The sequence below is a fragment of the Zootoca vivipara genome, chromosome 12 (assembly GCF_965207765.1).
Source record: "Zootoca vivipara chromosome 12, rZooViv2.hap1.1, whole genome shotgun sequence".
In the NCBI taxonomy this organism is placed as follows: domain Eukaryota; kingdom Metazoa; phylum Chordata; class Lepidosauria; order Squamata; family Lacertidae; genus Zootoca; species Zootoca vivipara.
The window spans coordinates 42,175,522-42,244,785 of NC_142595.1; the positions used below are offsets into that span (position 1 = coordinate 42,175,522).

Below are 69,264 nucleotides of genomic sequence, written 5' to 3' on the forward strand. Positions count from 1 at the left end.
CCCAAGCCGGAATTAAGATTGCCGGAAGAAATATCAACAACCTCAGATATGCAGCTGACACAACCTTGATGGCAGAAAGCGAGGAGGAATTAAAGAACCTTTTAATGAGGGTGAAAGAGGAGAGCGCAAAATATGGTCTGAAGCTCAACATCAAAAAAACCAAGATCATGGCCACTGGTCCCATCACCTCCTGGCAAATAGAAGGGGAAGAAATGGAGGCAGTGAGAGATTTTACTTTCTTGGGCTCCTTGATCACTGCAGATGGTGACAGCAGTCACGAAATTAAAAGACGCCTGCTTCTTGGGAGAAAAGCGATGACAAACCTAGACAGCATCTTAAAAAGCAGAGACATCACCTTGCCGACAAAGGTCCGTATAGTTAAAGCTATGGTTTTCCCAGTAGTGATGTATGGAAGTGAGAGCTGGACCATAAAGAAGGCTGACCGCCGAAGAATTGATGCTTTTGAATTATGGTGCTGGAGGAGACTCTTGAGAGTCCCATGGACTGCTAGAAGATCAAACCTATCCATTCTTAAGGAAATCAGCCCTGAGTGCTCCCTGGAAGGACAGATCGTAAAGCTGAGGCTCCAATACTTTGGCCACCTCATGAGAAGAGAAGAATCCTTGGAAAAGACCCTGATGTTGGGAAAGATTGAGGGCACTAGGAGAAGGGTACGACAGAGGACAAGATGGATGGACAGTGTTCTCGAAGCTACGAACATGAGTTTGACCAAACTGCGGGAGGCAGTGCAAGACAGGAGTGCCTGGCATGCTATGGTCCATGGGGTCACGAAGAGTCGGACACGACTAAACGACTAAACAACAACATTAAGTGAATTGAGGAAATGCTTAACTTCCCCTTTTAGCTTTTCTTTGAGTCCACTTATTTTATACATCTCTTTCTTTCATTTGTATTCTAGACACAGCCTATCTCTGTATGTACTGAGAGCTGCCGGCCTGGTTTTTGCAGGAAAGTGAAGGAGGGGGAAGCATTTTGCTGCTACGATTGCATCCCATGTCCAGAAGGGAAGATTTCAGACCAGGAGGGTAAGAAATTTAATGCCTATATTTGTAGCTTGTTGCCTCTAATTGAGAACATGCATATGGAATCATGCATTCACCAAGATTCCTTTTGACAGTTCATGAAATATTGAGAAATCTTTCAGAAAAGGGACACAGTGAAAGGGTGGGGGTGGGGGTGAGTGATAATTTGTGATTGTGGGTGTTGAATGCTGTTATTAAGGAAGAATCCTATAGAATGATCCACCAGGTTGAACAGGATTAGTATAAAATGGATTTTCAGATTAGCCAGGAGGATTCTGTAACAACTGGGAGTATGTCATCATATCTCCCCCATCCAGGCTTACAAATAATATATTTTTCCTTAAAATGATATTTGAATGTGCATTTACTTTCAGGTAACATGTTTAAACATGTATTTTGATGCCCTTAAACTTCAGAGAATTGTGCCATAATGTTTAGAGAAGTGTGAAATGCTTAAATCCAGAAAACAGTTGAAAGGTATTGATGAAGTCTTCAAATGTAAAAATTTGCAAAGTCTCAAGTACACAATTACTCCTTAATTAAGGAGTAAGTAAATATGAGCAGGTGGTGCTGTGGGTTACACCACAGAGCCTAGGGCTTGCCGATCAGAAGGTTGGCGGTTCAAATCCCCGCGACGGGGTGAGCTCCCGTTGCTTGGTCCCTACTCCTGCCAACCTAGCAGTTCGAAAGCACATCAAACTGCAAGGTAAACGGTGTTTCCATGTGCTGCTCTGGTTCGCCAGAAGCGGCTTAGTCATGCTGGCCATGTGACCCAGAAGCTGTACGCCGACTCCCTCGGCCAATAACGCAAGATGAGCGCCGCAACCCCAGAGTCGGTCACGACTGGACCTAATGGTCAGGGATCCTTTACCTTTAAATATGAGCAACTTGAGCAGTGACAGGAAAATCTGAACAAAATAAAATAAAAAATTCCTTCCAGTAGCACCTTAGAGACCAACTAAGTTTGTCATTGTTATGAGCTTTTGTGTGCATGCACACTTCTTCAGATACACTGAAAGAGAAGTCACCAGATCCCTACATAAAGTAGCTGTCTTATTACAAAAGAATTTCAGAAATAGACTGGAAAGAGAAGTTGCTGAACTGCAATTTATCACCAAATTTAAAACAATGGAGAAACCTGGTTTAAATAAAAACATTGGATTCTTATCTTATTATACCCATTGCTTTTCCTGTGGAACCAATTTGCAGTCATAAACAGTCGTAAAATCTTCCTGCAAGACCAAATGCAGTCATAAACAGTCCAGTTTCCCACCACCTTTTTGAGTGGTGCCCCTCCCCACCATCTCACTATATGTGGGGATCTGGTGACTTCTGTTTCAGTGACTTCTATTTCTGGTGACTTCTGTTTCTTTGTGGCCCTCCCTCTTGCATTTTGCCTCAATCAGTATTCTACATCAGATAGGTGAGAAGGACTTGGTTCCATCATTTTAGTCTTTATTTTTTAAAACTCCTTGTAAACTTTTTAAATCATTCATTTTAATTATGTATTTACAAGCAGTCACATATTGGTCATATTTTTGGGATTAAGAACCATGTTTTTCTTTCTCAGACATGAATGACTGCTATGAATGTGAAGATGAAAAGTATCCAAACAAACATAAGACTATATGTATTCCAAAGCGTGCAACTTTCTTGTCCTTTGAAGAACCTTTAGGCCTCAGCTTAGCCTGTTCTGCTATTTCCTTTGCTTTCATTACAGCACTGGTACTAGAAATATTTGTGAAGCACAGGGACACTCCCATTGTGAAAGCCAACAACCGGGACCTCACCTACGCTCTGCTCATCTCCCTCTTGCTTTGCTTCCTTTCTGCGTTACTGTTCATCGGATATCCTGACAAGGTGACGTGTCTCCTCCGACAAACTGCTTTTGGCATCATCTTCTCAGTGGCCGTTTCTTGTGTTCTGGCAAAAACCATCACTGTGGTTCTGGCTTTCATGGCCACAAAACCAGGATCCAGGATGAGGAGGTGTGTGGGGAAAGGACTGGCAAACTCTATTGTCCTCTCCTGCTTCCTTATCCAGGCAGTCATCTGCACTCTATGGCTGGTGAACTCTCCTCCATACCCTAATGCTGACATGAAGTCAGTGGCTGAAGAAATTGTACTGGAGTGCAATGAGGGGACGGTGACCTTCTTTTACTGTGTCTTGGGCTACATGGGCTTCCTAGCTTTGGTCAGTTTCACTGTGGCTTTCCTTGCCCGGAAATTACCTGACAGTTTCAACGAAGCCAAGTTCATCACTTTCAGCATGTTGGTCTTTTGCAGTGTTTGGTTATCCTTTGTTCCTGCCTACATGAGCTCAAAGGGGAAATACATGGTGGCTGTGGAGATCTTCTCTATCTTAGCCTCCAGTGCTGGGTTGTTGGGTTGCATATTTTCCCCAAAATGTTATATTATTTTGCTGAGACCTGAGCTGAACAATAGGGAGCACGTAATAAGAAGAAAATAATGAACAAATCAAACCTCTGTGTCTCTGTATATAATATTTAGTTCAGAGACTTGTATGTATCCCTGAAAACAAGACCCAGAAACCTCCTCTATCTCCTATTTTCAGCTATTCCAAATCCACTGTCTCTTTTCCTCTCCTCATTGGGAAGTCTGCATTTGTTATTCTTATACGTTGGCACTGTGCTATTCTGCCCTCATACTCTTTCCCACACCTTTTCAGTAGCAGAGATGTCTAATACAATCTTTTTCCCCTGCATTTGGATGCGTTAATGTACATCCTGCCCCACTCTGATGGAGGTTCTTAAAGATACGTCTGTGGAAATCCTTTAAAAACTGAACATAAAAACAGTCACAAAATATAAGCACTGAGTACTGAAAGGTTTATGAAGGACATGTTCTGTCTCTCCCCTCCCCCTGCTTTCTTCAATACTTTAAATCTGACAGATAATCTGGATAAAAATGTTTTGCCATCACATCCACACCAAGGAAGACTCAGCACACCACTTTAAGTTGGGGAAAAGGCTATATTCATTAAATATAACATTAAGGAAAGCTTATTATAATGATTTGCCCTTAGCAGCCGAGATAAACAATTACCACAACCACAGGACCACATCAAAGAAAGTGAAAGAGCTAAATAAATTCCCAGCTAATTTAAAGGGAAATAAATATGTCAAACACTCAATACGTGTTTGAGATTTCAATCATTTTGGGTTGGGCTGGATTCCTCTGGTTTTTTGTCCAATGATGACCTCTGCTTCTTGGCAATATGCTCAAATAGCAAATAATAATAAAAAGAGAAGAAACAAAAGATAAAGCTGGAGAATTGCACGAGGAAGGAGGGGAGAATGGGAAGCTCTTTGGGGGTTGATTCCCATCCCCCTCAATGCCAGATGGCTTCATTCTTGCTCTTGCTTGTTTTACTCTTCAGGTTGCTTGCCTCTCTGTAGTCAGAGCCTGGATAAATGCTTCTGTGTTGTTGCATTTTCAAACCTTTTTTTAGTGGTGAAATTATAAATGTGTACAGGTCAGATGGAGTACCAGCAATTCTCCAGTGGTGTGGAGTATGTGTCATTACATGAATTAGTAGTCTCACCTGTTCCACCTCTGTTCCACAACCTTTCAGGGCCAAAAATGATGTGTGTGTCGGCTGTCACAGGTCCATCAGGAACACGCAAAATGCTCGCCGTCTGTACACTTAATTACAACCAGGAATGACTTGGGCTGGGACGGAATCATAAAGGCCTCGTGGGTTGATTGCTGATGTGCTAGGTTTGGTAGTAAGTTGGCAGGGTACCAAATAAGAGACTGATACCAACTTATCACATTGACAGAAGAGGCTGGGCTTTCTTTCAGCCAGACCTCAGTTCTGCCACCTCTCAGGTGGTGGCATTCAGGCAGAGTTCCGTCACCTCTGTTTCTTGAAAAGTAGCACCGAAAAGGGGCACTGGGCTGTGTCCTTGGTGGCACATCATTTTATGAACAACTGAACTGAACAATTGGGGTAGGAATTGAGCACTAGGTTATCAATGAGAAAACGAGACAGATCTTTTGAGCCAATAGGAATGAAAAACCTCAAGTGAATTGGAAACAGGGAAAGAGGCGGTCAGCACATCTTTCACTGTAGATTCAGAAGGTCAGGAGACTCCAATGAACTCCACATTAACACCTTCATTCATGTAAGTAGGATTCCCCTTGGAGAATTTTGGGGTCATAATATATCTAATGAAATAAAATTTCTATGTAGGGAAATATTACTTTTTTCTACCTTGAAATATTACTTTTTTCAAATGGTATACAATCATTCATTGTACATAAACAGCTCATATTCTGCTATTTCTTCTCCTTGCTGTTGAGTATTGTAGCTTTAAATATTATATCATTTTATATAGAGTTTAGAATTTGGCTAGGAAAGAGGAAAGTGGGCTGCATATCAGATCTTTCTAACCCTTGGATTCAGCAAATGTTAATATATAGGCTAATCCAGTGTTTCCCAACCAGTGTGCCACCAGATGTTTTGGGACTACAACTCCCATCATCCCTAGCTAGCAAGACCAGTGGTCAGGAATGATGGGAGTTGTAGTCCCAAAACATCTGGAGGCACACTGGTTGGGAAACACTGGGCTAATCTACCTTCCTGTGTTGTGGTGATTGCCTGGGTGATGGGCCATTAGGAGAACAAGGGAAAGGGGGCTCTATGTGAGACACAAAATAGTTGGGGCTACTCCCTCAATTGGTTGGAAGGACCATGCCTGGGTTTAGAGTTCAAAGTTTGCACTGATGCGACCTAGAAATAAAGCAGCAAGCTGGAGAAAGAGTCAGAGAGCAAAGTTTGAATGTCTGTTTGAATTCAAGGCTACAGCTAAGAGGAAAAAATCTAAAGACATTAGGGGTGTTACTACTGTGAACTCTCCCCCCCCCCCATCATAGGCTCAGGAAGTCTATAATGTGTAAATAAACCATATATCCTAAAAATGCCAAACCCTCTGCTGTGTCTCATTCCAAAAGGAAACGCAAAGCCTGGCTGAGTGCCTGAAGACCGGGGAATCTAACACCACTTAGAAACTGAGGTGGTGGGCAATAATCAGTATGTCTGCATTTAAATTATATTCCTATTTGTAAAGCACAAAGAAAGGGAAAGGGGAGAACAATAATGTATTTGTGTCACAACTGTTTAAATTTTGGCAAGGAAAAAAGTGACAAAAGGAGATAAGAAAAGGGAGATGCAAGAATAACAAGAAGTAAAAGTGAGCATTGGCAATGAATTAAAAATTTGTTCTGTGTTGGAGAACACATTATTCCTGCTTCATTTTTTTTCCTCCACCATAAAAACTGGTGCTTTTCTCCCATCTATCAGCAAGACAAGTTGACCAACTAATGTGATTGCTCTACTTTCTGTGAACTTTGAATCAATGTAAGTAGAGGAAGGCTCCTCATCTCCCTAGGTTTTTTCTTTACAGATCAGAATTTCAAGAGGCCAGTGCGATTATCAAACATGTTCATTTCCTCCCTCTCTTGAGACCATAGGGTTGCATTTCCAATATTTTTTATTCTTCTTCAAAATCTTATGCAGCTAAGAGGAAATAAAAAACTCCTGCTAAGAAAGACACACAAGTGACTATCTTCCTTATAATTATCAAAAGAACTATAATTAATGTTCCCACTGTTCAAACCACCTCATGGACTTGCACAGTACACTATCAAAGCTAATGAGAAAGTCTGTGAAAGGTAATACAACTGAGGCTTTCAAAGTCTGGTGCCCTTCGACTGTTTTGGTTCATAACCCCAACACCTGCAGCTTGCTTTGACTGCTGTGAATTATGGTCCAAAACATCTGAAGGATACAAGGTTGGAGGAGCCTGATAAAAATATATTACCTCCAGCAATCACAGCTAGACTTAGGAATCAGAAACCAGCAAGGATCCATCAGTGTCATCATTATTTTCCCCCCAGTTTTCACAGTCTGGATTTCAGATATAGGAGCAGACTAAAAGGCCAACTAGGTCAGACTACTTCCGTCTCAAAAGCTAGAAACTAGAACTAGGGGCATCTTAGTGCATAGGGGAAAATGGTAACAAGGATGCTGCCATTATTGGTCCTGCTGCTTATTCTACTTCCTAATGCAATATGCAAACCTTCCATTGTTAAATGCCACATCCATGACCCACACACTCCACTGCATCAGTATCATCAGGAAGGAGACCTCATCCTTGGTGGCTTAGCCTCTCACAGCATCATCATCTCCATTTCAATAGCCTTCACCGCAAAACCCCCACCAACATTGCTGGAAGAGCTACAGTAAGAACTGGATAATTTCACTTATGCATTTTGATTCCTACTTTGACACTGGAGTAATCAGTTTTAGAGGAGGGGTGGATAAACTGTGGCCCTGCAGTGGTTGTTCGACTCCATCAGTTGCACTCATAATAATGGACAATGTTGGACAGCAGCATCTGGAGGGCCACAGTTCTGCACCCTTGTCCTAGAGGCAGAATTACTGTTTGGGTCGAAAGAGATGGGATGTGGGAGAAATGTGGTCAGGAGGATCTCCACTACTTTAAAGAAATTGTTTCCACTTTCCCCACTGAGTTAAACATTCAGGTATCATATGAAGACATGTAATATTGCTGTGGAAATAACTGCATCAGGGCCCCAAGAGAGTGAAATAAGGGCAGGACTTCTTCACAGATTATGAAGCCAGCATTAAACATGTACATCAGGGACATTTTAAAATCTGTGTTCCCTTCCCATAGAATTTTCCCCTACATCACTTTTCTAACATTGTAGGTGAAGAAGTGGTTCACTTTTAGTGATAGCTGTTCAATAGTTTTCTCCCCTGCAACAAAATGTTAAATAAATGCAGGAATAAATAATACTAATGAGGATGATGTAGAACTGTGTTGTGATCAATTTACAAAGTGTTACATGGCCTTCTGTTGGTATATGAAACTCTCTTTTTAGAGTGGTGCCTAAGAATTACCAGCACATCCTGGCCTTGCAATTTGCAGTGAAGGAGATCAACGAAAACCCTCAGCTCTTACCCAATGTCACTTTAGGCTTCCGCATCTATGACAGTTATTTCAATGCCAAATGGACCTCTCATGCCACAATGTTGCTCATATCCACTCTGAAAACATTTGTCCCCAACTACATCTGTGACATCAAGAAAAACTTGATAGCCATCATTGGGGGACTGGACTCCCAAATTTCCCTTCAAGTGGCAACAATCTTGGATATCTATAAGGTTCCACAGGTGAGAGAGAGAGATCTCTGTTATGTCATGGGAACTATACACATCCAGATAGATTTGGATAAATAAATGTGCAGATTTCATACAATCAGGTGGGTCATACTAATGACAGATCCAAGGTAAGAAACAGTCTTGATAGCACATACATTTTTGTTTCAGATGTCCCTTTTGGCCTAGCCAGTTCCTGATATATGATAACAGCTGATAGTCAAGTGAGCGTAGCTTGGCTTAGCAAAAATAGCATGGGCAGGCCAAATAGCGAGGATTGGAAGGTCCAACTGCAAATTGCCCCAGTGATGCTTGTAATACACAAATCTAATATCTAAAAGTTATTGTTGCTTCTGTCTCTTTCTCCTCCTACCACAACTATGTTTAGCTCATATATGGCCCTGCTCCAGTGATGAATGATAAAACTCCAGGCCTTTTCTTCTACCAGATGGTGCCCAAAGAAACCCGCCAGTATAAGGGGATCCTGTCTTTGCTTCTGCATTTCAGGTGGATATGGATTGGGATCCTTACTTTCTCTGATGAGAATGCAGAAAGATTTGTGCAAACTGTGGTTCCCTTTTTTTCGGAGAGGGGCATCTGTTTTGCCTTCATAGAAAGAAGTCAGAAATATACATATGTCACAGAAATTAACAATATGTTTAAACTGGGGGCAAAAATACACGACAAAATAAATGATAGCAAAGCCAATGTAGTGTTGGCTTATGGAGAATCATATGCTCTGGCCTTTTTTAGATGGTTGCCTTACCTGTCAGAACTGGAACAAAGTTCAAATAAGCTAAAAGGTAAAGTGTGGATTATGACAGCCCAGGTGGAGCTCACTTCTTTTGTCTTTCAACGGACTTGGGATACAGAAATACTCCATGGGGTTCTCTCATTCACAACTCACTCAAATGAGCCACCAGGATTTCGACAATTTCTCCAGAGCAAAACCCCTTCTAGCCCTAAAGGAGATGGCTTTATTTTGGACTTCTGGCAACAGGCATTTGGCTGTGTGTTTCCAAATCGAGTTGTTGGCAGTGTGAGAGGAGATATTTGCACTGGGCAAGAGAATCTGGAAAATATTCCCGGTCCTTTCTTTGAAATGACTATGACCAGCCACAGCTACAACATCTACAATGCTGTCTATGCTGTGGCACATGCTTTACATGCCATGTCTATTTCCCGAGTCAAAGACAGACCAGTAATGATCAGTGGAGGAATGAAGTTTCAGAATCAACACCTGTGGCAGGTAATGGGCTGAACACTGTTCCTGAAATAGCTTCAAAAGCCTTTGGTTTTATACCCTTGTTAATTGTCACTTTTTCTATGCAACCACAGCAGGGGTCAGCAATGTGGGTGCAGAAATGCTCTTGAAATCTTTCATAGGAGCCACCAAAGCCACCTCTTCAATTCACTGCCCTTTGGTGATGAGATAGTCACTTTATCTCTATTGAAATCACACAGTGACAAATGGGAACAACTCCACATCCTTTTCTAGGTTCAAATTCAGCCTACTGGACTTCCCTTCCTATTGACATCAGATAGAAACCTTCACTATATTCATTTACCCACCTGCTTAAAACCTATTTGTTTAGGAAAGCCTACCCAGTCACATGGGTGTTGACGTATTTTAATCTACTTTCATTTCTTGAGAATGTTAATTACTTTAAAAGTTTCCTTCAACTATTCATACCTTCTTAGATGAGCATGGGGCTGATTTCCCATTTACCTCTGAAGTTGGAGTATCAAAGGAATAATATATCATATTTTGTAGCATAGCATATAAAGTCTATAGAGAGCAAAGTGATATATTTTAGACAACAAAATGAACAGAGAATCCACTTTCTGTTAATAAAGTTTTTCATGGCTGTGTGTTGATTTCCTGTGGGAGATCTTAAGAATCTGTAATTTGAAATGAACTTCCAAATGTGATAAAGTCTTGGCTTAAATCTCATATATATAAAAATAGAGGAAAAGAAAGCTGCTTTCCTCCAATGTGGATATTTGGAAACCTGCTATGAAAGTAAACGTCATGATTGTCCCTTGCTGAATTAAAACCTTTTCTATACTTTCTCTTTCTTTTTCAATTTAGCTCCATCACTTTCTGAGGGGTATCTCATTTAACAACAGCGCTGGGGATAAGATTTCCTTGGACCAGAATGGGGAGATACTAGCTGGGTTTGATATTAACAATTGGATCGTTTCCTCCAACCAATCTTTTCAGAGAGTGAAGGTAGGAGGGGTGGATTCCATGGCTCCTCCACAGCAAGCATTGACCATCAATGAGGGAGCCATAAAATGGCACCATTGGTTTAACCAGGTAGGATGCAACCATTAAAGTTTTTTTCACATTTGTACACCTTACAAGGCAGATTATGCATGCCATGTTTCAGTGTTTTAGAATAGCAGGTGTATAACTTTGTGGCTTAATTTGCAGTAGGCAAACCACCACAACCATTTAATGTCACTTTAGCAGAAAGAGGTGTGCATACAGAGTCAGAGCCCTTATTATAGAGGATACTAAAATTACTACTATGCACAACAGTAATGGCAAAAAAACAACAATTTATCGGAGTCACTGGGAAATGTCAGAAAATGAGTCCAAGCTATTTAGTGAATTTCTGAAATGAATGCTGTTGTTCTATTGCAAATCCCTTTTAAGAAAGAGCTTAATCTCCCCTTTTAGCTATTCTTTGAGTCCACTTATTTTATATATCTCTTTCATACGTGTATTAGACAGCGCCTAACTCTGTATGTACTGAGAGCTGCCACCCTGGTTTTTGCAGGAAGGTGAAGGAGGGGGAAGCATTTTGCTGCTACGATTGCATACCATGTCCAGAGGGGAAGATTTCAGACCAGGAGGGTAATAAATTTAGTGAATATATTTATAGCTTGTTTCCTCTGATCAAGAACATGCATATGAAATCTTGCATTCACCAAGATTTCTTTTGACAGTTAATGAAATATTGAGAAATCTTGCTGAAGAGGGACATAATGTGTGTGTGTGTGAGTGAGAGAGAGAGAGAGAGAGAGAGAATTTGTAATTGGTTCCAGTTACACTCAAAGTGAATATGTTAACTGACAACTTGAAGAAGTGAATCCTAAACGGATTTTGACGATATTGAATAAATTGTTATGAGTTTGGAGGATCATTCTGGATGAATCCCTGGTTAACACTGCAATTCTGGGAATCCAGCCAGATGAGTGGGCACGTATAAATAAATTGTTGTTGTTGTTGTTCTTGTTGTTGTTGTTTTGTGATTGTGGATGTTGAATGCTGTTAATAAGGAAGAATCTTATCCCCCACATTGAATGGGAAAAGTATAAAGTAGATTTTCAGATGAGCCAGGAGGTTTCTGTAACAGCTGGAAATATGCTGTGGTTGAGACTGGGATAGGGGGTGGGGGACGTACTTAGGATACAATGGCATGAAGGCTATTCAGCTTGGTCACAATACCTGAAAACCCAGCCTAATTTAAGATAATGAAAAGGGTGGCGTAACCCCAATACTTTTTTAAAAGCTTGCTTTCTCTCTGACCAGCTTTGACTAGCTCAAGAAGCGGCAGCCCTGCTCCTGAATGGTGCACTTTATGCCGTCTTAATTTATGTCAGGATTGCATTACGCCATCATCTTGGCATAGTATAGGTCCCTAAATGTGAAATCATATTCTACAGCAGTCCTTGAAATCTGTTTTGACACTTTGGATACAGTTGGCTGAATCCCTGTCACTTGCACATATTTTTGCCCATAATTCGTTTGATTTATTAAAAACGTAATCCTGCATTTTCTCTTAAATTTGTTTATGCTTATATTTTTTTTCCCTTACAAATAAAATTTGAATGTGCATTTACTTTCTGGTAACATATTTATTTTGGTGCCCTTCTGGTAACATATGTATTTTGATGCCCTTAAATTTCAGAGAATTCTGCTGCAATGTTTGGAGAAGTGTGAAAGACCTAAATCCAGAAAACAGTTGAAAGATGTTGATTAAGTCCTCAAATGTCAAAATTTCCAAAGACTGAATTACACAAATACTCCTAAATTAGGGAGTTAGGAAATGTGAGCAGCTAGAACAGTGACAGGTTAATTTGAGTTGGCTTCAGAGCCAGAGAACAGAAAGTGTCTTTGTGGCCTTGCATTTTGCCTCAATCAGTATTCTACATCAGATAGGTGAGAAGGGCATGGTTCCAACATTTTCAATCTGCATTGTTCGGAAGTCCTTGTATGCTTTTTTATTCATTTTAATTATGTATTTGCAAGCAGTGGCATGTCGCTCATATTTTTGGGATTAAGAACCATGTCTTTCTTTCTCAGACATGAATGACTGCTATGAATGTGAAGATGAAAAGTATCCAAACAAATATAAGACTATATGTATTGCCAAGGATACAACTTTCTTGTCTTTTGAAGAACCTCTGGGCCTCAGCTTAGCGTGTTCGGCTCTTTCCTTCGCTTTCATTACAGCACTGGTACTAGAAATATTTGTGAAGCACAGGGACACTCCCATTGTGAAAGCCAACAACCGGGACCTCACCTACGCTCTGCTTATCTCCCTCTTGCTTTGCTTCCTTTCTGCATTACTGTTCATTGGATATCCTGACAAGGTGACATGTCCCCTCCGACAAAATGCTTTTGGCATCATCTTCTCGGTGGCCGTTTCTTGTGTGCTGGCAAAAACCATCACTGTGGTTCTGGCTTTCATGGCCACAAAACCAGGATCCAGGATGAGGAAGTGGGTGGGGAAAGGACTGGCAAACTTTATTGTCTTCTCCTGCTCCCTTATCCAAGCAGTCATCTGCACTCTGTGGCTGGTGATCTCTCCTCCATACCCTAATGTTGATATGAAATCAATGGCTGAAGAAATTGTACTGGAGTGCAATGAGGGGACGGTGACCTTCTTTTACTGTGTCTTGGGCTACATGGGCTTCCTAGCTTTGGTCAGTTTCACTGTGGCTTTCCTTGCACGGAAATTACCAGACAGTTTCAACGAAGCCAAGTTCATCACTTTCAGCATGTTAGTCTTTTGCAGTGTTTGGTTATCCTTTGTTCCTGCCTACCTGAGCTCAAAGGGGAAATACATGGTGGCTGTGGAGATCTTCTCTATCTTAGCCTCCAGTGCTGGGTTGTTGGGTTGCATCTTTTCCCCAAAATGTTATATTATTTTGCTAAGGCCTGAGCTGAACAATAGGGAGCTCCTAATAAGAAGAAAATCCTGAAGAAATCAAAGGTTTGTTTCAGTGGCTATAAAATTTGGTTCAGGGATTTGTATGTATCCCTGATAAGAAGCACCCAGAAACCTCAACCTCCCATATTCAGCTATTCCAGATCCACTGTATCTTTTCCTCTGCTCACTGTCAAGTCAGCATTTGTCATTCTTAGGCACTGTACTATTCTGACCTCATGCTTTCCCGTGACTTTTCAGCAGCAGAGATGAACCATTTTACCCTGTTAATGTACATCCCTCCACCATTCCAGTGGAGATTTTGTAGGATAAGTCTGTAGAAATCCTTTAAAAACTGAACATAGAAACAGTCACAAAATATAAAACTGAGTACTAAAAGGTTTCTGAAGGACCTGCCCTATCATTTTTCTTTCCCCTTGCTTTCTTCAAAACTGTAAATCTGAAAGTTAATCTGGGTAAAAATGTTTGGCCATCACACAAATACCAAGGCACCACTTTAAGTTGGGAAGAAAGCTTACGGTATGTTCATTAAATGTAACATTAAGGAAAATTTATTATAACAATCTGCCCTTAACAGCTTGCTGTTGTTTAGTTGTTTCATCATGTCCGACTCTTCATGACCCCATGGACCAGAGCACACCAGGCACTCCTGTCTTCCACTGCCTCCCGCAGCTTGGTCAGACTCATGTTGGTAGCTTCGAGAACACTCTCCAACCATCTCATCCTCTGTCGTCCCCTTCTCCTTGTGCCCCCCATCTTCCTCAACATCAGGGTCTTTTCCAGGGAGTCTTCTCTTCTCAGCCCTTAGCAGCAGAGATGGACAATTTCCATGACCATATTACAGAAAGGGAAAGAGCAAAATAAATTACCAGCTAATTTAAAGGGAAATACGCCAAACACCCAAAATGTAATTATTTCAGATTCCACTTTGGGTTTGGCTGGATTTCACTGGTTTTGAGTCCAATAATGATATCTGCTTCTTCGCAATATGTTCAAAAAGAGAAGAAAAATAAAAAGAGAAGAAAAAAAGATAAAGCTGGAGAATTGGACAAGGAAAGGGGGAGAGAGAATGGGAAGCTTTTTGGGGTTGTTCCCCCCCCTCAATGCCAGCTGACTTCAAAACATTCTTGCTGTTGCTTGTTTTAATCTTCAGGTTGCTTGACTTTTGGTAGTCAGAACCTAGATAAATGCTTCTGTGTTGTTGCATTTTCAAATGTTTTTTAGTTGTGTAATAATAAATGTGTACAGGTCAGATGGAGTACAGTGGTACCTCGGTTTACAAACACAATTGGTCCGGGAAGTCTGTACTTAACCTGAAGCAAACTTAACCTGAAGCAAACGTTCCCATTGAAAATAATGGAAAGTGAATTAATCCGTTCCAGACAGGTCTGCGGAGTATTTAAACTAAAAATACTCAAATCGAGGTATACTTAAACCAACTTTTTATTTTTTATTTTTATTTTAATTTTTACAAATGCTTTCTTTTGGAAATTCCACAATAATAAAACAAATAGTTACAAAAATACAAAAATAAACAAAAATAAACATCGCTATTACATTTCATTAATTACATTCGATTTATAATTGACCCGTCTGACCACAAATAATTACAATTAAAACAAATATAGGCTTGACGTATCTTGCTTTCCATGTCATGCATCTATCTCATACATTGGTTTCAGCTTTTAAGTTGTGTTACTGAAATAAATGCACTTTTCGACGATATTCTAATTTTCCGAGTTTCACCTGTAAGGGTTATGATTCACCACTTTCATTCCACTTTGAAGGAACTCTTGTCTCTCCAGATTAAGGAGTATGAATGAATTAGAATATTAGAATTAAAATTCACCAACAAAAGTATTACATTGCATTGATTATAACGTAGTGGCTGAAACCATATTTTCCCGCACCCAACTTTTAATAAAAGTTTGCTTTTGAAATTGTCGGTGTTGTGATTTTCTGAGTTAAAAACTGTTTAGGCACATTTTCATGGCCCCATGTGTTTGACTCACAAAAGAGATCCATCTCTCTCTGTGCATGTTTTTAGAGGTCTATGGGTAAATTATGTGTACATGAATCGACTAACACTTCCTGGGCATCAAAATAATAGCGTAGCCAAAAATCGTATTGCTATTAACTACATATCCTCTCCCTCCCTCCCTCCCTCCCTCCATTCCATATTTGTACATCTGGACTACATTATGTTGTGGAGGCCTGAACTGAATGATAGGGGTCCATTAATAGGAAGGAAATTAAATAAAGGGGAAGGCTGCATGTGACTTCCTTCTAACTCCTCTATCCAGCAAGTGTTAAGATATAAGCCAGGCTACCTTCCTCTGTTGAGGTGATTGTCTCGGTGATGGGCCATTAGGAGAACAAAGGAAAGGGGGCTCTATGTGAGACAGGAAATGGTTGGGGCTCCTCCCTCAATTGGTTGGAAGGACAAAGCCTGGGTTTAGAGCTGAGAGTTTTCAGTGATGCAACCTAGAAATAAATCAGCAATCTGGAGAAAGACTCACAGAGCAATGTTTGATGTCTTTTTTAATTAAAGACTACAAATTAGACCCTTTAGGGTGTTAATGCTGTGAACACCTCCATCATAGGCTTAGATCATAGATGATAGATAGATAGATAGATAGATAGATAGATAGATAGATAGATGATAGATAGATAGATAGATAGATAGATAGATAGACACACACACGTATAGGTAAAGGACCCCTGACAGTTAAGTCCAGTTGCGAATGACTCTGGGGTTGTGGTGCTCATCTCGCCCTATAGGCCGAGGGAGCCGGCGTTCATCCACAGACAGTTTTTCCAGGTCATGTGGCCAGCATGACTAAGCTGCTTCTGACGAAATGAGAATAGTGCACGGAAACACCGTTTACCTTCCTGCCAGGGCGGTCCCTATTTATCTACTTACACCTTGACATGCTTTCGAACTGCTAGGTTGGCAGGAGCTGGGACCAAACAACGGGAGCTCATATATATATATATAGGCAAATAAACCATATATTCTAAAAATGCCACAGTCTCTGCTGTGCCCCATTCCAAAAGAAAACACAAAGCGTGGGTGAGCGCTTAAGCCACGGGAATCTCACACCACTTAGAGATTGGGGTGGAGTGAAAAAATAAGTATGTCTACCCTTAAATTATATTCCCATTTATAAAGCACAAAGAAAGGGAAGGGAAATTTAATAACGACTTCCTGGCACAACTTTTTACATTTTAGCAAGGAAAAACTGGTGCGACCTAGAAATAAAGCAGCAAGCTGGAGAAAGAGTCAGAGAGCAATGTTTGAATGTCTGTTTGAATTAAAGGCTACAGCTAAGAGGAAAGAAACTAAAGGCATTAGGGGTGTTAATGCTGGTGAACCCACCCACCCCCCAATCGTAGGCTCAGGGCATATACAGTCATACCACGGTTTAAGTACACCTCGGTTTGAATACTTTCAGTTTAAGTACTCCGCAGACCCGTCTGGAACGGATATAGGGCTATAGGGCTCCGTTGAGTTGTTTATGACTCAATTAGGAGCCACTAATTATCTGCCCGGCGCGCTTTCTCTAGCGCTTCTGCTCCATAGACCCGGGCTGGCAGTAAAACACACACAGCAGAGTTCTTCTTCTTCTCACACAGCGAAAGCTTGTATAGCCGTTGGATAAAAAGCCTCTTAAGAACACACAGAGTCCAAAGTGTTCTAATAACTACTTAAGTTTATTCTAGAGAGAAAAATAACAAACAACCTGGTGAGAGCGCAGACATCTTGCGACCGTCTCCCAGGCAGAAACGAAACCAAAAGAACATACAGAAACACTTCTGGTACATTCTGTAACATGATATTCCTCAGTGGTCAGGTGCTACAGTACACAGTTAACTCTTTGGTTACTTGTTACTCCTCACATAATCCACTTTCCATTACTTTCAATGGGAAAGTTCTTTTCAGGTTAAGCACGCTTCAGGTTAAGTACAGACTTCCAGAACCAATTGTGTACTTAAAGCGAGGTACCACTGTATAATGTGTAAATAAACCACATATCCTAAAAATGCCAAACTCTCTGCTGTGCCTCATTCCAAAAGAAAACACAAAGCCTGGGTGAGCGCTTAAACCACGGGAATCTCACACCACTTAGAGATTGGGGTGGAGTACAAGAATCAGTATGTCTACCCTTGAATTATATTCTCATTTGTAAAGCACAAGGAAAGGGAAGGGAAATTTAATAACGTCTTCCTGCCACAACTTTTTACATTTAGGCAAGGAAAGTAGTGACAAAATGTGATAAGGAAAGGGAGACGCAAGAATAACAAAAAGGGGTAATATTAAGCCCTGCCAACGAATTCGAAATGTGTTTCCGTTTTGGCAGAGACATTGCCCATGCCACATTTTAGTTTCTCCAGCATAAAAGCTGGTGCTTTTTTCTCATCCCTTGGCAAGACAAGGACACCAACTAATGCCATTGTTCTTTCATGTGAACTTTGAATGCAATCTATGTAGTGGAAAGCTCCTCATCTCCCTAGGTTTCGTCTTTTCATGTCAGAATTGCAAGAGGCCAGTGCTTTGATCAAACAAGTTGATTTCATCCCTCTCTTGAGACCAAAGGGTTGTATTTCCAGCGGGTTTTTTTTCTCATTGTTTCTCATTGAAATCAAAATCTCATGCAGCTTAGATGAAATAAAAACTTCTGTTAAGAAAGACACACAAGTGACTATCTTCCCATTAATTATCAAAAGAACTATAATTAATGTTCCCACTGGTCAAATCACCTCATGGACTTGCGCAGTACACTATCAAAACAAAAAACAAAAGTCTTTGAAAGTTACTGTAATTTAGTCTTTAAAAGCCTGGTGCCCTTGGACTATTCTGGATCACAACCCCACCACCTGTAGCCAGCTTTCAATGCGGTGAATCATAGCCCAAAACACCTGAGGGATACAAGGTGAAATATATATATTACTTCCAGTAATCACAGCTATATGTGGGAGTCAGAAACCAGCAAGGATCCATCAGCACCATCCCTATTCCCCCCCGCCCCCAGTTTTCATAGTCTGGATTTCAGACCTATCAGCAGACTAAAAGGCCAACTAGGTTAGACTACTTCAGTCTCAAAAGCTGTAATAGTGCTAGAGGAATCTTAGCGTATCTGGAAAAATTGTACCAAGGATGGTGGCATTGTTGGTCTTGCTGCTGACTCTACTTCCTCATGCAACATGCAAATCTCCCATTGTTAAATGCCATGTCCATGATCCATACATTCCACTTCATCAACATCATCAGGAAGGAGACCTCATCATTGGAGGCATAGTCTCTCACAGCATCATCATCTCCATTTCAATAGCCTTCACCGAAAAACCCCCACCAACATTGCTGGAAGAACTAAAGTAAGAACTGGATAGTTTCACTTATGCATTTCGATTCCATCTTTGACACTGGAGTGATCAGTTTTAGAGGAGGGGTGTCTAAACTGTGGCCCTGCAGTAGTTGTTCAACTCCATCAGTTGGATTAATAATAATGGAAATTGTAGTAGAGTAACATCTGGAGGGCCACAGTTCTGCACCCTTGTCCTAGAGGCAGAATTACTGTTTGGCTTGAAAGAGATGTGATATGGGGAAAATGTAGTCAGGAGGATTTCCACTAGTTTGAAGAAAATGTTGCCACTTTCCCCACTGAATTAAACATTCAGGTAACATAGAAAGACATGTAATATTGTGAAATAACTGCATCATTTTGCTTCAGTACCCCAAAAGAATTAAATAAGGAAAGGTCTGTGCTCCCCTCCCATAGAATTTTCCCCTTCATCCCTTTTCCACCTTGTAGGCAAGGAGGAGGGTCACTTGTAGTGATTACTGTTCAAGAGTTTCCTCACGTACAAAAAAATAGTAATAATTAAATGAACACAGTAATAAATTATACAGATGAGGATGAAGACTTGAGTTGTGATAAATTTAGAAAGTGTTACATGCCCTTCTGATGGAAAATGAAACTCTTTTTAGTGTGGTGCCAAAGAATTACCAGCACATCCTGGCCTTGCAATTTGCAGTGAAGGAGATCAACGAAAACCCTCAGCTCTTACCCAATGTCACTTTAGGCTTCCACTTCTATGACAGCTATTTCAATGCCAAATGGACCTCTCATGCCACAATGTTGCTCATATCCACACTGGAAACATTTGTCCCCAACTACATCTGTGACATCAAGAAAAACCTGGTAGCCATCATTGGGGGACTGGACCCCCAAACTTCCCTTCATGTGGCAACAGTCTTGGATCTCTATAAGGTTCCACAGGTGAGAGAGAGATATCTCTGTTATGTCTTGAGAGCTATACACATCCAGATAAATTTGGAAAAATAAATGTGCAGATTTCATATAATCCGATGGGCCCTTCAAATGATAGATCCAAGCAAATAAATAAAATATTGTTAACACATAACCTGTTGCTTCAGATGTCCCTTCAGGCCTACCCAATGCATGATATATATAATAACAGCTGATTGGCAGGTAAGTGTCACTTGGCTAAGCAGAAATATCATGGGCAGGCCAAATAGCAAGGATTGGAAGGCCCAATTGGAAATTGCCCCAGTGATGCTTGTAATACACAAATCTAATATATTAAATTAAAAAATTCCTTCAGTAGCACCTTAAAGACCAACTAAGTTTTTATTTTGGTATGAGCTTTCGTGTGCATGCACACAAAATTTTTTAATTGTGTTTCGACTCAGACCAACACGGCTACCTACCTGTAACTAATATATTAAAGTTATTGTTGCTTCTGTCTCTTTCCCCTCCTACCACAACTATGTTTAGCTCATATATGGCCCTGCTCCAGTGATGAATGATAAAACCCCAGGCCTTTTCTTCTACCAGATGGCGCCCAAGGAAACCTGCCAGTATAAGGGGTTCCTGTCTTTGCTTCTGCATTTCAGGTGGATATGGATTGGGATCCTTACTTTCTATGATGAGAATGCAGAAAGATTTGTGCAAACTGTGGTTCCCCTATTTTCCCAGAGTGGCATCTGTTTTGCCTTCATAGAAAGAAGTTACAAATTTACTTATGTCACTGAAATTAATGATATGTTTAAACTGGGGGCCAAAATACATGACAAAATAAATGATAGCAAAGCCAATGTAATCTTGTTTTATGGAGAATCATACGCTCTGGCATTTTTTCGATGGTTGCCTTACCTATCAGAACTGGAACAAAGTTCAAAGACTCCAAAAGGTAAAGTGTGGATTATGACAGCCCAGGTGGAGCTCACTTCTTTTGTCTATCAACGGACTTGGGATACAGAAATACTCCATGGGGTTCTCTCATTCACAACTCACTCAAATGATCTACCAGGATTTCGTCAATTTGTCCATCACATAAACCCTTCCAGTCCAAAAGGAGATGGCTTTATTTTGGACTTCTGGCAACAGGCATTTGGCTGTGTGTTTCCAAATCAAGTTGTTGGCAGTGTGAGGGGAGATATTTGCACTGGGCGAGAGAAGCTGGAGAATCTTCCTGGTCCTTTCTTTGAAATGAGCATGACCAGCCACAGCTACAACATCTACAATGCTGTCTATGCTGTGGCCCATGCTTTACATGCCATGACTACATCCCAAGTCAAACACAGACCACTAATGATCAATGGAAGAATGAAGTTTCAGAATCAACCGCTGTGGCAGGTACTGGGCTGAACACCCTTCATGAAAGAGGTTCAAAACATGTTCTGTTTTTCCCCCCTAAGCAACCACAGTAGGGGTCACCAATGTGGGTGCAGCAATGCTCCTGAAATCTTCCGCAGGTGCTCCCAAACCACTCTATTCACTGCCCTTTATTCCTGCCCTCTATTCACTGCCCTCTCTCTATTCACTGCCCTTTGGCCATGAGATACGGTAGTTGATTATCTCTCTTGAAATGCACATAAAGCCAAATGGGAACTTCTCCACTTGCTTTTCTAGCTTCAAATTCAGCCTACTAGACTTCCCTGCCTATTGACATCAGACAGACACCGTCACTGTATTCATTTAGGCACCTGATTAAAATATTTTTGTTTTGGCAATGGCACATGAGTGTTGACGTATTTTAATCACATTTTACTTATGATTTTAAACCCTTAAAATGTCTTCTTTTAAACTGTTGGAACTTAAAGTAGAAATACTGAAAGAGAACAAAATAAAATGAATTCCATCCAAGCATGATTTAGTCACCTTCTAGACTTTGCCTTTATCACCATTCCTTCTTCAACCTTTTGCTTCAACTATTCATACCAACCTCTTAGATCACCATGGGGCTGATTCCCCATTTACCTCTGAAGTTGGCATATAAAAGGAATAGTACTGTATTTCACATAGCATAGCATATAGTTTATAGAGAGCAAAGTGATATATCCTGGAAAGCAAAATAAGCAGAGTGCCCACTTTCTATTAATTATTTTTTTACGGTTGTGTATGGATTTGCTGCTGGAGATCTTAGAAATCTGTAATTCAAAATTAATTTCAAAATGTGAGAAAGGCTTGGATTAAATCTCTCTCTCTCTCTCTCTCTCTCTCTCTCACACACACACACACACACACAATCATATATATATATATATATATATAATTAAAAGAATACTGTTTCCTCCAAGGTATATATTTGGAAACCTGCCATGAAAGTTAACACCGTCTTTTGCTGAATTGAAGTCTTTTCTATATTTTCCCTTTCTCTTTCTATCTAGCTCCACCATTTTCTGAGGGGTATCTCATTTAACAACAGTGCTGGGGATAAGATTTCCTTGGACCAGAATGGGGAGATACTAGCAGGATTTGATATTACCAATTGGATCGTTTCCTCCAACCAATCCTTTCAGAGAGTGAAGGTAGGAGGGGTGAATTCCATGGCTCCTCCACAGCAAGTGTTGACCATCAATGAGGGAGCCATAAAATGGCACCATTGGTTTAACCAGGTAGGATGTAACCATCAGCCATTTGTGAATGTGAACAGTTTAACATAACATACAAACATATTTTCATTGTACGGTGTTCAGCCTTTAAAAAATTGGATTAAAGGTAGCCCAAGCTATGAATTATAAGCTAAATGCACAGCCTCTATACTGGTTCTTGTTTCACCGAATGTGAATAAATAAACTGACAACTTGAAGAAGTGAATTCTAAATAGATTTTAATGGTATTGAATATATTGTTATGTGTTTGAAATATTAGTCTGGATGAAACCCTGGTTCCCCTTCCAGTCCTGGGTTCCTGCATCAGTGAGGGGAGAACACAGAATGGGAAGCTTGCTGAACTATTTTAAATATAGCCATATGTTCAAATGTTTAAATAAAGTCATATATAATCAAGACTCTGAGGTCTCCGGCCATCATTAAAAGAAAATCAAACTGCTGATTCTCTCACTACTTGAAGATTGGTGCGGCATATAACAATGTACTGTAAATAGAAATTACACCCAATAGTCCAACCTAGATAGTATCTGGAATACTTGGGCTGCCACACACCTGTGCCTATATCCCAAATTTATGAGAATACTCTGACAAGGAAGAAACATGAAGTGACATCAACTTTTACATAAGCCGCATAACAAAAGCCTAATCCCTATAGCCTCTGGTTGGTGTATTCCTAGATAGAACTAAAGAGCAAAGTAAGGTCTTTGGTGTTTAAAATATTCTGTACAATATCAACAACAAGGAAGTCCTTAGCCCTCTCTGTACCCTGGTAACCCCCTGGCAGTCACTAAGAATCATTTTCCAGGGCATCTGAATGCTCCCCCTTTGATACTGATATTAAGCCCACAATTGAATAGCTAAGTGGACAGTTAGCTGCCATCACCTGCTGGATATAGAGCAGTGGCTCTCTACTGTGGCTCTGCAAAAAAAGGCCCAAGGCAAGGATGTGGGATGCTATAATACAGACTACACAAAAAACACATTGGATCAAACCACACAGGCTGAACTTTAAACAATTTTTTTTAAAAAAATAGATTTGTATTAAGATAAACAATAAAAAATTTCTTCTAGCTCCCATATGCTTTAATGGGCAAGGGAAACATTAAACATATTGTTCAATTTTTCATTTTTCAAAATTCATAAGTAAAAATATTTAAAAAGTGAAATATTAATCATGTTTTAACCACTCTGGTGTTTGTCAACCATTGAAAGTATGTCATTCTTGACTAGCCTTAATAAAGTGCATCAGTGGTTTTCACCAAAATTAGAAAGAAACCTATCTATGGATGGCAGGTATAAATATTTCAGTTCTAAAGAAGGATCCATATGTCAATGTTCAGCACTTTCTAAACTGTGGCTCCTTTTATAAATGACTTCACAAGGCAGATGAAACAAGCCATGCTTCAAAGTTTTAGAATAGCAGGTGTATAACCTTGAGGCTTAATTTGCATTAAGGGACATCGCCACAACCCCTTAATTTCACTCTGGCAGAAAGAGGTGTGCATCCCTAGTCTGAGCCCTGCACTGTACAGGATATTAAAAATATTAGTATCCACAAGAGTAACGGCAAAAAACAACTATTTATTGGAGTTTGCACATTGAGTCAATGGGAAATGTCAGAAAATGAGTCAAAATGGAATCGAAACAACCTATTAAGTGGATTGCTGAAATGAATGTTGTTCTTTTGCAAATTCCTTTTAATGAAGAGCTCAACTTTGAGTGGACTTTGAGTCGAATTTTTTAATATACATCTCTCTCTTTCATTTCTACATTAGACACAGCCTAACTCTGTATGTACTGAGAGCTGCCACCCTGGTTTTTGCAGGAAGGTGAAGGAGGGGGAAGCATTTTGCTGCTACGATTGCATCCCATGTCCAGAAGGGAAGATTTCAGACCAGGAGGGTAAGAAATTTATTGTATACGGTATATTTATAGCTTGTATATATTGTATATATTTAAAGCCTGTTGCCTCTAATCAAGAACATGCATATGACATCATGGATTCACCAAGATTCATTTCACAGTTCAGGAAATATTGAAAAATCTAGCTGAAGAGGGACATAATGAAAGTGTGTGTGTGTGTGTGTGTGTGTGTGTGTGAGAGAGAGAGAGAGAGAGAGAGAGAGAGAGAGAGAGAGAGAGAGAGAGAGAGAGAGAGAGAGAGAGAGAATTTGTGATTCTGGATGTTGAATGTTGTTGTTAAGGAAGAATCCTATAGCAAACTCCACCAGTTTGAACAAGATTAGTATAAAGTGGATTTTCAGATGAGCCAGGAGCTTTCAATAACAGCTGGAAACAATATGCTATAATATCGCCTTGATATGGTATAATAAACAAAGATCAAGCAGGCTGAGCTGAGTGTGATGCTTCTAGAACTGGTGTAAGGCTTGGACCCTTTTAAATCATTTTAATTATGTATTCAAAAGATCATACTTTAATTTTTTTTAAAGAAATGTTGAAATGAAACAAAATAGAAGAAGAGTAGTCACATGTTGGTCATACTTTTTGAAATTAAGAACCATGTCTTTCTTTCTCAGACATGAATGACTGCTATGAATGTGAAGATGAAAAGTATCCAAACAAACATAAGAATATATGCATTCCCAAGAGTGAAACTTTCTTGTCCTTTGAAGAACCTCTGGGCCTCAGCTTAGCTTGTTCGGCTCTTTCCTTTGCTTTCATTACAGCACTGGTATTGGAAATATTTGTGAAGCACAGGGACACTCCCGTTGTGAAAGCCAACAACCGGGACCTCACCTACGCTCTGCTCATCTCCCTCCTGCTTTGCTTCCTTTCTGCATTACTTTTCATCGGATATCCTGACAAGGTGACGTGTCTCCTCCGACAAACTGCTTTTGGCATCATCTTCTCAGTGGCCGTTTCTTGTGTTCTGGCAAAAACCATCACAGTGGTTCTGGCTTTCATAGCCACAAAACCAGGATCCAGAATGAGGAAGTGGGTGGGGAAAGGACTGGCAAACTCTATTGTCTTCTCCTGCTTCCTTATCCAAGCAGTCATCTGCACTGTGTGGCTGGTGATCTCTCCTCCATTCCCTAATGCTGACATGAGGTCGGTGGCTGAAGAAATTGTACTGGAGTGCAATGAGGGGACAGTGACCTTCTTTTACTGTGTCTTGGGCTACATGGGCTTCCTAGCTTTGGTCAGTTTCACTGTGGCTTTCCTTGCCCGGAAACTACCTGACAGTTTCAACGAAGCCAAGTTCATCACTTTCAGCATGTTGGTCTTTTGCAGTGTTTGGTTATCCTTTGTTCCTGCCTACTTGAGCTCAAAGGGGAAATACATGGTGGCTGTGGAGATCTTCTCTATCTTAGCCTCCAGTGCTGGGTTGTTGGGTTGCATCTTTTCCCCAAAATGTTACATTATTTTGCTAAGGCCTGAGCTGAACAATAGGGAGCACCTAATAAGAAGAAAATGATGAAGACATCAAAAGTCTGTGTCATTGGCTATAATATTTGGTTCAGGGATTTGTATGTATCCCTGAAAAGAAGCACCTAGAACTGTAGGCTACCAACCAACAGGATTAACCCTCCTCTGCTGTCAGTTGGAAAGTGGGAAGGAGATGGTGTGTCTCCTTTCCTTGCCTGCTTCCAAAAATCAGAATTTTTAAAACAACATTTAAATATTAGCCCTGTCCCCAAATTATTCAGAGGATGGATACAGGACTGGGCAGTTGTTCCCTCGGGCAGCCCAATTCAGGGCCCAAAATTGCACACACACCAGATCACGTAGGCTGTGCAGATGTCCACTTCTCATTACTATTGACTGAAAATCTCCACTACTTGCCTTCTTTCAACACACTGAGTCCTCCATATTCAGTGATCCCTGATCTACTGCATATTTTCCTCTGCCCAGTTTCAACTCTGTATTTCTTATTCTTAGGCCTCGGCACTGTACTATTCTGCTCTGATGATCAGGGCAGTCTCGAGCAGGTCGCGCGCCCTGGCGCTGAGGGGCGGAGATCGCTCCGGCGCCCCCGCCCTCGCAAGGCGCAGCATGGCTTCCGCGCGGCTTCCCGCACCACCGGGACTCTACCTAGAGCCGGCCCTGCTGATGATCTTTCTCACAATTTATGCGCACCATAGATGAACAATTTCACCCTGTCTAATCCCATCTTATTTTTCTGCATTTGGTTGTGTTAATGTACATCCTGCTCCACTCTAGTGGCAATTTTTAGGATAAGTCTGTGCAAATCCTTTAAAAATCGTGCATGAAACAGTCACAAAATATAAACACTGAGTACTATAAGGTTTATGAAGGACATTATCTATCTCCCCCCCCCTACTTTTGTTAAAATTGTAAATCTGACTATTAATCTGAGTAAAAATGTTTTGCCATCACATCCACACCAAGGAAGACTCAAGACGCCGCTTTAAATTGAGGAAAAGGTTGCATTCATTAAATATAACATTAAGAAAAACTTAATGAGGTAGGAGGGGAGAAGAAAAGGAAAGAGCCAAGTAAATTACCAGCTAATTTAAAGGGAAAGAAATATGCCAAACACTCAAAATGTAGTTATTTCAGATCCAAATCCTTTTGGGTTTGGCTGGATTTCACTGGTCTTTAGTCCAATAATGATATCTGCATTTTGGCAATATGCTCCAAATGCAAATAAACATAAAAAGAGAAGAAACAAAAAGGAGGGGAGAATGGGATATTTTGGGGGTATTTTTTTATCAGTGCCAGATGGCTTCAAAACATTCTTGCTGTTGCTTGTTTGAATCTTTAGGTTGCTTGCCTCTCTATAGTCAGAGCCCAGATAAATGATTCTGTGTTGTTGGGATTCTCAAACTTTTGTGCTTAATAGAAGCACCCAGCAGGATTAAACCCTTCTGCTCTCAGTTGGTGGTGAAGGAAGAAGTTGTAACATCTCCTTTTTTAAGCTGTGAAATAAAAAATGTGTACAGGCTGGATGGAGTGCCAGCAACTCTCTGTTTGTGCGGAGTTTGTGTTCCGAGTCATTACACAAATAAGTGGTCTCACGTAAGCCTGTTCCGTCTCTGTTCCACCCCCTTCAGGGGCCACAAATTGACGCGTGCATCATCCGTCATGGGTCCATCGGGAGCACGCAAAGTGCTCCCCGCCTACACATATACAGTGGTACCTCGACTTACGAAGGCGATCCGTTCCTCAGCGCTCTTCGTAAGTCGAATCCTTCAGTTGTCGAAGCGTCCATTTTGCGCATGCACGAAGCAGCCTGCGCAGAATCAGCACATGCGGTCAGTGCATGCACAGCGAAAAGACTTCCGGGTTTGCCAACTTCGGAAGTGGAGTCATTCAGATTTCGAGGTACCACTGTAATTGCAACCAGCAATGACTTAGGATGGCAGGCACTGATAATGGCCTCATGGGTTGGTTGCTGATGTGCTTGGTTTGCTGGTAAGTTGGCAGGATACCACATAAGTGACAGAAGAGGCTGGGCATTTTTTCAGCCGGAACTCACCAGAACTCAGTTCAGGGAGCTTCCATTTGGGCGCCATTGCCATTATAAGAGAATAAGGGAGGTGTTCACACTGAGTTCCGGCATCTCTTTTTCTAGAAAAATAGCACTGAGAAGGGCTGGACCCTTGGTGGCAATGGGCTGGAAGAGGGGAGCCCCTCCTAGTGATCCCGTGAGGTTTCCCATAGGGGCTTCCATAACTAAGGCTTATGTTTCACCACTTTCTTCTCCACTTCGAAGGAACTCTTATCTCTTCAGATTAGGGAGCATAAATGAATACTGCTAACAATCCAGGAGAGACCCCCCACAGCTAGACTATTAAAGAGGCAAAGTGAACAAAGAACTGGAAAGCACTTATTTCTTCCCTCACTAGTGAAAAAAAGAGAGGGAAGAAGTTTGTATTTTTATTTTCTGGTGGCGTTTATGTTGTTGGTTCCCCCTAAATAGCTTTCCTCCATATCAAAAGGGAAGGGTTTTTATTTATTTATTTAAAGGAAACTATCTTTTTGCTTACTCGCCCTGTTTCCCTTTGATAAAAAGGGAAAGATTGAGGGGGTGGGGCTTGAAGGGACCTTCTGGGGTGTGGAGGGGAGAAGATTTAGCTGGCTGCCTTATGCTGAAATGGGAGGTTGGGTACTCTGTGAGAATGATGTGGAGGGTGTTTTTCAGTAAGCAGTGAAAGCAAATGCACATCTACTCACAAGCAAGCCCTACTGAATTCAACGGGGCTTACTCCCAGGAAAGTAGAAGAACGTTTAGTTGACCTCAGTGGGGTTTATGGCTGCACAGATTCCACTTAGACCTCTGAGTGGGGAAACAGATGCAGCTTGACTACTCTTAAATTAGCTGAAAATATATTATAATATATGGATGTTTGTTTACTATTTTTATTAAATCTACTGCTTCCTTACATCTTAAGGCCCTCCACCACCGCAGGGAGCCTCGTCAAGGCCCTTGGCTGCTGCGGGGAAGCGCAGTGCCCCTCTGCTGCCATGGGGAGGTACGACAGGACCCTCTGCTGCTGCACCGAAGCATGGCACACCCTCCGCCACCGCAGATGTATATCGTGATATATCAAGATATTGTGATATTTAGCTGGTGATATATTGTGATGTTGAAAACCAGATATCGCCAAGCCCTAATCTGGACAATATTCCATTGATTGAAGTGGTAAAATCACACATTTAAAAAGGAGGAGAAAATCACACTCCACTTTTCCCGATCTTTCTTGATCCTATGTCATTTACTCAGGAAACCAAATCAGAAGTCAAACTAGCACAGAATGTACCCTTGAGGACAGCTCTGTAACACTTGCCTCACAAAGCTTTACTTTTTAAACTAGCTCCCTAGGACCAGATAAGGCACCAGCAAATGCAATCCCCGTGGGGGGCGGGGGGATGAGCAATTAATTACTTACACACACTCTCTCTATTTACTCTTGATTTACTGTTCATCCTGCCTTTTAGGTAGATATCTCCTTGCAACACACAGAGCCAACAGATGGAACTCAATCAAACAACTCCATGCTCATGCTGAGCTGAACAGAAGAAGTTGCTGCAGAAAACCTCAAGGAATATCTGCTTGGGTTTGCAGGTGAGCGAAACAATAGTTGAGGGTGTATTAGATTTTTCCAAAGGGCAGGTCAAGGCTCTGAGATGAATGAAATTTTTCAAACTCCTCCAAGGAGCTGTCCAGCAGTTTCCATCTGCTAATCTGCTATCTCCCCCTCTCTATCTCCAACGCTCCACATGCTTTTTGGTGGCTAGATTGCTTAGGGACATAGGGGTAAGCATAGAGACTGGTCAGCATTGTTAGGATTTAATTCTCCACCCAAAGCAGATCAAATATAGTGTGGAAATTAAGTGTTACATAAACTTTGGGGAAATGGCAGAAACAATGTGTGAATGCAGCCTGGGCCATCTAGCTGAGCACTCTGTCTTCAGACAGTGCCTAACCAGATGTTTCTTTGGAAGGGAATCTCAAAATAGGCCATGATCTTGTCATCTGACTGTTCATAATTCTGACAGTTATTTCCTCTGCCTCTGAACATGCACAGGAGGCATTGAGAAATCTCTGTGTGTTCATTCAATTATCTATGTAATTTATTCTTATTATCACAATGTGCTGTGGCAACAAATTTCACAGGTGACCAATGAGCTGTCCAGCTGGTTCCTTTCACTTTGCGCAATAGAAAATCATGGGTGTAACATCTAAAGTGCCATCTAATACTGATCTTAGCACCAAACAGGGCTAAGAAACAAAAGGGAAGAGCCAGCATCCCCAGTGGAACCTCGATAAGTCCCCCCAAAAAGTTTGTTGATAGAAAGTGGATTTGGTGGGTGTTATATTGGATTGGACAAAGTGAATATTGTTTTTATATAGCAGATGTAGAATCAAAAGTTACTTATTTTCTAAATCTTATTTTTTTTCTATCTTTCTCTTTTAACCTCTTCTCTACTCTTTCTCTTTCTTTCTCTTTCTCCATTTCCTTCTACACCCCCACCGTTTTGGTGTTTTCATTATATCTACATAAAACTACTGGTTTGGTGTTTTTTTAAGGGGGGAGAATGTTAAGTTTTGAATTTTTTTCTATAAACCTTAATTAATTTTTTTTAAAAAGTAAGAAAGTAAAATAAAAAATATTTTAGAAAGCAGGAAGGGAGCTGAATGTTGGAAGGTTCAGGGCAGGTGAAATCAAGCACTTCAGGAGGCGGTGATAGCCACCAACTTTGCATAACCTTAAAAGAGGATTAGATACATTAATAGGGACACGGGTGGCGCTGTGGGTCAGAAGGTCGGCGGTTCGAATCCCCGCGACGGGGTGAGCTCCCGTTGCTCGGTCCCAGCTCCTGCCAACCTAGCAGTTCGAAAGCATGTCCAAGTGCAAGTAGATAAATAGGTACTGCTGCGGTGGGAAGGTAAACGGCATTTACCAGCGTGGTGTAGTGGTTAAGCGGTAGACTCGTAATCTGGGGAACTGGGTTCGCGTCTCCGTTCCTCCACATGCAGCTGTTGGGTGACCTTGGGCTAGTCACACTTCTCTGAAGTCTCTCAGCCCCACCTCACAGGGTGTCTGTTGTGGGGGAGGAGGGGAAAGGAGATTGTTAGCCGCTTTGAGACTCCTTCGGGTAGTGATAAGGCGAGATATCAAATCCAAACTCTTCTTCTTCCGTGTGTTGCTCTGGTTCGCCAGAAGCGGCTTTGTCATGCTGGCCACATGACCTGGAAGCTGTACGCCGGCTCCCTCGGCCAATAACACGAGATGAGTGCCGCTACCCCAGAGTCGGTCACGACTGGACCTAATGGTCAGGGGTCCCTTTAGCTTTTTAGACACATCAATGGAGGACAAGGTCACCAATCACTACCAGCCGCAATGGATACGTTCTGCCTCCACAGTCACAGGCATCTTAGCACCATATCATCCTTGTTTTGTTGTTAACATTTGGAGGGGGTGGCTAGGAATAAAAAGTTGAAAGCAAACGGGAAGAAGAGCAACACATATCAGCTATGACCACACACTCAACCACCCTGTCCCATCCATTAGAAACTACACTAGCATATTAAATACAAAAGACACACAAACATAAGGGAAATCAGTAGAGAGAGGTGCACAGAAACAAAAGCAATAGTAATGACGATAATTTATTTCTGCTTTTATTATGATTATTGCCTCTATGCCTCAGTTTTTTGTGTTTAACTTTTGTATTTCATCTACTTTCTGCAACATAATTTTTCTACTTCTCAAATATTGATTTTTTTTTTCTTTTTTGCTCAATTGGTGTTACAAGACCTGGTCCAGAGTGTTTTCTCATTCCCCTTTGTATGCTAACAGCTCTGAATCTAAAGCAGAAAAAGAGAGGAAATGGCACAAGCCTCAACAGAGAGGCATGACTCTGATATTCCTCATCCATGCTCTAACCCAGCACTCTTAACAAACAACTGTTCCCAGTATTCCCATGTTGTGTCATTTTCTGGTTCACCTCAGGCAGCAAGTTAACTTGGGCTGGTCCTGCTTTCTATAAGATTGGGAGCCTATGGCCCTTCGGATATTTGTTTGGACTCTTGAGTCCCATCATCCCTAGCCAACATGCTCAGGAATGACAGGAGATGGAGTCCGACAGCATCTGAATGGCCACAGATGATACTGATTTGGATGGAGCAATAGTACGATGCAGCATATGTCACCCTATGATGTTTTTGTGGATATTGTATGAATCACTAGGGCAGTAGCCTCAGGACCCAGCCAAGAATAATAGCAGCTGACAAACACCCCCATCGTTCTGCCCAGACACTGAGGTCCAGTACCGAGGGCCTTCTGGCGGTTCCCTCGTTGCGAGAAGCCAAGTTGCAGGGAACCAGGCAGAGGGCCTTCTTGGTGGTGGCGCCCACCCTGTGGAACACCCTCCCATCAGATGTCAAAGAGAAAAACAGCTACCAGATTTTTAGAAGACATCTGAAGGCAGCCCTGTTTAGGGAGGCTTTTAATGTTTAATCAATTATTTTATTTCATTCTTCTGTTGGAAGCCGCCCAGAATGGCTGGGGAAGCCCAGCCAGATGGGTGGGGTATAAATATATTATTATTATTATTATTATTATTATTATTATTATTATTATTACTGGTATTATTATTATTATTAATCATTTACTGATTTTACCTAAAGCTTTGATGGAATCATCTCATTACCCTTGCCTTTCTCCCCTTCCTATTTTTACAGAGGTATGCATGAAGGGAATGATGTCAGCAAACCAGACAGTGGTGACCGAGTTTGTCCTGCTGGGCCTCTCTGAAACATGGGAAGTCCAGCTCATCTTATGTGTTGTCTTCCTCCTCCTCTACATTGGTACTCTCTTCAGCAACATCCTCATATTCTCAGCAATTTTCAGGGATCAACGCCTTTCAGACTCCCCCATGTTCTTTCTGCTAGGTCAGCTGGCTTTCCAGGACCTCTGCCTGTCCTCCTTTGCCATCCCAAGATCCCTCTTTGATTATTTTGCAAAATGCCATGTCATCTCCTTCAGTGGCTGCATGGCACAAATCTTCTTTGTCCATCTCTTTACAGGCAGCGAGATGCTCCTATTGGTGGCCATGGCCTATGACCGCTATGTAGCCATCTGTCATCCTCTCCACTATGTTTCGCTCATGAGCCGGCATCATTGCATTGGGCTTGTGCTTGCCTCCTGGGCTGGTGGGCTCCTCCATGGCACTGTGCAACTGGCTTTCATCATTAATGTGCCTTTCTGTGGACCCAATCGGGTGGACAGCTTCTTCTGCGACCTCCCCTTGGTCATCAAGTTGGCTTGTGTTGACACCTACCCCCTGGAGGTCATGATGGTCACCAACAGTGGCATTTTATCACTGGTGTCTTTTCTTGGCCTGCTTATCTCATACGGATTCATCCTCTACACAATCCGCTCCCGGGGTCCCTCTGAAGGGACCACCAAGGCTGCCTCCACATGCACCTCTCACCTCATTGTGGTCACCATGTACTTTGGGCCCTGTTTGTTCATTTACCTGCGTCCATCTGCCCGGTTCATGATTGATAAAGTTCTCTGCGTCTTCTATACCTGTGTCACCCCCTTGCTGAACCCAGCTATCTATGCTTTGAAGAACAAAGAGATGAAGGCGGCCATTCGAAGCCTGTTGGCAAGGCTTTCTGGGCAGGTTTCCACTCAGGGCCGTCCCCACCATTAGGGAGCCTGAGTCAGCCACATCCAGCAGCAGGTCATAAAAGGCAACAAATCATTGGTTATTTTATTTATTGTTCCCCTTACGTTTATACAAGGTGCAGAGAAAGTGGATAGGGAGATTTCCTCCTTTCCTAATCCTCAAACCAGGGCTCATCCAGTGGAGCTGAGAAGGAACTGTTTATTTAGAGCAGTACACAGTTGAACAATGAAATTTCTTAGCACAAGGGATGGCACCATCTTCAACCTCTTTAGCAGATTAAACAAATTCATGGAGAATAAAGCTTACGGTGGCTAGTATCAGAAGCAGTAAACCGCAGTGGCTTGGGCAACAAGAGTGATGTTCAGCTCATCCAGTATGGCTGTTCCCATGACTGCTAGGGAAGGGAAATTGAGAACTATCAAGGTCTCTTCCAACTGTACAATTCCCTCTGTATTTGTCCTGAATTTAGCTGAAGGCCCAATGAAACGGGGCCAAAATGGCATTGGGCCAAGTTGGATTCATATAGCACTGGATGGGCCCATGCTGGGCTGGGCCCCAAAGAGTCATCTAGAGTTGTGATGGGTGGGGTGGAGGGTGGGAATATTTCAAAGGACTGTTTCACCCTCCTACTCTCGGTTGGGGGTGGGAAAAGGCAAAGCAGCATCTCCTCCTTTTTTTTAACAATGAAATAAAAAACATTTTAAAAAGATTAAACACGGATTGCTCTGCTGCAGATTGTTTTTTTTAGAATATGTGTGTGTTATGCTATAATAACATGTTCTCTTTATTCAAAAACAGTAGTGGAATTTTCTATCACAAGGGGCACAGTTCCCCGTACTTGCAATGAGCGGTTGGGTACAGAAGGGATAAGACAATCTTTCGGGCATCCATGTCCCAGGCTATACAGAGCTTTCGGTACCAACAGAAGGTCAAGCCATTTTGGTAGCTGAAGTGTAAAATTGCACAAATTCAAGGGCTGTGCACTTTCACACAAACACACACACACACTATATGGTCAGCTATAGTAACAAACCAAGATGTATTTGTGTTTTCTTTTCATGGCAGTTAGAATGTTAATTAATAGTGCAACCTTGGAATGACTCAAAATGGCTTACTGGGACAAGAAAGTACGGGATGTAGCCTTGATGAAAAAACTAACTCAGTCACTACACGTGGCAATGAGCAGAAGAAAACAGACTCTTTTGCTGAAAACTAGTGGAGCTGTATAACCTTCCTTAATAAAGAAAAAAGCAGGCCAGCTAGTGCCTATGGCCTTTCAAAATATATGGCTGATTTAATAGACACATGCAAGGGTGCCAGCTTGAATAAAATATTGGGAGGCAGGTAAGTCCCACCCCACATAATTGACCACAAGACACGGTGTGCACACACAATTTAAATGACAGTGTCCATCAACTGGGGGGCGCCCCCCTCAAATCTTTTACTTTTGAAAGGAGCAAAGGGGCCTTGGCCTCTAGGAGTTACCAGTAGAGCCTATCAACATGTGAATAGACTCCTGTCCAAGGAGATCCACTTTAGCTTTCTTCCATGTTGCCAACACAAACTGTTAATTTATAGCTACCGGTATTGTTTGCTTACATTATGTGTTTGGTCAGTACTTAATTGAAAGCCCCTCTGGAGAGAGTGGGGGTGGAGGGAGGAGGAGGGCTGGGTGTGTGAAAAATAAAGATCAATAATACTTTTCATGGATCCACATGGGTTTTTTTTTTCGAAGCACTGACTGTTAATGAAGCAGCTTTCATCCACCCCACCCCCCTTCCACAGTGTACCTCTCTCATCTTGTCATAATATTCTCCACCTGTTGCTCAGGAGGAAAGATTTGCTCACCTTCAGATGACAAGAGCAGGGAACTGTGGTCCTCTAAATGTTGCTGGACCACAGTTCCCATCATGCCTGACCATTGGTCAAGCCAGCTAAGGCTGATGGGAATCGAAGCACAACAACATATGGTGAGCCACAGGTTCTGAAAACAAAGCCTTCACAACTGCTTGCCTTTCTAAATGGAACTGAAATCTGGAGCACGTCGAAGCAACATATTCACCTGGCCTCAGTATATTCCCAGGAGACTGCTCAGAAAGCATCAATGTCTCCTAGTGGCCATTCAGTCCCATTTATTTTAGTAAGTAAATTTACTAAAATTTATTCCTCCACATATTGCTCATGTACATTATCTCAGTTGTCTTTGCAACATCCTCGTCAAAGAATCAGCAGTATTATACTGATTTGGGGTTCACAGATAAACCATGTGTGCACTTACGTTCCTAAATGGACACCTGGTAAATGGAATAACCCAAAATGTTCTTGCTAATCTTATTATCCACTTCATATCTTGTACACCCTTCCTTCCTTCTGATTGGTACAGTTGGATATCATTTGATTGATGGAGGTGGTGGACTCACACATTTAGAAAAAGGAGAGAAAATTATCCCCCAGTTTCTCCCCATCTTTTTTCATCCTTTGCAATGTACCCAGGAAACCAAATTAGAACTCAAGCTAGCACAGAATGCACCCTTGAGATCTGCTGTGTAACACTTACCTGATGAAGTATTACTTTTCTAATTAGCTCCAGAGAAGCAGATAAGGCAGCAGCAAATGCAGCCCCCATCAGAGGAAAATGAGCAATTAATTAGAATTACCAACACAAACACACACACAAACACACTATTTACACTCAATTTGCTTGTTCATCCTGCCTTTTAAGCAGAGATCTCACCCACACAGCAGAAGGAACTGGATCAAGCAGCTCCATGCTGATGCTGAGCTGAACAGAAGTTGCGGCAGAAAACCTCAATGGATATCTGCTGGGATTGGCAGGTGGGTGAAGAAACAGTTGAGAGTTTATTAGATTTTTTTTCAAAAAGGCAAGTGTGAAACTCTGGGAAGAGTGGAATACTACAGCTCCTCCAAGAGCTCCTCAGCAGTTTCCATCTGCTGGTGTTCTCTTTTCCCCTCTCTTACTCCAGTGAGTCACATGCCTTTGGGTGGCTGGATTATAGATGGATACAGGGGTAGCATGGGGACTGGTCAGCATTATTAGGATGTAATTGTCCATTCAAAACTTCCAGTACCATAGATGGGATACCTCTGAATACCAGGGCAAAGCAGCAGGAGAGGACTACTGTATCCATCCTCTGTGAGTTTCTTGTAGGCATCTGATTGACCGCTGCCAGAAGACAGAATAGATGGTCACAGCCTGTTCTAGAATGGTTCAGTCACAGCATGCAATTGGAATACTGAGGTTAGGGAAGTGGTGTTCTTTGCTAAGGGAGATTGTAAGAAACTGGGAAATCAGAAGTATCATTCCAGATCAGGCCATGGCTTGTGTACACGTAGCAATTTATTCCATTTTCCTTGTGTTTTCCTTATCTTTTTTTTTTGCTATATAATTTTTATTAATTTTTCAACATACAATAATAATATCCATTACATTGTTTACCCTATTTAAACATTTGGGCTTTTTAAGGCCATGACTGTCTTCAAACCCTCCTTATGATGTTCTAATATTAATTGCTAATATTTATACTTCACAAATCAATCACTGCCTTAAATTATTACACTTAATCTTATCACTAAAATTCTATACTACAATGACTTTTCTTTTTTTTATCTTACAAAGCTTCTCGCAACCCTTCTCGCAATTGTCTTTCAGATAATCTGCAAATTTAGTCCAATCTTTGATGAACTTCTGGTCCCACTGTTCTCGGATTCTTCCCGTCATTTTGTTGTGTTTTCCTTATCATTATTAAATTTTACATTACATTGGAGCTTTCACATGATGGAAAATACACTTTTCAAATGACAGACGAATATAACGTGTGTTCAGTCCTCAATTCCATAGTTTGCAACTGATTTTTTTTTCTGGCAGCAAATAACATGGAAATTAGCACTAAAATTGTTCTATTGGCGATGGAATAAGCTGCCATGAGAGTGCATCCTCTGACCATTTATCTGAGCAATCTGTTTTCTGACAGTGCCCCAAAAGGTGCTTCTTTGGATAGGAGTCACAAAACAGGACATGATAATGTATCTGGCATGTTAATACTTCTGTTGATTTTTTTCTTCTGCCTCTGAACATGGTATCATGGGTAGAAGTTACTGAGAGATCTGTGTGTCTATGTGTGTGTCTATAATTTATTCTTACTGGTTTTCATAATATGAAGAAGCAATCAATCTCACAGGCTACCCCAGAGCTGTCTAGCTAGTTCTTTTCACTTTGCACAACACACCATCATGGTTGTAAGTTACTACAGTGTTGTCTAATAGTGATCACAGCACCAACAGGACTGTGGCCAAACTAGGAACCCTGAGAAATACAAATAATATTAATAATAATAATCTTTCAGAAAACACCAATGAAGTTCGTTCAGGGCAGATGAAAGTACTTCAGGAGTCAGCGATTGCCACCAAGTTGGATGGCTTTTAAAGGTAAACCTTTGAACAACACATTAAGAGCAGGTGCAGTTCAATTATGAAGATGGCCAAAGGGGTACATTCAGAGCATCTCAGGTCTGCAACTAGAATCCTGACATGCAGTCTCTGTCACACCCACCCTAGTGGTGGAGCTGCCACTAAGAGCTGTGTGAGACCACTAGGCAGCTTTCTTCTCCGCAGTCATCTGTGGATGGTAACGCCTCCTGAGAATCTCCCCCAATCTCTTCTATGGAAGCTCTGAAGAGCCCCAAAACGTTATACTCCAGACATTACCCAGGGTTACGTTGCATTTTTGAAAGTGGTCTACTTCTTAGGAAGGTGGATCGTTGGTGAATTGGGGGTGGGTGAATGTACAAAACATTGGGCAGAAGGTCAGTATATTTTAGGGGAACTGAAAAGATGGGGAAGGGTAATAAATAAGTGGTAGAGCATGGCTTTACATTCAGAAGGTCCCAGATAGGTTTGTGTCTAAAGATCTGAACAGCCCCTGCCAGACAGTGTAGACTAGACTGAGCTAAATGGACCAATGTTCTGACTCAACGTGTGTGTGTGTGTATGTGTGTGTGTGTAGACCACTTCCAAGTGGTTTTCTGCTTCTCCCATGCTTTTTAGGCATGTGTCTAAGTGGTTTTGCCTTTGCCCTGCCGCTATCCTCCAGAAAATCCACTTTTTAGCACCAAATTGCAACAAACAGCAATCCATAGAAAACCCTATTGCTATTTGTTGTGGTTCAGTGCTAAACTGCGGGGTTTCCCAGGCAAAATGGCTGGGGAAATGGAAGTGTGTATGAGCACTCAGACCCCAGCTGAGAATAACAGCAGCTAACACACGAATACACCCCTTCCTGGTTTAACTTAATGCTGTGATGGAAGTATCTCATTACTGTCTCCTTTCTCCCTTCCCAGTCTACACAGTGATATGCAAGAAGGGAATGATGTGGGAAAACCAGACAATGGTGACTGAGTTTGTTCTGCTGGGCCTTTATGAAAAATGGGAAGTCCAACTTTTCATATTTGTCCTTTTCCTTGTCCTTTATGTGGCTACTCTCTTCAGCAACATTCTTATTTCCTCAGCAATTTTCATGGATCACCGTCTTTCAGATTCACCCATGTTCTTTCTGCTGGGTCAACTGGCTTTGCTGGACCTCTGCCTGTCCTCCTTTGCCATCCCAAAATCTCTCTTTGATTACATTGCTCAACACCAAGTCATCTCCTTCAATGGCTGCATGGCACAAATCTTCTTCATCCATTTCTTTGGAGGCAGTGAGATGCTTTTGCTGATAGTCATGGCCTATGATCGGTACGTAGCCATCTGCCATCCTCTCCGTTATGCCTCACTCATGAACCGACACCATTGCATGGCACTTCTCCTTGCCTCATGGGCTGGTGGGTTCCTCCATGCCATTGTGCAACTGGCTTTCATCATTAATGTGCCTTTCTGTGGACCCAATCGGGTGGACAGCTTCTTCTGCGACCTCCCCTTGGTCATCAAGTTGGCTTGCGTTGACACCTACCCCCTGGAGGTCATGATGGTCACCAATAGTGGCATTATGTCACTGGTGTGCTTTATTGGCCTGCTTCTCTCATATGGATTCATTTTCTACACAATCCGATTCCGGTCCTCTTCTGAAAGAACCACCAAGGCTACCTCCACATGTACATCTCACCTCATTGTGGTCACTATGTACTTTGGGCCCATTATGTTCATTTACTTACGTCCATCTACCCAGTTCATGATTGATAAAGTGCTCTCTGTCTTCTATACCTCCATTACCCCCTTGCTGAACCCAGCTATCTATGCTTTGAAGAACAAGAAGATGAAGGCTGCCATTGGAAGTCTGCTCTCAAGGTTTTCTAGGCGGGTTTCCTCTCAGGGCCAGCCCTGATGTTAGGTAGCATGAGGTGTTCCTCTCTGTGTCACAAAAGAGCAGCAAATTGTTAGTTATTTAATTTACTGCATCTCTAGCATTTTGTACACAGTGTTCAGAAAGTGGGTGAGAGGTTCTTCTCCTCCTCATCCAGTTGAGCTGAAAAGGACATTCTTTTTTTAGACAACAGAGAACCTGAACAGCACAATTTGCTAGCACAAGTGAGGACCATCAACTTGGAGGTCTTGTTTAGACATGTTCATGGAGGGTAATAATATCAATGGCTACTACTCCTGATGGCTATACTAGTACCAGTATCAGAGGCCATATGCCCTAGAATACCAGTTACTTGGGGAACATGAGTGGGAGAATGCGGTTCAGCTCATGTTGTGCTTGTAGGTTTCTCATAGACTGGCCACTGTAAAAACAGGATGATGGACTAGATGGCTAGTGATGCAGAAGGGAACAGTAGACATCTCTGTTAGGGCTCTGCCCTGGATTTGGCTGAAGGCTGAACCAAAATGGGCCAATCTGGGTTTAGGCTGTATCTGGATGAGATAGATTGCCCTGTGTTGGGTTGGACCACCACAAGTCATCAGGAGTTGTCAGGGTTAAGGTTATAGGTGGGTAAGTTGCAGGGGTGTGTTCCCTGTGTAGAATGCCATGGTGAATCAGAACACTCAGCATTCATTCCAGCTGGTTTCAGGATGTTCCTATGCAATCACCTTCCAGACAGTAAGCAGTACGTAACAGAATTAAACTTCCCTGTTCTCAGTTGAATGCTCTGCCACAGATAGCTTTTTAGAATATAAGTGTGATATGCCGTGATTTATTTTGTATCCACTGGGCTCTTCACTCTGCTGTTATAGCAGATGATTCTCATGTTGTGTCCAGAGCACTGTATAGTCCTGTTGTGTTGGATGAGTTTTAGTAAGGCTGTGGATGTGGACAAGATGCTTGGATCAGTCAGGACGACCAATTGTATTCTGGATCCTTGCTCCTCATGGATGATAAAAACTAGCAGGGAGGGGATAGCTGGCTGAGCCAGGGAGGCAATGAATGTCTCCTTGTGAGAGAGGATGGTCCCCTGCCTGCTTGGAGGAGGCATTGGTAATACCACTCCTCAAGAAACCCTCATTGGATTCAGAAAATCTACTGGCCAGTTGCTAATCTCCCCTTCCTGGGCAAGATTCTTGACTGGGTGGTCATGGACCAGATCTAGGTGCTCTTGAAGGAAACTGATTGTCTAAATCCATTTTACAAAAAAATGATATATCTTCAATAAAAACTTTTACAACCATAATTTAAAACAAACAGAAGGTTTAAACCACAATAGACTAAAACAAATGGCAACTCATACAAACTTTCTATACATCTGTGTAGCTTTCTCTAAATAAAAATGTCTGCACAGACAAGAGACTCTTTGTATTTAGGTAGAATTTTCTATCTGAAGGGCCACAGGTTCCCCCTGGCTGCAAAATCTCTTCCGCCGGAGGAGGAGGAGATGTTGTGGGCCCACGAGGCCTTCACGTGGGGGGGTGGCCATTCCCCCCCCAGCCCATTGGTCGGTTCCCTGCTGCGGTGCGCCCTTGGTGCATCCAATTAGGAGGCTCCAGGGGGGGCATGGCTCGCTGATTTAAGCGAGTGCGCGGCAGGGAATCGGCCTCGCTTCTCCTGGACCCCAGCTGCTCCTCCCCCAAAATGCGGAAGGGTACTCCCTTAAGAAGTCCGGGGGCATTGCCAAGTCCGAAGCCGTGGTAGGTGAGGGCCAGAGGGCATGCACCCTAGTGGTGGCCCCAGGATGAGTTCCTAGTTGATGTGCATCGCAGGACTCGTCCAACAGTGGTTAACCCTTCACAGACTGCCAGCAGAGCGGGCTGGAGTCGGATATAGTCGGTTAGATCCAATGCCTATGCCAATACCTCTCTACACCCGTAATCAATAAAGTTGTGGCCTTCTACGCCCATTAACCTTGTGCAATGTGTCCTGTGTCTTTATTTCTCCCAGGGAGGCATTGGGGTATCGCCACACAACAACCAGTTGGTACAGAAGGAATAAGATTATCATTCAGACATCCAGGTCCCAGTCTGTACGGAGCTTTGGGTACCAGTGACTGTTCAAGTTATTTTGGTACCTGAGGCAGGAAATTCTAGGGCTGGCCACAATTCCACACACACACCCAAACTGGGAAGATCCAGAAGAAAGCCAGCCAGGATACAGATCCAAATCAACGTATTGTGTGATGGGGTTAATATTGAATTAGTCTTAATTTAGAGTAGGAACAGATATAGGAACAAACCAAGGTGCTACTAACAAGGAATTAATTGTTTCAATACATATTGAAACATACTTGAAACAGTCTTGAAGCCCATATTGAAGGGAGGTTTCAACCTTGTGGACTTTTCTCTACTCTTAGAAGGATGGTTGGGGAAATCCAAATTTGACTTCTCCTTACTTAGACCTCTGTAAGTCCAATACAGGTCACTGGATTCTATTCTAATTTCTTGAGGTTTCCATAACTAAGGGTTATGCTCAATCATTTTGTTTTGTCCTTTTAAATGGCTCGTATTTCTTTAGATTTAGGAGTGTGAATGTATTAGGATACTAGGATTAAAAGAAACTTGTGACTGTACTGCATTGTGCTGATTAGATTGTAACAACTGAGATCTCTTTTTTCCAAGACCACGGTGTAATAAAAGTTTGCTTTTGAAATTCGCTGTGTTGTGAATTTCTTGGTTTGGAATTGTTTAGGCACACATTCAAGGCATCGTGTGTTTGACTCCCACAACATACCCACCTCTCACACGTGTCTGTTCTGGGGTTCATGGCTGAATCATGTATGCACACATGTTCCTAAAGGCACATGTAATATTGGTGGTGGACTGCCTGAGCACTTGGGAAATAATATAGCCACAAATTACCTTGCTAATCTTGTCGTCCACTTAATAACACGTCCTTCCTTCTTTCCTGATTGGTACAGTTGGATATTATTCAATTCCTGGAGGTGGTGAGATCACACATTTGGAAAACTTGTGGGGGAATCAAACCCTTGTTTCTTACCGTCTTTTTTTTTATCCCTTGCCATCTACCCAGGAAACCAAACTAGAAGTCAAACGAACACACAGTGCACCCTTGTGGTCTGCTGTGTAGCATGTCCCTTAGTGACAAATAATTGCTTTTTTCTCTAGCTCCCCAAGAGCAGAAAGAGCAGATAAGGCACCAACGAATGCAGCCCCCTTTCAAAAAGAATGAGCAATTGGCTACACACACACTCCATTTACTCTTGACTTGCTGTTCAACCTTTGAAGCAGATAGATTATCACCAGAGATGTCTCATCACAGCACTCACAGGCAGCAGATGGAACCGGATCAATCAGCTCCAAACTGATGCTGATCCTGAGTAGAAGAAATTGCTGCTGAAAACCTCAAGAAATATCTGCTGGGGATTTGCAGGTGGGTGAAAAAATAGTTGCGGGTGTATTAGATTTTTCCAAAAAGGCAGGTGCGAAACTCTGCGGAAGATGACATATTGCAGACTCCTCCAAGGAGCTGTCCAGCAGTTTCTATCTGCTGATCTGCTCTCTCTCCCTCTCTATCTCCGGAGCTCCACATGCCTATTGGTGGCTAGATTGTTTATGGGCATAGGAGTAGCATAGAGACTGCTCATCATTGTTGGGATGCAATTCTCCATCCAGAGCACTGGAGGCTATAGATAGTACCTCCAGTATCGAAGGTGACATGCATCTCAATGCTGGAGAACAACAGTGGAAGATGCCTGTTGCTGCTTTCAAGTTCTATTTATGGGTTTTTCATAGGCATCTGTTTGACCACTGTCAGAAGACAGAACACTCAGATTACCACAGCCTGATCTGGAATGGATTCGCCCCAGCATACTGTTGGAATACTGAGGTTAGGGAAGTGGTGTTCCTTTCTAAGGGAGAATATGAGAACTCAGAACTACCTTTCCAGGTCAGACACTGGCAGGTATACACATGGCAGTTCATTCCATTTTCCCAGTGTTTCCCTGACTGTTAATTTTCACATTACATTTGTTGTTGTTTAGTCGTTTAGTCGTGTCCGACTCTTCGTGACTCCATGGACCATAGCACACCAGGCACTCCTTTCTTCCACTGCCTCCCGCAGTTTGGTCAAACTCATGTTCGTAGCTTCGAGAACACTGTCCAACCATCTCGTCCTCTGTCGTCCCCTTTCTCCTTGTGCCCTCCATCTTTCCCAACATCAAGGTCTTTTCCAAGGATTCTTCTCTTCTCATGAGGTGGCCAAAGTATTGGAGCCTCAGCTTCACGATCTGTCCTTCCAGTGAGCACTCAGGGCTGATTTCCTTAAGAATGGATAGGTTTGATCTTCTTGCAGGCCATGTACATTATACAATGTAAAAAAAACCACACCCAGAACTATAGAAGGGTGTAGCAGATGTTTAGCCCTCGTTTCCATAATATTTGCAAAGGTTTTTTTTTTCTGGCAGCAAACAGCACAGAAATTAGCACCAAAGTTTTGCTGCATTCAGCTATCGTTCTGGAGGTATCTTTTGTGTCCTGTGAAAGCTCAAATATAATGTGGAAATTAACAATTAGAGAAAAGTCACAGAAATGAAATAAACTGCCCTGGGAATGCAACTTATGACCAACTAGCTGAGTACTCTTTCAGCTGCTGGAAAATGCAGGAGGGGAGAGAGTGCTTTTCTGCGCAGGTCTGGTTTGTGGGTTTCCTAAAAGCATCTGTTTGGGCACTGTGAGAGTAGTACACTGGATTGGATGAGCCATTGGCCTGATCCAGGAGGGTTCGCTGGTCTTCTTAAAGAGGGGGAACAAAATAGACACCTCAAAACAGCCCAGTGAGGACTGAATATGCCCAGTGGTCACAAGAGTTCTAACAGCCTTTTTCTGGGATTGTGTGGTGGCAGTGGGAAGGTGGAAAACTGGGAGGGGGGGAATAGAGGGGAGAGATGGGTAGCTGGGATACCAAGACACTCCACAGAGCAACATTTTCCTCTCTTCTCTTCTCTTCTATTAAGGTCTGCAAAAATTAAATCCATCAGAGTGTCACCAAGAATAGATAACTGTGGCAACTCTACTTTCACTTCCAACAACCCTTTATGTGCAGGGAACAAGGGGAGCAGGGTTCAAACAACGGTGAGAAGGGAAAAGATCTGGGTTCAAACTCACCAACCCACATTTATCAAAATCCCTTATTAGAACGGGGCGGGGAACCAAGGTCAATGATAGATGTGAAAAAGGAGGAGGAAGCAAAAGTTAAACCTCAGTTGGGCATGCAGTTTTAAGGCCAGTCTTTAAACAGTACAATAGGAGTGGATCCAGTTCAGTAATGAAGGTAGGGGAAGGGGTACAGTACTTCTTCTTTTTTATGCTAATAATCTTACAAGACATGATCCGGAGTGCCTTCTCATTCTTTCCATGGGTAGGTTAATGTCCAGTCTCTCTTGGAATCTATAAGCAACCTGCACAATTTTTATACCAATCAATTCTCTATTCTAATATACAATTAGCTTAAAGTTATGCCCTGTTTGCCCCTGATCTTTTTTTGTTTGTGAAGTGATGTTAACATTTTTAATTACCTGCTTTTATTCAAAACGTGAGGGAGTCTGTCAATATGGTGTCCATTTCTAAGCAATTTCTCACTTGCCCAATGCCTAAATCTGATGGTTTCTTTGACACAAAACTGATGGACTTGAGTGAACTGCACCTTGGATACAGGTAGGTAGCCGTGTTGGTCTGAGTTGAAGCAAAATAAAAAAATTCCTTCAGTAGCACCTTAAAGACCAACTAAGTTTTTATTTTCTGACGAAGTGTGCATGCACACAAAAGCTCATACCAAAATAAAAACTTAGTTGGTCTTTAAGGTGCTACTGAATGAATTTTTTTATTTTGCACCTTGGATAGTCGGTCTTTCTTTTTTGTGGCATGTATGATTTATTCATTGCTCCAACTATGACTCAATGTAAGGCAGTAAACATATAAATAAATCAAAGACAGGCAACCTATGTCCCTTCAGATATTTGTAGGACTCCAATACCCATCATGCACAGCCAGCATTGTCAATGGTAAAAGAGAAAGGAAGTTGGAATTCCAAAAGACCTGAAGAGCCACATATTCTCCATCCCTGGTGCAGACGATACTAAGTTAGATCAAGGAACAGTCTGAATCACTATAAGTCCTGCGATAATATATGAACCACTCAGGCTGGAGTCTCAGCACTCAGCTGAAAAGAATGGCACACCTAAAACTGTGAAGCAAGTATCTCATTACTCTCTCCTTTCTCCCCAATTTTCACAGTGATACACAAGGAGGGAATGGTGTGGTCAAACCAGACCATGATGACTGAGTTTGTTCTACTGGGCCTCTCTCAAACCTGGGAATTACAGCTCATCTTATTTGTCTTCTTCCTCCTCCTCTACATTGGTACTCTCTTCAGCAACACTCTCATCATCTTTGCAATTTTCAGGGATCACCGTCTTTCAGACTCACCCATGTTCTTTCTGCTGGGTCATTTGGCTTTCCTGGACCTCTGCCTGTGCTCCTTTGCCACTCCAAGATCTCTCTTTGATTACCTTGCCCAGCACCATGTCATCTCCTTCCATGGCTGCATGACACAAATCTTCTGCCTCCACTTCTTTGGAGGCATTGAGATGTTCCTGCTGATTGTTATGGCCTATGACCGGTATGTGGCCATCTGCCATCCTCTCCGCTATGCCTCACTCATGAGCCGACGCCATTGCATGGCACTTCTCCTTGCCTCATGGGCTGGTGGGTTCCTCCATGCGACTGTGCAACTGGCTTTCATCATTAATGTGCCTTTTTGTGGACCCAATCAGGTGGACAGCTTCTATTGTGACCTCCCCTTGGTCATCAAGTTGGCCTGCACTGACACCTACCCCCTGGAGGTCATGATGGTCACCAACAGTGGCATTTTGTCACTGGTGTGTTTCATTGGCCTGCTTCTCTCATATGGATTCATTCTCTACACTGTCTGCTCCCGGGCCTCCTCAGAAAGAACCACCAAGGCTGCCTCCACATGTACCTCTCACCTCATTGTGGTTGCCATGTACTTTGGACCTATTATGTTTATTTACTTGCGTCCGTACACCCGGTTCATGATTGATAAAGTGCTCTCTGTCTTCTACACTTCCATCACCCCCTTGCTGAACCCAGCTATCTATGCTTTGAAGAACAAAGAGATGAAGGCTGCCATTGGAAGTCTTTTGTCAAGGCTTTCTGGGCAGGTTTCCACTCAAGGCCGGGCCTGCCGTTAGGCAGCTTGCAGAGGCCCCCTTTTATTTTATTTACTGTTCCCCTTGCATTTATACAAGATGTGGGTAAAGTGGATAGGGATAAGTTTTCCTCCTTCTCTCCTAATTCCAGAACCTGGGCTCACCCAATGGAGCTGAAAAGGAAGCAATTCTTTACACGGCACACTGCTGGACAATCAAACTTACTACCACAACTGATGGCCCCCAACTTTAAAGGATTAGAAAGATTCATAGAGGATGGCTGCTCTTCATGATGGCTGCATGTCCACCAGCATCAGAGGCGGTGTGTCCCTACCAGCTGCTGGGTAACAAGAGTGAGAGAGGGCTGTTGGGCTCATGCTCTGCTCGCAAATTTCCCCTAGACATCTGGCTGGCCCCTGAGAAGCAGTTTGCTGGGTTAGATGGCATACCCTCCAACATTTATCCAATAAAAATAGGGATGTCCTATTCAATTTTATTATTATTATTATTATTATTATGCTTATTATGTTTATTAAGTTTATTATTTATACTGCACCCATCTCACTGGGTTGCCCCAGCCACTCTGGGCAGCTTCCAACATATATAAAAAAGAAATAAAACGTTTAAAAACTTCCCTATACTTCAGGTGTATTCTAAAGGTTGTATAGTTAGTTATCTCCTTGGTATGGGGGTTGCATAACTCCATACCCTCCAACATTTCCCTGATGAAAATAAGGACGTCCTAAGGGACGCGGGTGGCACTGTAAACCACAGAGCCTAGGGCTTGCCGATCAGGTCGGCGGTTCGAATCCCCGCAACGGGGTGAGCTCCCGTTGCTCGGTCCCAGCTCCTGCCAACCTAGCAGTTCGAAAGCACGTCAAAATGCAAGTAGATAAATAGGTACTGCTCTGAAGGGAAGGTAAACGGCGTTTCCGTGTGCTGCTCTGGTTCGCCAGAAGCGGCTTTGTCATGCTGGCCACATGACCTGGATGCTGTACGCCGGCTCCCTCGGCCAATAACGCGAGATGAGTGCCGCAACCCCAGAGTCGGGCACGACTGGACCTAATGGTCAGGGGTCCCTTTACCTTTACCTTAAGGAAAAGCAGGACATTCCGGGATCAAATCAGAAACTGTAAATCTGGTAATGTTTCTGGATATTTTTTCTAATGTTTGATGTTTTATTATGCTTTTATATGTATCAGAAGCCACCCAGAGTGGGTGGAGTATAAATAATAAAATTGTTATTATTATTACTGATAAATTTTCGCTTTGTGGTGGTCTGATGACTAAATACAAATAAATGAATCCTAATGGGCTCTACAATGCTACAAATTCAGTTGCCTTCCCTTTCCACTTGTGCCCGGTACTGTGCTTCCCATTTTCGCAATTGTGCCATGGAGGTGAAAAATACATATGGACTTATAAAATTAGCCTTTACGTCCATCAACCTCTCTGAACAGCCCTGCGTCCTAATGGTGATGCGAATGACCCCCCCCCCTCCTTGCTGATCAGTTTGGCCATCAGCAGGAAAGCTGCTTGGCTGTGGATAGGGAGAGAGTTGAAGTGACCATAGCCCTTGGTCAGTTGGCAAATGATGAAAATGGCCTTCAGGACAAAAAGGAGTCAGTTTATTATATTACGGCCGTCTCAGTCTTTCAGTCTGCCAACCACATCAACTGTTTTGAAATAGGCAGTTTTGATACATATATTATTCCTTGACTGCATTGCATTGCATTTAAACACCACCTTTCTGCCCAAACACCCGAGGTGGTTTGAAATTTTATATGAACCATTGTTTTATTCCTTAGGCATTTCGGTGGTTCAGGTTACTTATTGCAAGTGCTGTTGCTTTACTCCTAGAACAGGGGTCAGCAAACTTTTTCAGCAGGGGGCCGGTCCACTGTCCCTCAGACCTTGTGGGGGGGCCAGAGTATATTTGGGGGGGGTGAATGAATTCCTATGCTCCACAAATAACCCAGAGATGCATTTTAAATAAAAGGACACATTCCACTCATGTAAAAACATGCTGATTCCCGGACCGTCCGCGGGCTGGATTTAGAAGGCGATTGGGCCGCATCCGGGCCCCGGGCCTTAGTTTGGGAACCCTGTCCTAAAAGATATAACATGCTGTCACAACAGAAAGCCCACAGTCTTTTTAGCAGACAGCCCTAGCTGTACACAAACCCTCTTTCCATGGGTGAACATGCACTTTGACAGCATTCCCAAGGGGAAATTCGCCAGTATTTTATTTTGTGTCTGTAGGAGTGGATTTTTAAAAGAAAATTCTACTTGGCCTATTGTTTGTGAAGACAGGGAACATTTATCCTACTGTAGATTCTTAAAATGAAATAAGGAATGTGTGGCAGCACAATCTCTCTCTTTTGAAATATTTTTATTTTATAGTTTACCCCCCAAAAAAAATAGGAGGGGTGTAATAAAACAAAAGGCCAGAATGTTTTGATTGATCCATTAGGTTTTTATTTATTTTTAAAGCAGTTTTAATGTAACAAATGTCAGCACCCTTCCATAATATACCCTCTCTCGTTTTCTCCTTTGTCATAATATTCTCCACTCACTACTCGCGAGGAAATGCCCTTTAAGAATTGCTCCCCTTCAGGCAAGAGCAAGGAACCTGTGACCCTCCAAATATTGCTAGACCACAACTCCCATCATCTCTGACCATTGGTCATGCTGCCTGGAGTTGATGAGGATAAATCTGGAGAGTTACACATCTGCGTTTAATACCCAGCACGGCACTTAACAGCCAGTCAAAAACCTTCACTCCTTCACAGCCATTAGGCTACTTAAATGGAAGCGAAATCTTGAAAGAACAGCAGCATATTCAAAGCCTTCCAACCGGTTTCTGTGCATTCCAATCTGGCCATTTACGAAGCAGTGACCTGGTGGCCACTTAGTCTCATTTATTTTTGGACATTCCTTCACATACAGCTCACACACATTATCTCAGTTGTTCCTGCAACTGCCTTGTAAGATGGATCAGTGTTGTGACATTTGTGCTAAGCTTGTGAGCATGACGCCTTGGATAAAATCACTACGGTGATTTTTGGATTGCGTGCCGAGGTACCAAGACTTCCCACCAATAACTCGCACTTCACACAGAATTTAAGTTTAAGGGACAGATCTGACTTCCCTAGCGTACTGGGGAAGCCAGGATAGGTAAACACCCTCTGAGAGAGGCCGGGGCAGGGCCACTAAGCCCTTGACCTCTCCCCCAGATGCTCCCTGAGGTTCATGCTCAGTCCTAGCCCCTAGCGGGGGTATGGACAAACGTGGAGCCCCAGGATTCCTTTAACGGAATACCCCTAAAGGCAGCAGCAATTTTGAGACGCAGGCCCAGCCAAATCCATACCCCTCCACCATCCAATTTGAACCAATGCCTAACCGCAACCTTACAAGTTGTGACATTTTTTCTATGTAGTAGGCAAAAACCACAAGGCACCAGCCAATCAGCCAAGTGGCAAAATTCCTACTAGGCCCCCGCATCAAAACGGACGACCCCATGACAGGCACAGCAACGTCATGCACAAACAAAACCCCTAAATATAGGGAGGGAGAGAGGGAGATCCATTGCAAGCACCAAAAGTGAAACCGTAAGCTGCTTGCTCAGTATATATAGGCTGTGGCTGTCAATCAAATAATTGCAACATAACCTTCACCCCAGCAACAATACCCCAGTGGCCATCCAGACTGACCCGCCCAACAAACCAGAGAATGTCTTGTTAACCCTTCCGCAACCCATGCTCTCCTTAAGGGGAGAACCTGCTTAGCCAGTCAAATTCACTCCCACAACCTGGATGACTTTAAAAGAGGATTAGACAAATTCATGGAGGTTAAGGCTATCAGTGACTACTAACCCTGATAAGTATGTTCTGCCTCCACAGTTGGAGGAAGCTTGCCTCTGACCAGTTAATGGAAATAGCAAGCTGGAAGAAGGCTATTGCACCCAGGTCCTGTGAAATAACCACAGGAATCTAGTTGGCAACTGTGAGAGCAGGAAGCTTTGGCCTGATTCCGCAGGCACTTACTTCTTCTGTTCTTTTAGGGGGGGGGATAACCCCACCCCAAAACAACCCGATGAGGACTGAACATGCCATCAGCCACAGAAAGCCAACCGCCTGTTATTGTCAGCTCCTAAGCAAATGAAAGAACAGCAGACCATACAAGACAGAAGTCAGCTCACTCACAGCCTAAGCCAAGAGTTTCCTAACTTAGAGCAATGTCACGCTGGTAAATTTGGCAGGGATGGACTTTGATATGGTGGTGCCTTGAGCAATGACAAAATTTGGCGCCCTCTCTAAATATTTCTTATTTTCACGATCATTCCTTTTGGTACAGTTGCTTTTTTGTGGAACTTCTCAATAGGCTGACAAAAGCAGAAATTGTTGTTGTTGTTGTTGTTGTTGTTGTTGTTGTTGTTGTTGTAATGCACCCTCTTGGCTCAGTACCCTGTGCAGGGGAACCACCTGCACTGCCCAGCGCTGCCCTTGGCCTCATTTGTTTCCCTGCTCAGTTTTCCCCTCCCTTGGGATAAAAAAAGGGCATAGTAGGAACAGGTGCAATTTCTCAAGCTGATTTCTAGTTTTTAACAAGGTCCCCAAGGTATGGAGTTGGGCTCACCTCCAGGGCCATCATGAGAACAAGTCCTGTTCTTCCTTCAGTGAGCAACATACCTCCTGGGCTCAGAGAAGATAAATATGTGAGCAGTGATACAGACTGAGAACGAGGCAGGGGGGGGTACCCTTCCTATCCCGCCGAAGAATGTGGGTGCTACGTTGCTTTCAAGAAACCTTCATTCTCCAGTTCCCTTCTCCTTTTCCTAATGCCTCCCATTCTCCCTTTATCAATGGGAACCAGGTACGTATCTGAGCTATTTCTTGACTTTGGTGATATTTTTAATCTCAGAAATCCCTTTGTCTGTGAACAACACCCATTATTCCAGAACACCAAACCTACATCAAACCTGTTCCCAACTGTAAGTGTTTGCTCCAGTCTTTTGAGTACTTGGGCTCCTCCAGATTGTGCATTCATCTTGATTTGCTTGCACAAAGCTTATGCAGAAGTTAGATTGAGCATTCGTTCTGATTTGTTGTGGGCCACTTATATAACCACGAGCAATCAAACTGCATTTGTCTTAATTTTCTTGTGGGGCATCTTCATGTTAATCATTTGTTCATGTTGGATTTTTCTTTAGTAGTCAAGTTACTTTAGAGCCGGTCTAATGTAAATACTGTCTTTTTAAGAGAAACAGGTGCCGGTGTTTCTGTTAATTGCTCACAGGCATGGGCTCTGCTTCTTGTATATAAGGCTCTGCCAGAAAGCCTTCTGTATCTCTTACTTAGATCTTTCAGTTTGATTCATCTCTTAGTAGATCACTCTCTCAGTTGTTCTCATTTTAAGAGATTCCTTAGTTGAATCTTGGTATGAGAGTTGCTTAGTTATAAAGCTAGTTTACTGTTAATTCTTGGGTAGTTTAATGGGAGTTATGTGGGAATTTGTGGGAGGTTTGGAATGGGTTGAAGGTTGGAATGTTGCTAAGAGAGATAGCATTTATCTTTAGTTTAAAGTCTCTTTAGAGTCAGTTTGTATTTCAGTTTAAAAAAACCCTACCGTTTATATTTTCATCTGCATACTTTTACAAGTGTGCAGCTAGTAAGGGGTTTCATATAAGGGAGATAATTCCCTACACTCTTGGTGGTGTTTTCTTAGCCAGGTCAACTTCTGACTGCGTATACTCTGCGTGAAGCGTACTGTAAAGGGCCACTGTAAAACTGGGGTATATGATTTAGGTTAAGCAGGTTTCAATATCCAGTTTTCTCCAATATTATTCTTATCTTATATATATTGTTTTCCAATAGTTCACCCCACACTTTTGAATGCATTTCCACACCACTTTCCGAACTGCAAACAGTCCAATTCTTTTTTAAAAAGTGGATTTGTTGCGCTAGGACGACAGAGCCCTAAAATCAACTTTAGTTATCCAAACTTAAAGTTCTGTTTTGTGTTTGTCATAATACTGACATTTTGGAAATGCCATTTGTTTGGAGTGTGCAAAATGGAACTAAGCAATAACAATTGGAAGGGAGGGAGGGAAGTAATCCTCTAGTCAACTCTAGTAAGTATCATGTTTGCTATGAAGATCCTGGTTTCCTGCAGCAATGGTGTAAAAGGTGGGCACATCTTAAATATGGAAGAAGAAGGCAAGGCAGAAAGAATATGATCTATTCAAGAAATGAATAGCACACAGAACTGCTTTAATGGTTTAGTGTAAATTAATGCTATGATACAGTCTCCTTGCTTCCTTAAAGGCTGACAGCTGAGGAATTTTAGTGCATCTCTATCAAAAGATTTGCTTGACATCCCGACCAAAGAACAATGGCAAAATAAATTGATAGAATACGCAGAGCTAGCATACATGACAGTGAAAATAAGATATAAAGACGAAACTCGGATAAAGGATGAGTGGAAATACTTGGGAGAATATTCAAAGAGCTATAATATTTAAATTAACTTACGAGTAGGAATAACAGTAAGAGCAGCAGTGACCAAACAATAGAGGCTATTTATAGGATAAAACAGGATGGAAGGAAAAGATATGCAGCAAAATAAAGTTTGATTAGAATGCCATGGGGAGTGGTCTGGGAAGTCCTGAGAAAAGAGGGGGTCTTGTTGTTTTGTTTGGTTTGGTTTGGTTTTGGAAAATGCATGATGTATATTCAAAGTCTGAGAAATGTATAAAATAAATAAGGAATCAATTGCCAAAAAAAAGAGACTTCCTTGGCTGAAAATCAGTTTATTGAACATTCACCCTGAATGGTTTTTACAGAGCTGGTTTGCTTGTGGGGTGTCTTCCCTTAATTATTTGTTCATCCCCCACCCTTTCATGCATTTCCATGTCACTTTCCAAATTGCAAAAAGTCTGTTGTTTGAAATGGATTTGTTGTGCAAGGGCAGCAGAGCCCTTTATTCCATTTCAACTGCACAGACCTAAACTTCCAGTATGCACTTGAATCCATCCCTTAAAATACTGTCTACTCATATAGTAACCTTCTCATATTAGTTTTACATACAAAGATAGAAACAGAACACAATGCATACAAGGGCACAGAACCAAACAGACAGCAAGCCTGCATCAGGAATTCAGAGAGCGGCTAGGAAAGCCCATCACTAAATTTGCAAGTTATACCTAAACTCTGGGACGCAGGTAGCACTGTGGGTTAAACCACAGAGCCTAGGGCTTGCTGATCAGAAGGTTGGCGGTTCAAATCCCTGCGACGGGGTGAGCTCCCGTTGCTTGGTTCCAGCTCCTGCCAACCTAGCAGTTCGAAAGCACGTCAAAGTGCAAGTAGATAAATAGGTACCGCTCCAGCAGGAAGATAAATGGCATTTCTGTGCGCTGCTCCGGTTCGCCAGAAGCGGCTTTGTCATGCTGGCCACATGATCTGGAAGCTGTATGTCGGCTCCCTCAGCTAATAACGCGAGATGAGCGCTGCAACCCCAGAGTCATCCGTGACTGGACCTAACGGTCAGGGGTCCCTTTACCTTTACCTAAACTCCTAATCCACACTCCCTTTCTCTGTCCTTATCCCTGTTTCTTCAACACTGCTAAAGAAAAAAGAAACCTCACACACTATACATTTCTCCCCTCTTCTCCAAACTGTTTAGTATTTCATCCCTAGATATGGAGGAATCTGTTAATTTTGGTTTCTCATTTTTCCAATTACAAATTCTGTTCTCCCTATTTCCGCAGCAATTTGCACATTTTTAAAAAATCAAAAAATCCTCATGGAAATTTGTCAGTTTTCAGTGGAAATTTCTCTTCATAAACACATTTTTTGCATGTAGTTTTGAAAAAATATACACATTTTTGAAGGAATTTCCCTCGATATAATGCATTTTGGTATATTTCCCACAGAGATAATCAACTGGCCATTCTGAACCACCACCCAGAGAAATGGTTGGCCAAAAGTCATAGTGTTTCGAAAAAGCTAAGCTGCCACTCTGGCAGCTTCCAACGTAATAAAAACACAGCAAAGCCTCAAACATTAAAAACTTTCCTATTCAGGCCTGCCTTCCGATGTCTTCAGAAAGTTGTGTAGTCCTTTATCTCCTTGACATCTGTTGGAAGGGCATTCCATAGGGAGGATGCCACTGCCAAGAAGGCCCTCTGCCTGGTTCCCTGTAACTTCACTTCTCTCAGTGAGGGAACCACCAGAAAGCCCTTGGAAGTGGACCTCAGTGTCCGGGCTGAACAATGGGGGTGGAGAGGCTCCTTCAGGTATACAGGACCGAGACCATTTAGGGCTTTAAAGGTCACCACAAGCACTTCAAATTGTGCTTGGAAATGTACTGGAGTGCCACTGACCTTTCCCCTGTTTTTTGTTTTTTTAAAAACCAAGAAAATTGATAATGAGTGCCTTTTAAAAATGGTGAGATTCACTCTGATGTTGCTCATATTTACTCCTTGTATTTACTCCTTGTATTCCCAACTCTTGGTTGCAGCAGGTAGAAGCCGCAATATGGAACATGGGAACCAGTCCATGGTGACAGAGTTTGTGCTGCTGGGACTCTCACAGGCACGAGAGGCCCAGCTCTTCCTCTTCTTCCTCTTCCTTCTATTCTACTCTCTGATCCTGCCTGGAAATATCCTTATCATTGTGACTATCCAGAGCGACCCACGGCTGAGCTACCCCATGTATTTCTTCTTGGCCAACCTGGCATTCCTGGATATCTGCTATTGTTCCGTCACCCCTCCGAAGATGCTCTCTGACTTCTTCTACAACAGCAACACAATCTCCTACAGGGGCTGCATGGCCCAGCTCTTCTTTCTCCACTGGCTTGGGGGAACCGAGGTCTTCCTCCTCCTCGGCATGGCCATCGACCGCTACGTGGCCATTTGCCACCCTTTGCATTATGCCAGCCTGGTGACCATTCCGATCTGTGGGGCCATGGTAGTGGTGTTCTGGTGCTTAGGGTTCGTTCATTCCATCATCCAGGTGGCTCTCATCATCCCCCTCCCCTTCTGTGGCCCCAACAAGCTGGACAATTTCTTCTGCGACATCACCCAGATTGTCAAATTGGCTTGCACCAACACCTATGATTTGGAGTTCTTTATGTTCATCAACAGCGGCCTTTCAGCTCTCATCAGTTTCACCCTCCTCATCATCTCCTACGTGGTCCTGCTCTTCAAGGTGAGGATGGGCTCCACCGAAGGGAAGAGCAAAGCTTCATCCACCTGCATCACCCACATCATCATCGTGGTTGTCATGTTTGGCCCTGCCATCTTCATGTACTGCCGCCCATTCCAGGACTCCCCTCTGGACAAGCTGGTTGCTATTTTCCACAGCACAGTCTTTCCCTTGCTGAACCCCATGATCTACACACTGAGGAACAAGGAAATCAAGCATGCCATGTGGAGGTTGTTGGGCAAATGTTGGCCTGTGGATTGGCCAGGATCAGTATAAATTCCAGGAGGATTATGGGAGCCTGGCCTTGTGCTCTTGCCAGGTGCACAGAGCAATGGTTCTGTTCCCCAACTCTAGCAACTGACTTGAGCATCACAAACTCCAGTTTGGGATTCAGCATGGCTACCAGCAGCCCCAGCATAGCCATGACAGGTTCTCAGGGAGAAGACTTATCAACAGTGGAGGCCAACCTCATTCTGCTGTCAGCCCAGCCCCCACTTGCTCACTTACAACCAGCCCACAGGCACTGACCCTTCCTGGAAGCTTCCTCCTCCTTAGTCTCAGTGTTGCCCTTGTAGATCACAGCAGGGATGAGGATGGGGACAAAACTAGAAATAGTTGGCTCTGCCTCAGCCAATCATTGGCTCTGAGTCAACTTACGCTTGGCCTCCCTGCCTTCTGTCCTAACAGTTCCAGTGAGCACCAGCTACCGCTGCTTACAAAGTTCTATCCTTAAATTGGAGATGCTTGAACTGTCAAAGACTTGAAATAGCACTGAGGTTTCTTCTAAGAGGGGGGTGGTAATTATTTATTTTCTCCTGTCTGGTTTTGTGTGTGCTGACCAGGATGCTGAAGGAGGGGAAAATGAGCTTCAGTCACATACAGTTAATGAGGGGAAAGCAAGGCAGGGGGATCTGGGATCTCGAGCGCACATTTCCGACTAAGCCTTTTTGGAAGGTAGCCAGCCACCACAGTATTAGGGGAAGGCAGAGTGTTTTCCTGAGCCCTTTCCCCTGGAAATTCAAGGAAAAAGCAGAAAAATACTGCTCTCCACCTGTATTAGGAAATGTATTAAGCCATCATAGCTCCACACCTAAATTTGATATTAGTATATGTCTATCCCTGTTCTCTGTATTTTAGTTTGTTCAGTCATTTATTTGTTTATATACCATGCTTCATCTGAAGATCTCAAAGTGGTCATATTCTCTATATTCTCTCTTTTCTTGGTTCTCTATTCTCTAACCATGATAGCATAAACCTTTGCAGACTAGAGTCTATCAGGTGCATGTTGCCTTGTATATATGATATGCATTGGGTGGGGTGGGTGGCCATTAGCTCAATGGCCTGAATCGAGATCATGGGTGTAGTTATATATGTATCGAAATCTCCCACTATAGGCATTAATTAGCTGATCAATGCCAGGATTTGGGGGGTTGGTATCAATATTACTTTGTGGATGGTCACTCTTCATGATTTCACACACATTTAAGTTTGTAACAGTCTTTGTTTCAAGTACACAATCTGTATTTCATTTGCCTGCACAATTCCACTACATGCACACTTGCATGTACACACACACACACACACACACACACACACACACACACACACACCACTAGGGCAATGCACCAGATTCAGCCAAAAACCTGATTTGGCCAACTTGGGCTGGTTTGTGCCCTGTCTGGATCCGGTTGAAGCAAATTACAAATCACTATAGAGCAGGTCAGGTTGCCTCAAATCAATTTGCAACGATTTGTGCTGATTTGAACAGTCTCTCAGAACGCCAGACAGATCATCTCCAAACTGTTGCAATTATTAATTATAACACCATATATGTTTTGACAATTTTACCAGGCCTACTGCTTTTCGAAATCCATTTTTACTGCTGTTTTTAAGGAATATTTTATATCATTGTCTGTAAGCTGCTTAGGAATTTGTGTTGGGTTTTTTAATATTTGATGAAGTGGTATATAATTCTTGCTAAGCAAATAAAATAAACAAGTGCTGCTTCACTGAGCCCAAAGCTTTCTCTTTAATCCTCCTTAACAAAAGTCAGATGAAAATCCTAGTGTGACTATCAGCTCATCGACTGATTCAACACAATTGCTATCACAAATACTAGGGGGCCTTCCAGACTGGTGTTTTATTGCAGGTGCATTCTGCAACATATTCTTGACACTATAACAATGCATTGGTTGACTTATTCTGCTTCATTAGCAGCTCTGTGGTGCTTCTTCAGTGCTACCACATTATTGCTGCTCAAAGGGGCTATAGTGCAGCAAAGGCGGGGGGGGGGGAGAAACAGGGCCGTCTTACCCATATGTGCTAGGGGTGCAGGGCGCCCGGGCACTGGGCTCTCAGGGGCGCCAGGCTGAGAGTCCGGGGCCGAGAGCTGAGTCCGGGGAAGAGCCCGCCTGTCAGTCGGAGAGCCACGGTGGGCTCTTCTGCTGTGAGTTCGGGGCAACCGAGCCATTGAGGAGCCAGTGGGATGCTGAAGTGGCCAGCCAGCCAGCTCCACCCTCCTGTGCGCCTGGGACTGGGCAACCTGCAGGGGGGGCACCAGGCGGATCTTTGCACCCCGGCACTGCATATGCTTAAGACAGCCCGGGGGGGGGGGGGGTCACTATAATTTTAAGCTGAGGAAAAAGCTCAGTTGGTTAGAGTACGGTGCTGATAATGCCAGGATTGCTGGTTTCATCCCTGTACAGGGTAGCTGCATATTCCTGCATTACAGGGGGCTGGACTAGATGATCCTCAGGATTCCTTCCAACTCTACAATTCTGTGATTCTAAGTTATTTATTCATGTGCAGAACATTTGTGGTATAAGAAGTTACAGGATTTCGGCATGGAAGTTTCAGGATATGCACTGAATGGAAGCAAAGTGGTGTGTTAGCCCCAAAATGTTTGCAAGCATTGAAAACAAGGTCATGTATGATCAACCCAATTGCATCAAGGGCACAAATCACCATGAATACACCATTAAAAAAGATGGGCGAGGGAGGCCTAATTGGTGCTAACCTTGAGGTTTATGGCTATTTCCATAAGATCTCTTAATTCAGGACACAGGGGTGGTCAAAACTAGTGTTCAATAGCACCTCATTCATGAGCAGTTTCGACAGCCTTGTATGACTATTCCCATCAGAGCTGACTCAAGGAAGTGAGCCAAACTTCATACCATGGGAAGAGAAAAACCTCGTTGTAATCTTGATTCATTTCCCTATCTCCTTACCCAAGGGGCTTCTGCCATCTCTTGCAAAGGCAGCCACAAACTTTTTTGTTTGTTTGTTTTAACAAGGTCCCTGAGTGCTGATCTGGGCTTCCCTCCAGGGCTAGCCATTGAGATAGTCTATTCTCCCATATAGGGGTTTCTCAAGTACGGAGGGCTGTACGGAGGACTGAGGTCTCTCTTTTCTCATCAAGGCACTGAATGGTAAGTCAGAAAGGCTATCTTCCAACCTACCCACATTCCCTCTTCATATTTTGTGGCTGTTGTTGTCGTTAAACGATACCTGCCAAAGTCTACCTGACAGCCAGAATTTGGATGGATGACAGTGTCAGTTTCAGTTTCTTTCCATTTCTCATTTGTCTAAACTTGAGCTCTGTTCTCCACATTTCTGCATTGGTCTGTGATTTATTCATTTGTTTAAATCCGGGAAATTCATCAGCATTTTAATGTGAATTTCTCCTAATATGCATCTGTTGGTATGCAACATTACCTAATATACAGATATTTGCAAAGCAATTTCCCTATTAGAGTGCATTTCTATACATCAGTGGTTTCCAATTAGTTAATTACAGAGGACCCCCTGTTTTTCAAAAGCCAAGCTATGGACCCCCTACTTCTGAAAATTTTGATAAGTCTATGGTAGTTACCTCTGCAAAGCAAATTTTTTTGAACAAAATGTGAGGTAGCCCCGAATAAGCAAAGGATTTAGGTATACAAAAAAAAAACCAGACTAGAGCTAAGCCAGGCATCCCAAAACTGGGCCCTCCAGATGTTTTGGTCTACAACCCCCATGATCCCTAGCTAACAGGACCAGTGGTCGGGGAGGATGGGAATTGTAGTCCAAAACATCTGGAAGGCCAAAGTTTGGGGGTGCCTGAGCTAAGCGATATCTGGTTTCCAACACTGTGATATATCAGCAACTAAGCATCACAATATTCTGATATATCACAATGTCTGAAATTGGAGATCAGGTGTGAGGATGAGGGAAGGAGCAGCCGCAGAGACTACAGTGGTACCTCTACTTACGAATTTAATGCGTTCCGAACACACATTTGTAAGTCAAAAAAAATTGTAAGTCGAATCCCATAGGAATGCATTGGGAGAAAAAATTCGTAAGTCGAAGCAACCCTATCTAAACCGCATCCAAGATGGTGGACGGAGCTCCATTTGTAAGTAGAAAAATTCATAAGTAGAGTTATTTGTAAGTAGAGGTACCACTATAGATGGGTGGAGGGAGGAGAGGAAGCAGAGTCACCTCCATCGCATGGTTTGAGTGGGAGGGGATGGGGATAGGGATGGGTGGTGCTCCAAGCCGTCATCAGTGGGGCAGCCAGCGGTGGCAGTCAGCAACTGCTGGCTGAGAAAAGCTGCTCCGCCTCAGTACCACGGGAAGAAGTGACTAGTGGGGTGCCACAGGGTTCTGTCTTGGGCCCAGTCTTATTCAACATCTTTATCAATGACTTGGATGATGGGCTTGAGGGCATCCTGAGCAAGTTTGCAGATGACACCAAATTGGGAGGGGTGGCTAACACCCCAGAGGACAGGATCACACTTCAGAATGACCTTAACAGATTAGACAACTGGGCCAAAGCAAACAAGATGAATTTTAACAGGGAGAAATGTAAAGTACTACACTTGGGCAAAAAAAATGAAAGGCATAAAATACAGGATGGGTGACACCTGGCTTGAGAGCAGTACATGTGAAAAGGATCTAGGAGTCTTGGTAGACCACAAACTTGACATGAGTCAGCAGTGTGATTGGAGCCAATGCAATTCTGGGCTGCATCAATAGGAGTATAGCATCTAGATCTAGGGAAGTAATAATACCACTGTATTCTGCTCTGGTCAGACCTCACCTGGAGTACTGTGTCCAGTTCTGGGCACCACAGTTCAAGAAGGATACTGACAAGCTGGAACGTATCCAGAAGAGGGCAACCAAAATGGTCAAAGGCCTGGAAACAATGCCTTATGAGGAATGGCTTAGGGAGCTGGGTATGTTTAGCCTGGGGAAAAGAAGGTTAAGGAGTGATATGATAGCCATGTTCAAATATATAAAAGGATGTCATCTAGAGGAGGGAGAAAGGTTGTTTTCTCCTGCTCCAGAGAAGTGGACATGGAGCAATGGATTCAAACTACAAGAAAGAAGATTCCACCTAAACATTAGGAAGAACTTCCTGACAGTAAGAGCTGTTCGGCAGTGGAATTTGCTGCCAAGGAGTGTGGTGGAGTCTCCTTCTTTGGAGGTCTTTAAGCAGAGGCTTGATAGCCATCTGTCAGGAATGCTTTGATGGTGTTTCCTGCTTGGCAGGGGGTTGGACTGGATGGCCCTTGTGGTCTCTTCCAACTCTATGATTCTATGATTCTAAGGTAGTGCCCCGGTGCCTTGAAGTGAGGGAAATCAACTGCCCTCTTCTCTGTCAGCGTGAGAAAAAGGCAACGCCTCCTAATCAGCTGCCCTGGTCTCCCTCAGCATGATAACGCTGCTCAGATCAGCAGCGTTATCAGCTGAGATATCGGCAGTGACTTGAAATCAGCTGCCCTGCTCTCTCTCGGATGAGGAGCAAAATACTGCTGCATATTGCTGAGTCAAAATCATTATCGTGGTGTGATTTCAAAACCGATTTTGGCCAATACATAGGGGGGGGGCACAGCGCTACAACAGACCACAACATGTTTGGTATTACCAATTACCATGCAAAAATGCCAAATATTTAGTTTGGGGGAGGCAAGGGATGGGGCCGTGGACCCCCAGGGGTCCCTGGACCCCTAATTGGGAACCACTGCTGTACATGGTTTTCACTAAGGGCTTATTCACTCTTACCTTTTGCCCTGCGCTCTCCAGGTCCACGCTTTAAAGCTCCACATCTGGCGTCTCCTTTTTTCACCACAGAAACTCCCCATGAAAACCCACTCTTTAAAGCTGAAGTGCAACAAATGCAATTCAGGTTCCCAGATGGAGCTGGTAGATAGCTGCACTGGATACAGAATTGACCTGCGCCTCCATGGACAGCTGTGAGTCCAAAATGACTCCCAGGCTGCGCACCTGGTCCTTCAGGGGCACAGTTACCCCATTCAGGACCAGGGAGTCCTCCAAACCTGCCTGCCTCCTGCCCCCCACAAACAGTACTTCTGTCTTGTCAGGATTCAACCTCAATAATAATAATTTATTACTTATACCCCACTCATCTGGCCAGGCCTCCCCAGCCACTCTGGGTGGCTTCCAACAGGATATTAAAAACACAATAAATAAATCAAACATTAAACACTTCCCTAAACAGGGCTGCCTTCAGATATCTTCTAAAATTCAGATAGTTGTTTATTTCCTTGACATCTGATGGGAGGGCGTTCCACAGGGTGGGCACCACTACTGAGAAGGCCCTTTGCCGGGTTCCCTGTTTGACCCCATGTTTTTACTGCAGTAGCCAGCAAACAAGGGCATGTGTGTGTCTGTGTGGAACATCATGCTTGGGGACCAAATGAAACTCCATCTGGCCCTTGAAACTCTCCTCAGGCCACACCTCCTTTCCCCAGGCCACACCCCTCACCACCCCAACCAGTGGATTTTGCTCGGCTGGAATGTGGCCATGAACTCTGCTAATGCCTCATGCTTGTCTGGTTGGGGGCTGGAGAAGGGTGTGTGTAGAAATGGGTCTACTGTACAGATGTGAAATTTCCATTCACTGCTCTGCCTGCTTTTGCCGCAGGTCCACCACTGGCCCTTGGAAGATTTGCTAGGTGTAAATGTGGCTCCAGGGCCAAAATAAATTCCCCCATCCCTGCACCTGACCACACTGACTTCCTTGTAGCTATGGTACTTTTGGGTACCTTTCTTTTAGATGCTGCATTGTAAGCAGCAATTGACATTCCGGCTGATTTTCTTGCAATGTCTCCCTTGACTCAGCTACATTAATAAAGATACAACTATTTGAATGTGCTATAAACATGCAACACCAGATGGTGCCAAAGAACAGGAAATTTTGAAACACGGTTTTCCATAGAGATTTCTTTTTAAAATAATGATCTAATTTCTGACTTATTTACAGCGCTTTCCCCCCCTGTGTCTAGATCCATCCCCTGTTAATCATTCGTCACACACTTTTTCAGTGCCTGAAGAATACTGACAGCCTAGAGCTAACACAACACTTTGACTGCAATTCATACCAAATGTGATTGTGGAAATCTCCAGCACTTCTGGAACCTAGGGCAGCTGATGTTCTTTCCTGCTTCCTGCTTCCCCATCTGCAGGCTCTTTACTTTACTTTACCAGCTCCATCTGGTACGTAGGCTGAGACCCTACCTGCCCGCAGACTGTCTCACCAGAGTGGTGCATGCTCTAGTTATCTCCCGCTTGGACTACTGCAATGCGCTCTATGTGGGGCTACCTTTCAAGGTGACCCGGAAACTGCAATTAATCCAGAATGCGGCAGCTAGACTAGTGACTGGGAGTGGCCGCCAGGACCACGTAACACCAGTCCTGAGAGATTTACACTGGCTCCCAGTACATTTCCGAGCACAATTCAAAGTGTTGGTGCTGACCTTGAAAGCCTTAAACAGCCTCGGTCCAGTATACCTGAAGGAGCGTCTCCACCCCCATCGTTCTGCCCGGACACTGAGGTCCAGTGCTGAGGGCCTTCTGGCGGTTCCCTCACTGCGAGAAGCAAAGCTACAGGGAACCAGGCAGAGGGCCTTCTTGGTAGTGGCACCCGCCCTGTGGAATGCCCTCCCACCAGATGTCAAAGAGAAAAAACAACTACCAGACTTTTAGAAGACATCTGAAGACAGCCCTGTTTAGGGAAGCTTTTAATGTTTAATAGATTATTGCATTTTAATGTTCTGTTCTGTTGGAAGCCGCCCAGAGTGGCTGGGGAAACTCAGCCAGATGGGCGGGGTATCAATAATAAATTATTATTATTATCATTATCATCATCATCATCATCAAATCATGTACGATTTTCAAGGGCATGGATGCATATCACAGAAACTTTTTCTTGAGCAGGTAAGCCAAGCAACATACCCCTAGGGCGGACAAAACTAAATGAAGAGCACCTTTCATTCACTCTCCAATATCCCCCCCCATCTTACCCCCAGGATACAGCTCCATCACATGCAAACATCAGCTACTAACTTTTTAACAAGTTCCCTGGTCACTGGACTGGGCTTGATTCCAGAGTAAGCTCTGAACAGGTCCCATCATCATCAATTCTCCTTATTAGGCCAGGTGGGATTTTAGGGTCGCGGCACTTGGAAAACACAGAATTGCAAGAATTTTTTTTCCTGTGAACGAACTTGTAAAACCAAATAAAACTTTATGAAAAAATATAAATAAATAAAAGCGAATCTACCAGATTTACACCTTCAGAAGCAATATGGTAACCGAAACACAGCCATCCTTCGAAATTCACACTTCTCTGAACTTTCGCAATGCGGTTCTTCGACAGACCAGGGTTTCCAAAAATGCATACACCAGGGTAAATAATGCCTACTAATGAATACACTAGTGAAAACGGCATACAAAAATTCATTATGTTAGGAAAATTTGCTTGCAAAAATGTGTTCTTTAGTCAAAACTACATATGGAAGTGTGTTCATTATGAGAAATTTGCACCAAAATGCTCGTGAATTTTCATGAGGATTCCCCCCTCCCCCCCACTGATCTGCAGAACTGGCACTTTTACAGGCACCCCTTAATACTCATTCTGCATTTGTAAGAAATAAATCTTTCAGTGTGGCACCACCTACACTGTGGAACTCCCTGCCTGTTGACATTAAGCAGGTGCCTTCACTATATTCTGTTCAGCCCTTGTTAAAAACATTGTTGTTTAGACAAGTCTACCCAGACATGTAGTATGTTTTAATCCATTTTTCATTTACTGCTGATTTTGTCTTTCAAATGCTTTAAAGGGTTGTTTCTACTGGTATTTCTATTGTTTTGTTCTCTTTCTAAACCGCTTTGAGGGGTTTTATGCACAATCAAGCCGTCTGTGGGTTTTTTGAAACAAATATAATATTGGGAGGGGGTGTTCTTGTCCCAGTTTCATTGTGCTGTAGCACAACAGTGCCCTCCAGTGGTTGCACTGTAGAAGCATCACAGAACAACTACCATAATACGGTAAAGCAGAATTATTGTGGAAGGACAGCCTTCTATCACTTGTGCAATATCATTGCATCAATGACATGATGCAAAACACATCCCACGGAGTGGAGTGGGGAGATAGCAGACAGGAGGAGCTCCCACAGCACCTGGGAGTTTGGGAAAGAGGGCAGGACAGAACTGCCAGTCCCTAGCATTTCCCCTTTGTTGCTGCCAGCATCTGTTTGGAGGAATAACAAGCACCATGCTGCAGCTAGGGGCTGGAGCTCAGGTATAAAGCCCAGAGCCCTGCAGTCAACAGCAGGGGCAAATTACCAGCTAGAGAGCAGCTGACGATGGGGACTAGGAATCAGAGAGGCCTGAGGTTCAGTTAGCATTTAAAAGCAGGCCTATCTAATTCACAGTTGCCAAAGCGATATGGAAAGCGAAACCTTTGAAAGAAAAGAAAGCCACCCACTTCTCCCAATTTTACAGGACACTTCTGCCGCCGAATGATGAGCTCGGAAATGTATATATTAGGGCAGGTGTCAGCAAACTTTTTCAGCAGGGGGCCGGTCCACTGTCCCTCAGACCTTGGGGGGGGGAGAGACTATATTTCAAAGGGGGGTGGGTAATGAACAAATTTCTATGCCCCACAAATAACCCAGATATTTTAAATAAAAGCACACATTCTACTCATGTGAAGACACCAGGCAGGCCCACAAATAACCCAGAGATGCATTTTAAATAAAAGCACACATTCTACTCATGTAAAAACACACTGATTCCTAGACCGTCTGTGGGCCGAATTTAGAAGGTGATTGGGCCGGATCCAGCCCCCAGGCCTTAGTTTGCCTACCCATGCATTAGGGCAGGCATCCCCAAACTTCGGCCCTCCAGATGTTTTGGACTACAATTCCCATAATCCCTGACCACTGGTCCTCTTAGCTAGGGATCATGGGAGTTGTAGGCCAAAACATCTGGAGGGCCGCAGTTTGGGGAAGCCTGCATTAGGGTGTGCTTAAAAATGCCTGTGTGGATGAAAATAGCATACCAAAATGCATTGGGTCATGAAGAAAGTGTATGTATGTTTGAGAAAATTGCAATAAAAATGGGTATATTCGGGGGGGGGGGATTGCACCTAGATGCTTCATGCATTTTCATGAGGGTATGTGTTATAACAACAAATAACAAACTGATGTGGAAATAAGGAGAAATGAATTTAAGATGGGAAACTGAAATTGATATATTTGCCTGCCCTTAATGGAGCAAACAGCCTTCTCAATCTTTCTTCCAAGCAGGCAAAAATCATTTTTGGGAGTCCAAGGACACTTAACAGCTAGGGAGAAACATTCAGGGTGCAATGTTGAGGGGAACAGCGAGGTGTTTGGCCTGGGGAAAGTTCTGAGGGCCAGATGGAGAGGGCTGGAGGGCCATATTCAGTGCTCATGCCTCAGTTCCTCACCTCTGGTTCAAAATGTTGGAAGGAAGGAGAGATTCCAACAAAGGAAGATTGGCTTTTGAAAATGGTGGAGTATGCAGAACTAGCAAGATTAACAGCAAAGATTAGAGACCAAAATGATGAAAAGTTCCTTGAGGACTGGAGACTTTTAATTGAGACTTTTTACTATAGCGAGATGAAAACAAGAGCAGTACATGGAATATTAACAGAGTCAATTTTAAAGATCAATAGGTTAACATGGATGCATTGGATATTATATGTGAAATATACAGCATTTAAGGGTAAATATAAAAACCATGGAAGGGGGGATGGGAAGTCAATGGATAAAGTAATTTATGGTCCAGGCTGAAATCTGTAAAGTTTTTTTTTTTTGTGAGAAATCAATAAATAATATTTTTATTTTAAAAATGTCACCAAATACTGAGCAAGAATATATTTGCACTTAACAATCCAGTCCTAAGGACTATTAAAAAAGACAGACAGAAACTTGTTTTCAAGTCCATTTGAAGTCCACTGGGACTCATGTTCTGTAGATTTTTGAGCAGAAGCCTTAGCAGAAAAAGAAAAAGGAAAGAAATGGAGAGACTGTGGTGTTGCTTGGCATAAGGAGGCTGTGATACAGGAATTTATCGAATATGACTGACATTGCCAAATTTCTGTTTTGAAGCAAAGCGGAAGCCAACAGAAAGACTTCAGGATTCGAAACAGTCTCGACACAAATTGATCTTGATCTCTGCAATATTTCAAAGGTGCAGGGATCGATTCGCAGTTGGTATAAAAAGATACATTAGCAACCATTATGGTAACAACAGCAACAGCAGCGAAATTGGGGGGGGGGGGGAAAATGTAAGCAGCAATGGCATATTATGGACACCAGAGGGCAGCAAAATTCAGACTTTTAGACATTAACATTGCATGCTGAATGTTTAGAAAACTTTCCTGGTTCACAAACACACACACAGCATCTGAAGAAGTGTGCATGCACACGAAAGCTCATACCAAAATAAAAACTTAGTTGGTCTTTAAGGTGCTACTGAAGGAATTTTTTTATTTTACTTCGACCCAGACCAACACGGCTACCTACCTGTAACACACACAGCACTCCACCATGGGAGAAGCCAGGATTTTTGTTCTGGAGGGGCCAGACTTTTGTTAGGGAGCAGAACCGACGTGATTGGTCAGTTAGTTAAGTATTTCTATTGTTCTAATTCATGGGGGGGGGAACTGCCCCCATTGCCCACCCCCCTTGGCTAGGCTCATGAGCTACCCCTCCACATTTATGCATTTACATGCATGTTTATTTTATTCAGGCTACTAACTGTGATTTATGTAAGTTAGTGAGCAGTGCCTGGCACTGGCCAAGTATTTAAAAAATGGATAGTGTAATTTGTGTGTCACCAAAAACAGGGCAACATCACACCAGAGTCACATTTTGGTCTGCCATCTTGATTCAAAATGGTGCCTGTCTTCCAAACATCAATGAAGACCCCCCACCCCACCCCACCCCAATGTTGGGAACCAATGGCAATGATATCGCCAGAGGTGGCTAAACTGGTGCCAAAAGGGGGGGCGAAGTCATGCCTAAGTTATATATTTTTTCCCTGCCATCTTGAATCAAAATAACACCCAGTCTCCAAACACTGATGCAGAACTCCAACAAAAAGATTGTCATGCCAAAGTTGGTGACAAGATCTCGAGAGGTGGCTGGACCTACGCCAGAAAACAGGCAAAGTCATGGCAAAGTTTTGTTTCAGTCCGACATCCTGCTTCAAAATGGTGGAACCTGAGGAACAATATCTTGAGACAAAATGGGCAAACCATTTCCCAACATATATAATACAATGTTAAGGTCTTTTGTGAAAATAGGCTGTTGGAAGAGACTACAGAAGCTTTGATGCTGTTGAGATGTGCTGCACTTGAACAGCACATTTCAAGTATCCAAAGTGCTTCATATACTTCATTCGAAGCCATCATTACAACTGACTGGCATTATGAGCCTCCGTATTGCATTCTGGTGTTCCCAGCGAGAGGTCACCTGGGACGAAAAAAATCATTTTTGCAAGCCACCTAAGATTTTCAAGAGTTTTCAAAATATCTGCAGGGCTGTCACTTGGAAGATGGAGCAAGCTTTTTTCCTCCTCCTCTGGTGGGTAGGACCTGAGCCAATGGCTTCAATTTCCAGGAAAGGAGATTCTGACTATACATCAGGAAGAACGTTCTGACAGTAAGAGCTGTTCAACAGTGAAACGGTCTCC

At 42.8% G+C, this 69,264-nt stretch overlaps 7 protein-coding genes across 7 annotated transcripts in view; all 7 read left to right on the plus strand.

Annotated features, from left to right (window-relative positions):
* Positions 1-3,512, plus strand: part of LOC132592976 (vomeronasal type-2 receptor 26-like) — a 10,670-nt gene extending 7,158 nt beyond the window's left edge. The window contains exons 4-5 of the mRNA XM_088654760.1: positions 920-1,046; positions 2,614-3,512. Coding sequence (XP_088510886.1) covers positions 920-1,046; positions 2,614-3,512 — 1,026 coding nt within the window. The remainder of the gene's footprint in view (positions 1-919; positions 1,047-2,613) is intronic.
* A 4,608-nt stretch (positions 3,513-8,120) lies between these two features.
* LOC132592977 (vomeronasal type-2 receptor 26-like) lies at positions 8,121-13,466 on the plus strand. Its single transcript, XM_088654761.1, has 5 exons — positions 8,121-8,264; positions 8,638-9,498; positions 10,342-10,569; positions 10,986-11,112; positions 12,565-13,466. The coding sequence occupies exons 1-5, from the start codon at positions 8,121-8,123 to the stop codon at positions 13,464-13,466; spliced, it is 2,262 nt and encodes a 753-aa protein (XP_088510887.1).
* Positions 13,467-19,569: 6,103 nt separating this feature from the next.
* Positions 19,570-25,788, plus strand: LOC118095611 (vomeronasal type-2 receptor 26-like). Its single transcript, XM_088655060.1, has 3 exons — positions 19,570-19,713; positions 24,128-24,254; positions 24,890-25,788. Exons 1-3 carry the CDS (start codon positions 19,570-19,572, stop codon positions 25,786-25,788), a joined length of 1,170 nt encoding a protein of 389 aa, XP_088511186.1.
* A 6,755-nt stretch (positions 25,789-32,543) lies between these two features.
* On the plus strand, positions 32,544-33,620 carry LOC118095610 (olfactory receptor 4K14-like). Its single transcript, XM_088655061.1, has one exon. The coding sequence runs from the start codon at positions 32,544-32,546 to the stop codon at positions 33,501-33,503; it is 960 nt and encodes a 319-aa protein (XP_088511187.1). The 3' UTR covers positions 33,504-33,620.
* Positions 33,621-38,859: 5,239 nt separating this feature from the next.
* On the plus strand, positions 38,860-39,889 carry LOC118095609 (olfactory receptor 4K14-like). The gene has a single exon (XM_035136855.3). It carries the CDS (start codon positions 38,863-38,865, stop codon positions 39,814-39,816), a length of 954 nt encoding a protein of 317 aa, XP_034992746.1. The 5' UTR covers positions 38,860-38,862; the 3' UTR covers positions 39,817-39,889.
* A 6,231-nt stretch (positions 39,890-46,120) lies between these two features.
* LOC118095608 (olfactory receptor 4K14-like) lies at positions 46,121-47,195 on the plus strand. The gene has a single exon (XM_035136854.3). The coding sequence runs from the start codon at positions 46,130-46,132 to the stop codon at positions 47,087-47,089; it is 960 nt and encodes a 319-aa protein (XP_034992745.3). The 5' UTR covers positions 46,121-46,129; the 3' UTR covers positions 47,090-47,195.
* An 8,389-nt stretch (positions 47,196-55,584) lies between these two features.
* LOC118095607 (olfactory receptor 4N5-like) lies at positions 55,585-56,529 on the plus strand. Its single transcript, XM_035136853.3, has one exon. It carries the CDS (start codon positions 55,585-55,587, stop codon positions 56,527-56,529), a length of 945 nt encoding a protein of 314 aa, XP_034992744.1.
* Positions 56,530-69,264: the final 12,735 nt, after the last annotated feature.

What these genes read in the sequence shown, in the direction of transcription:
- LOC118095608 (XM_035136854.3), top strand. Translation starts at nt 46,130, where the DNA reads ATGGTGTGGTCAAACCAGACCATGATGACTGAGTTTGTTCTACTGGGC.
- LOC118095609 (XM_035136855.3), top strand. Translation starts at nt 38,863, where the DNA reads ATGATGTGGGAAAACCAGACAATGGTGACTGAGTTTGTTCTGCTGGGC.
- LOC118095610 (XM_088655061.1), top strand. Translation starts at nt 32,544, where the DNA reads ATGATGTCAGCAAACCAGACAGTGGTGACCGAGTTTGTCCTGCTGGGC.
- LOC132592977 (XM_088654761.1), top strand. Translation starts at nt 8,121, where the DNA reads ATGTTGCTCATATCCACTCTGAAAACATTTGTCCCCAACTACATCTGT. An exon ending in AGAATCAACACCTGTGGCAG is followed by an intron (nt 9,499 to 10,341) that starts GTAATGGGCTGA and finishes TTTTCAATTTAG; the next exon opens with CTCCATCACTTTCTGAGGGG. An exon ending in GGCACCATTGGTTTAACCAG is followed by an intron (nt 10,570 to 10,985) that starts GTAGGATGCAAC and finishes TACGTGTATTAG; the next exon opens with ACAGCGCCTAACTCTGTATG.
- LOC118095611 (XM_088655060.1), top strand. Translation starts at nt 19,570, where the DNA reads ATGTTGCTCATATCCACACTGGAAACATTTGTCCCCAACTACATCTGT. An exon ending in ATCTCTATAAGGTTCCACAG is followed by an intron (nt 19,714 to 24,127) that starts GTGAGAGAGAGA and finishes TTTCTACATTAG; the next exon opens with ACACAGCCTAACTCTGTATG. An exon ending in GAAGATTTCAGACCAGGAGG is followed by an intron (nt 24,255 to 24,889) that starts GTAAGAAATTTA and finishes TTTCTTTCTCAG; the next exon opens with ACATGAATGACTGCTATGAA.
- LOC118095607 (XM_035136853.3), top strand. Translation starts at nt 55,585, where the DNA reads ATGGAACATGGGAACCAGTCCATGGTGACAGAGTTTGTGCTGCTGGGA.